General features: G+C 35.8%; 1 protein-coding gene and 1 long non-coding RNA gene across 3 annotated transcripts; both read right to left on the minus strand.

Moving 5' to 3' along the window:
• Positions 1 to 31,698: 31,698 nt before the first annotated feature.
• On the minus strand, positions 31,699 to 33,254 carry LOC129756478 (uncharacterized). 2 transcript variants are annotated; one of them, XR_008739466.1, is made up of 3 exons: positions 33,124 to 33,254; positions 32,827 to 33,030; positions 31,699 to 31,827 (listed from the first exon to the last, which is right to left on the minus strand). It is a non-coding gene; the product is annotated as an uncharacterized LOC129756478 (long non-coding RNA). The 2 variants fall into 2 exon arrangements; XR_008739468.1 differs by having other exon boundaries at positions 32,827 to 33,034; positions 33,124 to 33,248.
• Positions 33,255 to 61,956: 28,702 nt separating this feature from the next.
• LOC129737559 (uncharacterized) lies at positions 61,957 to 66,913 on the minus strand. The gene is made up of 2 exons (XM_055728720.1): positions 65,671 to 66,913; positions 61,957 to 65,390 (listed from the first exon to the last, which is right to left on the minus strand). Exons 1-2 carry the CDS (start codon positions 66,911 to 66,913, stop codon positions 61,957 to 61,959), a joined length of 4,677 nt encoding a protein of 1,558 aa, XP_055584695.1.
• Between the last annotated feature and the right edge of the window lie 5,176 nt (positions 66,914 to 72,089).

The following is a 72,089-nucleotide window of genomic DNA, read 5'->3' on the forward strand; positions in this document are numbered from 1 at the left end:
GTATGTTTGCCTATACATATCTATCTGGTACCTAGAGCTGTTTTAGTTAGCTAGTTTCGCAACAAATTGAGGTTGAGGGCTTTTGATGGAAGAGGGTCGTCCCGAATAAATTGGAGTTGGCTCATTTCGTTTTGGAAAAATATCCATTGCGAGTCGGCAGACTTTGGTTCGTTCGGTATCTATCAGCTAAGCCCGAGTCAAAAACTGTTTAGGAAAAAGGTGTTCATCCCGGATTCCCTTCGATGGATTTGGCTGGTCTTTGCAGATGGTGCGGTAAAGCGTGCGGAAGGAAAACTTTATCGTTTTCCAACTGTGTCTGGAGCCACTCATACACAAACACACTCGTCGGCACTCTACGGAAAATAGTTCCTGATTCCCCATTGTAAAGAACTTGCTGTATGTTGCTTGCTAGAGCATTGATAAAATACCAATTGTTGGAATGCAAACTGTTGCCCGTTGGGGACCTTAAATTAAACTGCCTTTTAAGTTGGTCTTTGCGCCTTTTTCTTAATGGCCATGTTTGAAAGGTTTGAAAACATGCTATAAATCTTGTTTTTTCCGTTGTTTTCTTTGATTTAAATTTGCAAAATTATTGTCGAATGTGACATTTTTTTTATTCGAAAACGGATAAAAATCACTTGTGAGCGGTGGAATGTGTCTATTAAGCGTTTTTTGGCAAATAGCCTGACACCAATTGTACAGCAGCCTCTTATCAAGCTTTTTATTCCTAACAACGACGATAAAGCGGAGTGTAAAACCTAACTTAATTGTTGTGAGGGTTAGCGTTAAGATGGCTTTCCGCCAAAGCAGCAAACCATCAGCTTTTATCGGAATAACTTTATCAATCCACCAGAATGGCGCCAATTAAGATAATCGCTTCCCAACTGCTTCCGCGTAAACTTTTCTTTGTGCTTTTTGTGGTGAAGGTCCTACCCCTATCTACAGGGAATCGAGGGAAATCATTTGCGCTTTCGTTTCGGCAGAATTTGATTTAAATACTATCGTGTGGTGGTGCTACAAAATATAGGGGAGAATGGGGATAAAGTCTATTTGACATAGAATCTGGTCGCATCTTTTCATTTATTGCAGCGCCCCTAGTTGTCACATCGCGAATCTATTGACAGTGTTTTGATCCGGATGGTTTGTTTACTTAGTGGTGAAAATTTCATCAAGATTGAAGCAGTCAGTCAAAAGTTATCGACGATGGAAAGCGAAAGGCGAGAGAAAATTCTTCACACTCACGTAGAGAAACCGACGTGGTCAGGGGTAAAGATCGCGAAATTTCTGAAATATCCAAAATCGACTGTAAATTTGGTGCTGCAACGTTACCAGTAGACCCTTACGGTGGATCGAGCAAAACAAACCAGGCGTAAAAGGGGAACATATGACCGGAAGCTGCGAGCAAAGGTAATTCGATCAATTCACAATAATCCTGGAATCTCCTTGCGTGATTTGGCGAAAAAATTCAAGACGAACCACAGTACAGCTCGACGAATTTTTTTGCGAGAAGGCTTGCGGTCGTATCATGCAACACCCCAACAGGACGCTGAAACAAAACCTGGTTGCCAAAACCAGGGCAAGGAAGTTGTACGAGAAAGTGTTGACCAAGTTCAACGGATGGACGACGAAACTTACGTCAAAATAGATTTTGGACAAATACCCGGTAACTAATTTTATCTTGCGTAGCGTAAAGGGAATGTTGCGGGTAGATTCAAGTTTGTTTTCGCAGATAAATTTGCTCATAATTTGAGGATTTGGCAAGGGATCTGTAGTTGTGGGAAGAAGACTAAGATTTTCATCACTGGGGACACAATGAATCGAAATGTTTACAAAGAAGAATGTCTCCAGAAGAGGGTTTTGCCATTCATTCGGTCCCACAAAGGTCCTACAGCCGGGATGTCGTTAAGTGGTAGAAGGAGAACAAGATCGATTTTATTGAAAGAAGTATCAATCCACCAAACTGTCCGGATTTTCGTCCCATCGAGAAATATTGGGCAATAGTTAAGTAAGGGCAAACTGAAGAAATGTGGCAGAGCCATGAAAAAACCCGCTCAAATGGAAAAGTGGTGGAACAAAATGGTGAATGAGGTTACCAGCAGTACTGTGCAGAAAATGATGGGTAGTATCACAAAAAAAGTTCGAAAATTCATCCGAAAAGCTGACGAATGATTTTTATGTTTATTTTTCCTTAAAGTGCAATAAAAACCCTACAAAATGACATTTTTACTTATGTTGTACGTTATTTCTCTGCGGAGAAATGATCGTTTTTATCCGACCTGATTCTAAGACCGACCTGATTAAAGGTCCATTGACTATTTTGACCAAATTAGATTTTATTTCACAGTATAAAGAATTCTTAAAGTTTGTTTACTACCATATGGTGATTGCATACTTAAAGGCGCATTTTTTATTCATCAAATAAAAGCACTTTGTTGAGTCCTTTCAATGAGGTAATTGTTGGATATATATTAGTTGGTGGATAAATATTTGGATGGGAAATAGGCACAGTTACGTTGATTCGCTGCCTCGACCAATCCCAACTTGACCTGGTTGGCCGTTTTGCTCCGAAGGTCCCCCTCGAAACCGCATGCAAAATGGTGGAACAATCGCGTTCCAATGGGTTTTTCCGTCGCACAGGCTTGTCGTCAAGCACTTAGTTCTGTCTCAAAGGCTTGCCTCGCCGGGAATTAATAAGACAGGATTTCATGCACGAACAATTTTTACTTATGTTGCACTTAGAATAACTATAACTTTTAATCTCAAGTTTAGGTAGAATATCAAATTGGATCCACTCGGATCAAACAACACTTATCGAGACCAGATTCGGGTGGCAACTGACTTCTCGATCGTGTTGGTCGGGAAACAATGGGTCGTTGGGTGGACGGTTAGCAATAGCTATAATTTTCCTCCTCACTATCAGTCCATCATCTTATTTTATAGTACTCTGTTTAATTCCAGGGTTGTTAATATCAAACATCCTCACCCACCCTGAAAAATGCATCATTTTTCTGAATCAATATCGACATCATTTAGTGTCTAAACCCTTTTTCAGACTGATTTCTGATTCAAACAACTCTTATAGAGAATTCGTTTTCGTGTGGTGGTGCACCGGGGCACTACCGGTAGTGCACTTTTTGCTGTTTTCATGCTCGTTTTCAGGATGGGTAGTCCACTGGTAGTGCACCATAAAGTGGACGGTGGAACACTCTGAAAATATTCGGTGTTGCTTGCGCTCTCACCAATACTATCATGAATTTTGACAGCACATGGTTCCCGATGTAAACAATTATCAGCTGGTTGGTTTATTTCTATACCGTATAAATTGCGTTCGAGCTGTTTTTTTCTCTTTATTATCCCGAAGAACGGAAACTTGTTCCGGATTCAATACCAGTGCCGTTTCCAACAGAGGCGGAGAATTTCACCTGGATGGCACGTTCCAAAGCAAACAACGCTTCCAAGAAGAAATGTGCCCAGAAGGCTTGCTGCAATCAGTTCCAGGCGATGCCGAAAAAGAGCAGCAAATCCGAGTGCAAAAAGGCCAACCCAAAGATCTGGTGGAATCGCCCAAATCGAAAAGTTTTATTGTTCGGAAGGGTCCTATAAGTTGGTCTCCACAGCAAGAAGCGTTCAGCTGCATCGAAGCTACTCTGCTTCGAGCTGTGCCTTAGGGTGACGATGCTCGGTTGCGCCAAGTCCCACCCGTTGCCCTTCAAAAACGGTAGTTCGAGACTACACCCACATTGGGAGCTTGAATTTCGTTTCGGTCTGTTAGCTAAATTTTCTCCCCCGATTTCCGCGATCTGAGTTCGGCCGATGACATAGTGAATGCGATGCGATTTTGTTTCAAGTGGTTTCAATGTTTTGAAAAAGAGTTTCCAAAGTATTTCATCAGTTAATTTTATATCGCAAAACTTGAATTTCGGCCGACATAAGTTCCCGAATCTACCGTACATCGTACAAGATCAACCGGATGTGTATAAAAATCCGGATGTTCCGGAAGCGGAGACATCGAATTTCTACGGCGATGAACCATCTAATGAAAACAAGGAGCGGCTACACATCGACCGATGAATCGTTATCGGGGGGAAAAAAAGCCGGGAGAACGATGCAAACAGTGGAGAATAGGATTCCAGCCGGAAGAAATGCTTTGAAACACCATCAAGAATCGGACCGTTCAAAACGGAACTGAAGTGGACCACCTTAAGAAGCAGAGTGAACTGCTCGATTCCCTGGAAACCGCACTGCAGGTAATTTTGATTTTGCGATAAGTTGTTGGGTCGAATTCAACATGTGTTTGTTTTATTTTAGCTTAACTAGAGTTAAGGCGGCCCCACAATAGCCCGTCGTGCGTCGCGTCGTGTCAGCGTCGCGTTGACATTTGATTTTGGGGATGCCATTATCCATTTGAGCCACCACAATGGTGCGTCGCGTCAGTAAAAGCATTGTACTAAAACGCAAAACTTGTTCTAAACAGCAGCGTTCTTCAGCGTCGACGTTTTGGTTTTGAAAAAAATCAAAATTCTTGCGCGTCAGCAGGATTTTAACAGTTCCTTTTTTACCTTTTTTTTTAAAGTTTGACACAAATAGACTAAATAATGAAATATTTGTAAAATTTTCTTTCAAATTATTTTCAAACCATTTAAATTCATATTCAAATGATAAATCATAATGATATGAATCCGTCACATGAAAATATTAGTGTTGTTCAAATGGATTTTCGGATTTGTAGTTTATCTTTCAGCAATTATTTAAAGTCAATACATTTATAACTTTATTTACATTTAAAATTACATTAATCTAACATTTATCCCAATCTGACCGCTACTTCCATTTTTTAGTCAACACCGTGCAGTAGTTGAACTGATCTGAGCCGTTCCACAGCTTCAACTGTCGACCGATTCAGATCGTTTCCGCAATCAATTGACTTCTGTAGGCAAATTAACTGGAGGTCAATTCCTACGATGTAGCATACCCTGAAACAGACATGAAATCATTATTAATATGTCTGTTTAAATATTTCTGTATTATTTTAAATCTCCTACCTGTTGTATCGTTTGATGTTGTTTAAATTTTGCAGGGCGAATTTTGCTTATGTGAGGCCGCAACCGTCCTCCAAGCATCGTAAATTCCGTGGAAAATTGAACTGGGATTTCCTTCGTGACTACAAGTGAAATACACAAAACAACGGAACGAAATAAACAAATCAAAACAAACTTTTGGTTGCTATGATTCTCGACGCAGCATTGTGATGCAAAAATCGTCGGGTGCGTCGCGTCAGCGTTTTAGTACACAACGACGGCGTTGACAGCTGACGCGACGCGACGATCGACGCTGTATTGTGTTTCAGCCTTTAACCCAAGTGTGGGGCAGTGCCGCCCTCAAGAAAGCCTGGAAGAGGAAAGTGTCAACCACGACGAGGCCCAAAAAATCGACGATCAATAAGATTAGTGTTCTGGTTCGCAGTACCCAAATTGCAGAGCTGGAACATCGACTTCATCAGGCGGAGCGAACAAAACCGGTGAAAATCAACCGACTGGCCGTTTTTTACAATCGATTTTTGTTCGATGTTGGATCGATGCACGGACCAAAACAAATCAGTCACGGAGGACCAATCATGGAGTGGTTGGAAACCCAGTTGGGGAGATGTTTTTTTTCTTTCGTCGGCTTTTACAAGTTTCGCTTCAATTACAACCAATACTACAAAAGTATGAACCTTACACTGTAAGGCTTACAGCGTTGTTTTTTCAGAGAATTTCACTGTTTTGTAGGTTATTGAGCCTGGAATCGTTGTCCCAACAAGAATCTTGAGGATGCCTTTGAGCAGACGCAGCAAACCAAGCTCTTGGAATTTGAGCAAAAATAAAACAACTTCTATACAAAGAAGAGATCATGGCCTCCCAGACGAATTCTAGCTTGAAGAGCATAGAAAATGTATTGCATCGGATCCGTCCAATACAACTAGCGATTTGTTTTACAGTATCCGAATTGAAGAGCTGGAACACGAAGGACGAAACTCGAGAAAATCAGTCGACTGGCCGGTTCCATCGGGTCTGTAAATTTGACCAAACCAGTTTAATCGAACTCCTCCAAGGCCGCTCTTTTCCAACAGCTGGACTTGACCGATGCCCAGCTAGCGAAACAGATACAAAAAGATTGATTCATTGAGGAAAAGTCGGATTCAAAACAAAATTCAATTGTACTTGTATTAGAAGTTCCAACAGTATAAATGATAATTAATATAATTCGCTGTACTTTTCAATCCCTTTTGTTATATTTTTCATTTTTAGTTCAGTTCGTTATTCTTAATATGAGATTTGATCTAAAATTTTGATACATAGATTCTCTTTTCTTGTTGTTGAACAACTGGCCAAAATAGCTTGGCTTGGTTTTCTTCGTTCACCTCGTGGGCTGTGGTCGTCACTTTCATCTTTCAATCCGGTTTTGGAATGGATGCCTGGTTATTAAATGAACTGTGGTAGTCACCACGATCCTGGAAAAGCTGGCCGGATTTCCCGAAATTGAAATCCTGCAGTCTAGCAGCAGCAAACATAGACCACCCAGAATCAGCTGGTATTGCAGTTATCATCAGAGCCAGATGCGAATCTACCAAGCAAAATAAATCTGAAATCTTCACAATTCAACATAGTATATAAATTCATGCTAAAATTTTCATATTATTTAAAAGATAATGATCAACTAAAGTAAATTTCATTTCAATTTTCGAAGTCAAACGAAAACAAATACCAGCTGTAATGGATTTTTGACAGCTTGATGTTTTCTGTTGACACTGCCGATTTCACGTACACCAACAAAGGTGGGTGCGAAACTCGATTCATGCTCGTTTTCATCGTGGAAGGTGCAACACTTTCGGGTGGTGAAAACAAATACGGTATTAAATTGAAAATTCGGACTTTTCCGACAAACTTTCTGACAATTATCAGCATTATTCTGACCATAAATCTCTGACATTAATACAGACTAATTTTAATTGACCTTTTCGAATTCTGACGAAAAAATTTCCTCTGACTCATTAGATTCAGATATTGTTAGCAAACATATTTTCTCCACTGGGCGCTTCAAAAATCCCTTTTCCATTTTAAGAGTAACAACTCTCACAATCTCATCTTCTCCCGGATGAACCTCGTGAATTCTTCCCATTTTCCACTTGAGTGGCGGAAGATGATATTCGTGGATCACAACCAACCGGCCAACATCTATTGAGACAGCAAGACGCCATCGCTTTGTTCTTCCTTGTAGCTGATTTAAATATTCCGTTTTCCATCGCTTCCAGAAGTTCTGAAGACTTTTCTGAACTGATTGAACGGCACCCAGGCGATTAAAGGGAATTTTCAACAGCTCCTCTTCAGGAATCGAATGCAGAGATGAATCAATTAAAAAATCTGAATTTATAATCTTTCAATTAATTCCAAAATTGGAATCGCGTCTTATGTCTCACGACTCGCGTCTTTCGTCTCACGTCTAATTTCTAATGTCTCACGTTTCATGACTCTTAATCATGACTCTTATTGGTAATGTCTCAAGTCATTTATTTCTTAGTTTTTGTGATATTCTTACATATAGAATAAAATTTACTCTTGTTTGTTCTGTTATTACGATGTTTTCCGAATTTTCTAGTTCGAATTTGGTGGATTGGTCACCAGCAGAATCCAACGGTAACCCTACTGTGTAAAATTCATGCAGGGGACTGGGAGAGACCAAACACGGAACCTATGAGCAAATGGTTAAATTTAGATGTTGTTTGTTTATTTGTTTTGATAAAATTTCAACTTACCAGAACAGTTCACCATCCGGTCCAGATTAAGGAGTTTTGAGGCTGTCTCTTTGTTTGAAGATAGAAGAACCACATTGTTCAGTCCTCCACTGGTCGAATTGGCTTCACGTTTATTGTGAGCTAACTTCGTTTTTACCTTTTGTTTGTAGTCGCTCCAAACCTGTAATTTTTCTGCAAATAAGAATCATTATTATTCCAGTTCATATTTCAATAAAAAATTAACCTTTTGCCACTCTCAGACTGATCGAGTTGGTGGACCAAGACTGTTCAACTCCTTAGCTTAATTGGTCCAAATATCGGTGAACCGTTCGCGATTCATGTAGGTTGCTTCGCAAAATTTAACGCCTTTGGCAACTGCTGGATTTGCCTCCACGCGGCGCAGAATAAGGGGGAAAGCTTGAGAATTCACTTTTCGAATGGTGTATCTACAGGGTTTGTCCGGGAAGTACTAGGACTGACTGTTTCCCGCCGCGACTGTGCTGCGGAGCGTGCGCGCGCCTACTAGATTAGGTAGAGGGCGTTCCTAGCTAACGAACGAGCGGCTGTTTGTTTGTCTCCTAGCAACGGGAGAACCAGGAGAGCCATTTTTGTGCGACGTGTTTCTGTGAGTGGGGCAAGCCGAAAATCCAGCGTTCGCTAGGCCAGAACGCGATTAAATTATGTGTGACACTCGGTGAATCTGCGACAGAGACGTTTGAAATGATCAAGCAGGTTACTCAGCTTTAGCAAGAAGTGATGTGTTTCGCTGGCACCAAGCCTTTTTGGAAGGCCGGGAAGAGGTCTGCGATGAAGACCGTGCTGGAAGACCTTCGACACATTGTCGGGTCGTTGAGTATAACCCGTGTGTAAGCATCTATTAAAAAGAACATTTTTGTTATTAAAAATGAAATTTTTGAATTGTATTTTTGTATCTTATTGTATATTTTATATTGTATATTTGTATCTCATTTTTTATAAGTTTGATTTTTTTTAATGTTAAACAAAGCAGAAGAATTCACTTTTCAAGTGGTGTATCTATATGGATTCAAACGAATTTGAAAATAAAACACGACTTTGTGGAGTATAGGCACGTGGAATGGGTCAATACATTGAATAAGAATTGTCGACTTTATTTCGTGAACAGTCCCTCCCCCCTCTTTATTAAGTTCTTCCTTTATATTTTTCTAATATTAATGTTGCAAGCTGTTTCTTACTCATGTCGAATAGCTAATCAAGGTATCATTTTCTTAAATCACTCGAGCACAATTCTTTTTGGGTAACTTTCTACACTTCCTGTTCCGAAAAACTTCCACGAACATATCCTATTAATATTTCGAGAGAAGAAAATAAAAGATAACAAACGATGCAGCTTCTTTGTTATCTTCATTGATGGACGCTCACTAGCTGCCTTCCGGAACCGGAACCACCAAACGATCACACAACTGGGTGAAAGAAAAAAAAAGAAAAGAAAAAAAAACGAGATGTAACAGTATTGAACTTTGGTGACAGACATCGTGGCTTTTACACTCGTTTCGATCCGCCCCCGTACATCGTCGAAAGCTGAGAAGTCGTCCAACGAAAAAAAAAATGGATCGGAATTGACTATCAAAGCGTATAGCTGACATCTAGATAAAAAGGAAACTTTGGTTGTAGTATTATGTGTGTGAGTTACAGCAGCAGATAAATTAGCCTCGTGTATTGTCCCTGGATTTGAAGGCAAAATTGACGTATGTAGGCATAGTTTTGAGTAAGAATGATCGGAGATGTTTTAAGACAGAGTTAATAAAACTGTAAAAAAATAAACTATTTCCCTATGTGATGAAAGTTCAGAAGAAAAATATAGAGAGAGGCTACAAAGGGCGAACACGAAATTATTGCGACACTGAAAATGTCATGCCAATTTTCTTAAAATGTTTACAATCAAACAAAAATATTAGGGTAGTCTTATATGTACATATATTTATTTCAAAAATCAGAAGAAAAGTAAATCGATGGAGCCTACAGTGCCATCCGGTACCAGTTTCTCTTTTTTTTCATTTTCTTAACATGTTCTTCTCGTCTTGGACTGTCTTCTTGCTCTTCCGAAGTTTCCGCTTCATTATTGCACACCGGGCGCAGCTCCGTACTGTTATTGGCGGGTTCATGTCCTTTGGAACAAAATGGACAGATTGAATTGAATGGTGAATTTTCAAAATTTTTCCCAACTGCCGGTGAGACAGGTCAGGAAATTATAGGTGTTTGGAAAGACTTTGTTCTCTCGACTCGCGTTGGTTCACCTTCATTTTCGTTTAGCTTAGCTTAGCTTAGCTTAGCTTAGCTTAGCTTAGCTTAGCTTAGCTTAGCTTAGCTTAGCTTAGCTTAGCTTGATTGACTACTCACATCCACCTTTAAACATTGAACCCGAAATGCTTCATTATATTTTTATCAATAAATTATTATTGAACAATTTCGTTGAATTTCCTCAGTATACTTTTTTAAAAACTCTTTATTGATAGTAAAATGACATTGAATCAAATGCATTTCGAATCCCATGATCGCAGGCGTGGCTTAGTAGAACGAATTCTACATCGCCAATGGTTGCTACTCCGTGATTGACCGAGGCCACCAATTTTGTTCAATGGTCAAATGAATGGTGTCTGGGACTGACAGCACATTCACAATGCCCAAAACTGATGCTCTCTCTTTAACCATCAATAACGGCGCCGGCCACGTCCTAGTAGTCAATAGATAGTTTGGAAAAGAGAGAAAGGGATGAAAGAAATAATTCGTGCTTTAGGACCGAGGTCACCTCTGCATCCTAGCAAATAATTTTTTCTGGGGAGTGGGTAAAAGGATGTGATCTGGAGACACTTTTGACTAGTGTGATCTGATTTTGAGCATCCTATTCTCCTATTTTCCTGAAGATTAAATATTTAACCAATTTTTGCAATTCCAATAAATTATCAAGTGTATTTGAAAAAAAACCCTAACTTAAATCCCTCAATTGCAGGTTCGTCTCTACACTAGAATTTCTATCTTGTTAGTGAATGTCCTTTTCCTTTTAAATAGTTTATCTTTTCCTTTAAATATGCCTTAGATAAAAAGTCAAATATTATTAGAAAAGAAATTCCTGGATAAAAATAATGCAAAAGTATGTATCTTCATTTTTTCAATATACTTTTTCTAACATTTTTCTTGAAGTTTGATTGAAAAACACCTGATTCTTTTATATTTTTTAGATATATGGACTCTTTTAAGTCATTGTGATTAGTTACTATAAACATCGAATGATTGAATATTTTGTTTAAAAACTGACGTAGGTAAACATTATTTCATTGAATTCTAAAATTATTTGAAGAAAAAATCCATCAGGATCATCATGATTCCATCAGGGGAAATCACATTAATTACAAATCACTCAAGATGGAACTGATAACGTTATAACCTATCAAACGATGTTAAAATTAGTAAAATTTGCTCACTAATCCTTTCATTTTTTTAAATGTTTTTTGCTACAATTTTATCCTGTTTGTTTTGATTTTCTGGCAACTTATAAATTAATAAATACTGGGAAGAAATTGAAAGTAAAGAAAACTTAGCTGCGTGCATCCATTAATTTCAATGAAGATTCCTCCGGGAAATTAACCGTATTGAAGATAACCGGTTTCTGGTCTTGAACATTCAACTACAAGGCTGCTCTCACTTGCAACTGCACCAGCACCACACTACACTTTACATTTAATTTCAAATTCAAAAGGACTATTTAGAAAATTTATTATTTTGACACGAGTTGAAATTTTTTTCACGTCTTCTCAATCCAACGCTTACTCATCCAATCTAGCTGACCAGGGGTATCATATTTCAGAAAATGTCATTGCTTGATCAAACAAAGAATTCAATTAATAGTATAATTTTTACAGGCTATCTGGTGACATAGGCGATCTGGTGAATAATTTATCAAATAATAATGTGCTTTTCCTTGAATGATTACTTTTTCTTACAACTACAGTAATTATTGTTATAATCATTTTTCATCATAATTATGTATCATTATGTAATAATGTGAACAATATGTAGATATTATTATGGAATTAGACATCCATATATTTTTATATTAAGTTTATTTGAAATGACATATTATATAACTTATTTCCATCCGTATTTCTTATGCAAACTTATATTTGGGCGGGATTCTACCAGACCGAGCTGAACGCCATCAGCATTTTTTTAAAAATACTGGAACTTTTTGAGCAAATATTTTCAACTAGAGACAAAATCAATTATGTTTATTTATCAGAGTCGACAGTTTATAATCCGAAGAATTCATACAATCCTTAGAATTTATTGTAAACAATAGTATTCGTGTTTTAGATCTAGAATATAAATTGCAAGAGATTCAATCTCTGTTGTTTCAAAATATTATCATGGCGCGGTTTGGTCGGAGCCCGGCTGTTTTTTTTTGATATTTTACTAAATTATATTATTTTAATACATTGTCATACATAAAGCTTAGTTCTTTTAGAAATGGGACAGTTACGAATGCGTGTATCTAAAAAACCATTCGTTTGAACGAAATACTTTCTATGAAGAAAAAGAAGGTAATGTTATGATCTTTCATGAAAAAATTTGAAAAAAAATATTTACCGTTTTTTGTTAAAGAAATTTCTACTTTATTCTTGGTATCTCCCATTGGCCGGCGCACACTTTTTTCAGCCATGGTATTGATCAGTTTCTCCAACTTATACTTCGTAAAATCTATATTTTAGGTGGCTTCACCTTCCTTCTTCAATTTCTGATACTTTTTGGTCCAATACTTCTCTGGAAACTGGAAACTGGAAGCATTTTAGTGGATACAGTTGTTTCGAAATGAACAAATTTGATTATTTTTGACCACATTTTTGAACGTTTTTTTTTCGGTATCGGTTTTACAGCTTAAGAGCTTTGTAACTATCAAAAAATGGTCGTTTGAGGTTGGATTTCAATGAGTCATCACTAGGCAACACTTTCAGCTTATCGGAGAAAATTGTTTTGGACATTTCAGCGATCTACCCTTAGTTTTTCGTTTATTGAAAATTAAAAATGCTGGTATGAGACTTGACTTCCTTGATGATCCTTAACCGTTGTTGCCGATCATGTGCTTCTCTCCAATGCTTGATTTGAACTTTGTGGACATTATTGACAGTGTTTGCATACTTATCCACCACAAAAACTCAGTAATTCTTTGAATAATCAACGGTTTTGTCAGCTGTCAATTTGATAATGACGTATTTTCAAGGAAACTGTGCAAAATTATTTTATTCTTTTTCTCTTGCATCGTACATATCTCAAAAACGCGTGAATTTTAAATTTTGAAAAAAATAGGTCGAATAGTACTTTTTACAGGCAACAAAATGCTGTCAAAATTTTCAATATCCAATAACTAGTTAACGAGCTATTAGCAAATGAAAGTGTCCCATTTCTAAAAGAACTAAGCTTTATTACATGATTTACATACACTATAACATTATATTCATATTATATTTCATTTCATGATATATCTATTGTATTATATTAATAAATAGGGAAGGGGCATCTGGGTATCCTCGTTTTACAAAAAGAGCGGGTTACCGTGTATGCTAGTACCGTATTGAATACTAGACGTTCCTCAATTTATGTCAAGGGAATTTGACGTGGTTGAAGAAATTAAAGTATTTGTTTACTTTTTGTAAAATAAGGACGCACCCTTTTTTCGGAAGCCTTGGCGGCGGGATTATAATTTGCATGCTATAGTGGTTAGTCAACAATATAGTTATAGCTTCTCGAGACTTTCCCCCTTTTCATCCTGGATACCGTTAGTGCCTCTGCTTACGATTCCATTCCCTTAGAAGTCTCATTGAGTGGTTATGATTGTGTTGCGTGGTAGCCAAGATGGACGTGTGGGTTATTTTTTTTTTGCCACAACCGCGGCGCTGCCGTAAACCCAAGGTGGATTCAATACATACATACATACATACAAAACTAATCTTTTTGCGCATGCCGTGTGACACGAGCTGAAGAAAACAACGACAATGCTACCAGATCGTTATCAGTTGATAATTCTTGAGGAGGAGGGACAGGACAAAATGCACGTTCGTTATAATTTTTTTTTTGTTTCGATTATAACTAGTCGTTTTAACATCTTTATGTCATTCACGACATATTTATATCAACGATGTAGTTGGTGGATAGTCATTGAAAAACATATCCGATACAACTGTGATCGATGTTTACTCTTGGGCTCGAACTCACGGAAATCGGCTCAGGAAGCAACTGACTTGCCAGCTGAGCTATGTCGCTGAGCTGAAAGCACGCAAACAGCGTTCTCATGCACAAAATTTGAGGCCTGTTTACGCTATCTCGCATGCATTTAATCGTTACTCTTGGTTCAGAAATCTAATAAAAATTTCACACCTCTAATGCAAGATTGTCGAGAAAAATTCTGTTTTTGATAAAAAAAATCTTGAATTCTGTGATTTGAACCTGAAATTCTGTGACTGCTTTCTGGAACGCTATTTTTATGAAGTTCATTGGGATTTCATGTGAAACATCAACAAACTTGAAACTATTTACAGTTTTAAAAGAAAAAAAAATCAATTTACAATACGTACCTTGTTTTTATATTTTCACGAATTATTTAGAGTCAGAAATAAAATTCGAAAGTGACATAAAAGTTTATAATTTTGGAAACCTGTACAAAATTTAGAAAATATGCTAGAAGCTCCGAAACGGCTGAATCGATTCTTATGAATTTTTTTTTTAAATACTCAACTTTGAATTTAAAAAATCAACCATAAACATTTTTAATGTGTTGTTTCACCCTAGTGACAATTTTGTTGTATACTAGCTGCTGTAAACTTCATATATAAAAAGCGATGACACATCTTTAGGTCATGAAGTATCTATCTGTAGTCAAAAAAATAATCTTCTCTTAAACAACACCGAAATATGTATATTCAAAAAACAATATTTTTTTCGAAGTAATGAAAAAATTATAATTTTCGAGCTCATGGAGAGATGTACATATGTATTATCTATCATCTCGACTATCATGCCCACTATTCCTTTATCTCCCCTACAGTTAGTAAAAAATGGCATTTTTTAACATGAATAAAGAACTTATCAAGGAATTAGAACGAAACTCGTATAAGAGCATCGAATCCAAAAAAATGCACTTCAAAGCTTTCGTCTGTCCGTTTTCCATGTTTTTCTCGTTTGTTTCAAAATGATAATATAAAATAATATAAAAATCATAAAATTCAACCAGATAAAGATTAAGCAACGTAGAATCGTTTGTGGATTGTGTCTTTTTACGAAAACTTTTTCTATGGAGCCACTTTCCCGTATTGAAAAGGAGGGACGTGAGAACTTCTATACATAGATTACAATTTTAGTTTCTACGTTTAAAAAAAACAAATTCACCAAAAAAAATAACAAAGGTAAAACAAACATCCGGGGAACATTCATAAAAACCATATTCTGTTTTTTTTTTTTAATTTTATTTACTTACCGATAGTTATTCTTGTTAATATTATTTATCGGTGAAAAGATATGTCGCTTTTAGTAAGAACATTTTAAGGTCATGAATTTTTTTGGACGGATAGAAATGAAGGATGGTGAAAATGAGCGAGTAGAATTTTGATTTCGTGGAAGGAAAACCCAACAAAATATCATTTAAGATTTTTTACATACACACATCCGTCCAAAAAAGAATGAAATACCCTGTATTGGCCTATAATGAACTTCATTTTCAAAATTTCACAAATTTTTGATTGTGTGAATCGATGTTACTTGATCAAGTATTGTGAATTTAAATAAAAATTTTGGAAACGTCGCTGGTGGACTGGCAACAAAACACAGACTTTCGACAATCTAGTACTTCACTCTTCTTTGTCGGAAGTCGGAAGTCCGGACTTCCGAAGTAAAATTTAGTGCTGGCGCTATTATAAAGGGTGCCTCACATCAAATTGTATCACTTTGCAAAAGCTTTAGAAAATCTCTCGTTGGGTATTTTTGCTTGAAAATTCGCACAAAACTACATAGCTGGAAGTGTATTGATTATATTAACGTTTGTTTTTTCTGTATTTTAAAAGTTGAAAAAAAAATAGTCACTCAAAGAGGAACGAGGCAAGTTTATTTTGCGCAAACTTCAAAAAAATACTCAAATCCTTCAAGGGGAAATTGGAAACCAACTTATAGTCGTCCTGCAACTGAAAGTTTTAGAATCAATCGTTCTACGCAGTTCCGAGAGTGAACAAAAAAAGATTTGAGGACCGTTTAGTAGGTGATAATAGGAAAAAATTATCAAAAAAGGGGTCTCTGAAGAGAAGAGGCTGCTTCAGATGTTGCACAAAATCTTTTGAGTAGAGTTTGGCCTAATGCACGATTGAATGAACATGGATTTCAACTAAAATGAGGAAAAAAAACAAAATATCACAAAATTGTTCAAAGTTTATTGTTTAAAAGTTTTAGAAGAATCGGTCAACATGGTTATTTTTGACAGCCTATTTTTCTATGTTGCAATTTGATATGGGACACTAGACTGAGTCGACTTTGGTCATTGTTTAATTTCTCAATCCCTGGGATCTAAAAAGCTTCGGTTTGGTTCAAAACTCATTCATGATTCAAGAAACGGTTACATGAGTAAATTTGAACTTCTAGGTCTGTATGCGAAAATTGAATATTTTGGAAGGAAGTAGGCGTTGAGCAACGGCAAACGCACGCGTTTTTTTTCGCTCGCGAAAATTTTCGGAAATTTGTGTTTTTTGGTGATAAATACGAAAATGTGTTAAAAGGATTGTAGCCGAAATATGACTTAAAAAGGCTAGAATTCAGTATGATCATGAGCAGCTTGAAAGAGAATTGGTGTTTAATTTGTACTTTCTGGAGCTCTGCTGGGAACCGGACCCCAACAATTGTGAAGGAAACTCTGGTCGGAGTTTTGCTTTTTAGTATTGTTGTTGGAAATGAAAAAAAAAATAATTTAAAAATTGACACGGGAGGGAATGGAACAATTTGTGCCGTGTAGTTGGAAAAGAATTTTAAACAGGATCTTGAAAGAACAGGTTTAGATCTTTTCATAAAAGGTTATCTTAACAACTATGGAACCTAGGCGACGTTTGTGCTACATACCTACTGTGATTTGGAAAAAAGAAAACGCCTTGTGCTACGTAGGAAAGTGAGCTTGTTACAAGGAATCGCTTATAGTAAAAAGTTTGAGCACAAGCTCGTTTCCAGTCCAAGTCCGTATTAGCTCTAAAAAGCAAAATATGTTTGGTGTGGTTTGGGTGAAAAAAATTCTTTACCATCGGTGAAGTGTTCTTTACCGTTTTCCCCCACATGTGATGCTTTTTATGCTGCTGCACTACAACTACTCTTGATTTTCAAATGTAAATTGTGTTCTTTGAAAAAAAAAAAACTGAGGGTCTAATATTGAAGCCCTGCAAAGCTAAATATTTTTGAGAATTGTCATGTATCCATTTTGAAACTTTGTTGAAGGTTCTTAGAAGATCAGTTACAAAACTGAAGTGTGAATTTTTCAATTGTGGTTCGAAGAAACCTAATTTATTTCTTAAAAATATTCACTTAAATATTTGTGAAATGAAATGAATTTTTTTAAAGAACCTATCGAGCTCTAAACAGACCTCGAAAGGTTTTGTGAAATAGTAATATTTTCTGTTTTTCTTTTTATTTGCAAAAGCGAGTAAAGGCGCTATATCCTTGGTCGATGACTAGAAATGATTGAACACAGAAATCCAAAACAGTTCAAGCAAAATTATAGCTAAACCGTTTCCAATACTTTTATTTATTACATCAATTCTTCAAAATGCTTCTATTCTTAAGTTTTGTGATTTCTATGTACAAAATAAGTCATTTTTTGGACTTTTGACGAAGTTACTTTGATTACTACGATTGACGAAGTTACTTTACATTACACATGGTTTCTTCATCAAGGAGCATTTTTCTTAGCATGCTTCCAACGATATTTCCCATTTGAAACGTATGGTACTGGTGGTCCACGTTTCTTCCTATTTCTGTGTTCCAGATGACTCTGCGTTCTCTGCTTCATGGTATGCCCAACCACTTTATGTTTTTGACCATTTTAATGTTTTGATGTTAAAATTATTAAAAAGGTTCACCTTCATTTTCGTTTAACCGAAAAACATGACTTCGGGTTTCACAGCATGTAAACAATACACATCAATCAGAAAGCGTGCTCAATTTGGTTGATTTTTACCCAATGGTAAAACAGTTATGCCCTGTTGAATGTGTCGCAATAATTTCGTGTTCGCCTTTTAGCTTATTGATTGGAAGATTAACAATCTTTTTTTTTCAAAACCTTTTGTTATTATTATTGGGTAAAAGAATTTAACTGTTCAAAAGCTTCTAAATTTTGTCAGCTCCAACTTTTTCTGGTCCATAGGACACTTTCTCGGGAAAACAATATGGTCACAAATGATTTTTCACCACTCCCTACCCTTCCCATCGAAGCGGATACAGCTGGATAAATGAATGCGGAAAGGCGGCATAACTATCTTTGAAGCCATTGCTCATCCCACCGATCCACTCCGTCGTGTTGGCTGAAAGGATCCGGAAAAAAGGCGGAAAACGACCGGTTAGTGTGCAAACCTTAAGCTAGCCACCGCACGGAATACTTAGTGCACGACCGGCGACGACGACAAGACGCTAGCTAGCTGGGGTTAGAATCAGAAGACTATACATAATAACGAAACATGTCTGTTGCAGCTTGTGGCCCGCCTCCGTTTTGCCCTGGCCGTGTAGCAGCAGCAGCAGCAGCAGTATAGTGGACAATTTCCGGGTGCCACCCTCGGATGGCTCCGGTCCGTAACGAGACAATCAGCCGAAGAATAATACGGTTCCGATTATTTCTTTCGTTTTTGTTTTCCTTCTCTCGAGAAGCGATTGAAAGAAACGTGATGCTTACCAATGAAGGGATGTGCAGGCAAAAAAGGAACAGAACTGTAGTAAGACAAGTGATGTCTTTCAGTTCAGCCCTGGAGGAAGCTGCGCTCGTTAAAGTTAGTTGGGTGGCAGCATAAAACATGGGTCTGGTTCCGGAAGATTTCCGGAAGTCGACGGACAGTCGGGGAATCGAGAGGGGAAGAAGTCTCATTCATTATTGGCATTTTGTGGTGCTGTCCCATGGGAAAGAAACGGTGCCAATCGGTAACGGGGGAACCAGAAACTACAATTTAAGTCAGTGGAAAATTGATGCTGATAATAATTACCCTTTCGGTTTTTCCTTCCGCCTTCGTTCGGCAGTTTGTTCGGTTCATTATGAGGGGAAGATATCCGGCCGGAGTGGATTGGTACTTATTCCGATGATGACTTTAAAGTTAAGAGATTTCGTTCGAATTTTTTTTTAACTAAATGAACCCATTTATATACACTCAAAATAATATTTCCCCAGTAGAAATGTTCCAAACTTTTAGATGGCATCTTCGGCGGGATGAAAGTCTAGAGAGAAATTTTATTTTTATAGGATATGAAAGAAAGGCGGATAGACATTCATTAGTGCGCCAATAGAAGAAAGCTTGATACGTGTTGAAATTTTAGGCTTGAGGTCATGTTGATGAAAAGCTCCCATGAATTGTAACGCCTATGCTCTGCACACTAGCTACCTATGCAGTTTCTCATGCATTGGCGGGCGCACTATTAATTGCATACATTTAGGGTCAACAAAACTAACCCGAAAAAACCCAACTCCGGCTTTAGACGGAGTTTACTAAAATCAGTGCCAATCCAATCTTTATTTTTACTTACTTTTCCGCAGAATGTTCCAAAATATGTGAATCTAACAATCCATAATAAAAACTTTTTGACAAGCAGTTGTCAAAAGCTACAGCTACGAGAAGCTTAAAAATGTGAGATAACTGAAAATGGACCTATCTTTCGAAAAATATCAATTTGGTAGCCACAAAAATTTTTGTTTCATGTGTTAAAATTTCGGAAAGCAAACTCACCCGAAGATTTAAGCAGTTTTCCCGGCGGACCCTTCCAACATATAGGATCGGCATTGCAATTTGACTTCCCGGTGAACCCGTTCCTAAGTATTAATTTTTTCATGTTTATAAGCGGTTTAATTTAGCTATTTTTATGCGGTGCAAATGAAGAAGTAATATTTTACTTCTTTAACGCAATCCACTACTCTATTGAAATTTAGTTGCAGCTGAAATTTTGATTTTCCAAACACGAGTTTTTAGAAATTTCTTCAGATAAGACAGTCGAATTTTACTTTTTTTTTAAATCTTTTTTCTTTTGAATGCATTTGTGCGAATTTAATTATGCATTACTAGGAATATTTTTAAATGCACAGCAACATTTATCCCAGACTGCAAACTTTGAAATTCCAAAGAAAAACGTGACATAAGTTGTATTTTTCTTTAAAATTTATTGAATTTTTTGAAACTTGCCTTATCCATTTCAAAATCGATTTGGGTTGCAAAAGGATTCAATGCAGCTAGGTATTACCAGGTTTCATATATCCAAATAACAATACTCGTAGTTAATCATTTTTTTCCCAAATTTTAACAATATTTGGTCAATTAAATGTAAATTTAATCATGAAATAATGTATTCATTGTTCAGTTTTGCAGTGAAAACCTATGAATTTAAGTTTTATTTCAGTCGTCAAACAACATTTCGAATAGATACCGTTAATTTCCATAAAGTTTACATAGGCGGTTATGCGATGTGATTTTTTTTGTTTGCCCCTTAGCTTAGCTTAGCTTGTTTGACTACTCATATCCACCTTAAATCATTAAGCCCGAAATGCTTTAATTAGTCTTCAAAAATACCATGGTCTCATGGTTTTAATAAAAATATAATATTATATTGTATCAATTCATCAATGCATTTCGAATTTCATGATCGCTGGCGTGGCTAAGTAGAACGGGTTCCACATCGCCAATGGTTGCTACTCCGAGATTGATCGAGGCCATGAATTTTGTACAAAGGTCAAAAGGATGGTGCTTGGGATTAGCAACGCATCCTCAATGTACAAAACTCATGCTCTCCCTTTAAAAAAAATTATCAATAACGGCGCCGGCCACGTCCTAGTAGTCAAAGAGGGATGAAGGAAGGATTTTTAGTGAAATACTTTTTAGGATCAACCATAAATCAGTTATTCCAGTTTTCTTCAAAAACTTGTTCTGAAAAACTCTGAAACAATGATAAGTCAGTATCACCGGCTATAGAAACCGTCTATACGTCTGCGAATCTATATTCAAGTATCTCAGGAAGGGTTGTTTTAGTAAGGGAGAGGTTTAGATCAGGAGCCATTTTTGAAAATGGTGCGATCTTTGGTTGACCTACACCTCCTATGCTCCTAGACATTTCCTAAGGAAACTCCTAATAATATCTACAAGGTGTTTTTAATTAGAAAATTTAAAAAGAATTATGAACTCTCAAATAATTAGAATTCGAATTTCCTAGAAGCTAGCTATTCCCCTCATTCCACCTCTATTATCTCTAACATATCACTGATTCTCGAAACGACTCTTGAAAATAAATCATAAATAAACACTTAAAAACATGTTTTAAAGAATCAAAAAGTTAAAGATGAAGTAATTTGAAAACATGTTTAAAGGAGCAAGAGAAAAGTTAAATAGAAATGTGTTTTCTGAAAAAAAAAATTGATATTTGATCATAACTTTTTTAAATAAACATTATAAAAACTGCTATTTACAGAAACAAAAATACCGTGGAAATTATTTAAATAAATTATAAGTAAACCTGTGAAAATTTTGACTTAATCATTAAAAGTGTATAAGATTTAATATTAAAACAAGCGAAATATAACCACTTAGGGTAAAATTTCTAAACAAATAGTTAACACTTAAAAAGAATGTTCTAAAGATAAAAAAATAATTTAAAAAAGGTCATAATTATATTCAGTTAACCTTCAAAAATTTTATTCAGCTATTAAATACCTTTTAGAAAAGCATAAGGTCCCAAAAGGTATGAAACTACAAAACCTTGTTTATTTGAAAAAAAAAAGTATTGAGAAGATTTTCGCACCAAAACTTGTATTCGAGATTGAACTGAATACGATCATGCTGTATGATAACTTAACTTGTGGGAAAAATATCAGCTACAAATATTTTAATCAAATAAATACTATTTAAATATGCTACTTTGTCAAAGAAAACAGAATCGGTCTACTTATCTGAGTACCAGCTTTACTTCTTGGTTGAATTGCATGTAGTTCTTTCCTGAACAAATATTTTGGACCTGGTTTAGTCCGGATAGCGTAGCGCCCGCCCCGTTGAATCAATCAATTACAACACTTTGCAAAAAAGCTAAATTTTCGCGTTTTTTCGATTGAACTTCACTCTTTCACGTTAAAAAACTTAAAAAATTTATAATTCACCAAATTTTCAATTCGCGAAAAATAAACAAACAGGAAAAACGCGACGACGGAAAAGCGCGTCCGTTCTCGAGCACGGATTGCTGTGATCTCCTATGTGATTTTTTTGTTTGCCCCTTATCAAGAATTATGATGATAATGCTCCTTATGAATTCCACCCGCTTATTTTCACCATAGTTCATTTCTTCTAACTCTGTATCCGTTTGTAAAATTTCGTAATCTTGAGATGTTCTTACTAAAAGTATATCATTTTTCATCGATATGGTTCATAAATTAAGTTACAATGATTTATTACAAGCTAGTATTTCCACCCGTTTGTATTAATTTTCTTGCATCCATACGATCTGTCAAAAATTAGCTTTGTAATCGTTCGATTGATGTTTACTGCTGACAGGAATGCTACGCTCCTATGTGTAAAAGTGAGAAAACATTTACTTTTCACTCCAATCTTGTGGTATCGTTATGGAAATATATAAAAGGAGTAAGTAGCATTCTTTATGCTTTATCACAGGCTCCATAGAATTTTTCAAATGTGCAAAATATTTCAATTCCTAAGAGAAATTTGGTGAAAAAGGTTGTGCTTTCTACAATGGATGCTAATCTGGTGAGTTAGTTTTTATTTAATAAAAAAAAAAAGGTTGTAATAGTTTTATGGAGGGATTGGTCACCATAATTTTGTGTTTATTATGTAATGTATCGGCCATATTCTTCATTTTTGCGATTGCCCTAAAATTCCTCATTTTTTTCAACATTTAATTTGACCAGCTGCCGTCAGAGGCTAGAAACACTCAGTGTGTTCAGCGTGACATTAAGACATTAAGAGAATGAATGGAAGGAATAACTAGAAGAAGTCGAATTTCACTATCCGAAACCATCATTAATTCAAGCTGGCGGTTTTCGCTTTTCTTTTAGTGCTGTAAATTACTGAAAACCAGATGAAACATCCACAATAAGGGGTATTAGGCGAAAGGAATCAACGATTAGAAGACGATTTTCGCTATCTGACGCCATCTTGAAATCCAAGATGGCGGCTTCCGCTGAACTTAAAAATGCTGTAAATGACTGAAAATCGCATGGAACCCCCAAAATACGGATGTTGAGTAAAGGGCTAAACGAGTGGAAATCGAATTTCTCTATCTGACGCCAAAATCGAATGGTTTTCAAAAAACAATATTACCTTATAGCTTTCACTATTCCGAATTTAGAAATGAGGAACTCATCCTAAGCGTGTAGTTGGTTGGCTTGCGAGAGAAACGTCAAATTTTAGCTTTTTATATGGCTTTCATTGAACCATTATTAAACTAATTAGCCATTTATCTGACTATAATAAAGCTATTAAGCATTTTATTGACTAACGCCATGTTCGTTGCAGAATCAAAGGGCACGAAATGACGCCATGTTGATGGATTCACAATGTCAAGTATTTGAAAATATGTTTTCAGGCCTATTTTCCATCAATTTCATTATGGTTGATCATCAGAATTGACAAGGCGCATTTATTTGAAGATACTATTTCATACACATTTACCAAACATGTTTTATAAAAGCTTTGGTGACCAAAATTTTAAAGCATAATTATTTCATCGACATTTTTCAAAAATTTCATGATGACATTTCTAGGATAGGGCAAAGCAGATTTCAGCTTTATTAGAGTTTTAGTGTAGTATAGAATGTGCTTTAGCTTTTTATGAAGATAATGCTACCCGAGCAGACTCTTATGGCAAAATTATAGCAAATTTTCCTATCACGCCCTGAGACCCAAATTTGCTCTCATTTTGGTTGACATAAGGTGGTACACAGCAAAAATGAGAGCATAAATTTTCATACTTCGTTAGCAAAGTGATACCAAATTTTGCTAAAACTGAGACCATAATTACACCTCGTTTTTTGAGAGCTTGGAGAGCATAATTATGCCATTATGAAGCATCATATAATTTTCAATTACAGCAAAATTTGGCATCATTATGCTTTCAAAACTGTTAGAAAACGAGAGCAAAACGAGGTATAACTATGGATTCAATTAAGGCAAAAAAAAGGCCTTACTTTGCTCTCCGTGTTTGATTTTTTTTCTTCGTTTTTTGCTGTATACCACCTTAGGTCGACAAAACTGAAAGCAACTTCAGTTATCATGGCGTGATAGCATTTGGTCTCATTTTGACAAAAAAGTTTGCTCGAATCCTCGGTGAAATCTGTAAATTATAGGATGCGATCCAGATCGACTGATCCACTGAAAATGGTGTTGAACGAGTCGTTTCCTTTCATCTCATTTGTTTCCGACTCAGGCAACCTGATTAAAAAAAATTATAATTAACAATGTATTTTTTGTATAATATTTTTGATTGAAATTTCATACACAGTTGAATTTTAAAATAGTTGTTTTTTTTAGTTTAAAAAATATGCAAATTCAGTTAATAATATTGTATGATTTTGAAAAACAGATTTTCTGTTCTTAATGTGTATTTTCAAAGTATTAAGTGTTTTTGAAGAATTTAGTGATGAGCAGTAAATGGTGCATAAATAAATGTGTTAAGTCCTAATGGCCGTATACGAAAAATATTTCTGTTTAGGTCGCATATAATGAGTTAAATTTGCAAGTTAACATTTGAATTGAGGCCCTCAGGATCAGAGGGGTGCAGTGCCAAAATCATCAATTTTCAGTTAGGTATACCTACATCTGGTGCAAAACTCAGATTTTTTATAATTTTTTTGAACACTTTTTCGATTGAATTAAAACTGCTCGAATTCGAAAAGTTTATGAAAAATCGAGCACCTTCTCAACTTTGAAGCACGTTTTCTCAAAACTATTAGTTAGCACTTGCACCCCTCTGATCCCAAGCACCTCAATTATTCTTAAAATACAAGAAAACTAGGTTTTCTCATTAAACGGGCGTCTAATGTTGGATTAAACTAAGAATTTTCCAAAAATCATGAAAAAATTAGCAGCAGAAGAATTTTTTGTCACAGTATTAAACTTTAGGCGAATCAATCGAAAATAATCGAAAGTTTCATGAAATATTTAAATCCGTTTTTCAGGATCAATACCCTTCAATCCTATCTCACTGCTACAACCAGCTAAACGCCTTAAGTTATTTATGAAAAATAAATTTGAAACTTTGCCTTATGGCTGATATTTTTATCAGCAGAATTAGATAAAACTAGCGCCCTAAGACATCTTTTTTTTCTTTTTCTGGGATTCAACATTCTTTTGTTTCTTTAGCTTCAAAAACAAGAACGAATTTGATCGATAGAAAATTTCACAGATTCAATGATTTTCTCTGACACCTTTAAATGTGCACAACTTAGATTCCTTTATATAATGAATTTAGGTTCTTAGGACCATAGGAATTTCAGTGCCAAATCTTCAATTTTGAGTACAGTACACATCTTGTGCACATCTTCATCTGCATCTGGTACAAAATTCAGATTTTTAATTTTTTTTTGATTAAATCAAATCTGCTCGAATAAAAAAAAATATAAGAAAAATCGAGCACCTTGGTATCCTATCTTGAAACATCATTTGGGCTCTTATATTCATCTGAAACTAAGCGCCTCCATTGCAAATAAATATCGATGAATTATCAATGAAGTCGAACGAAACAAAATTTGCAAAATCTATATCCAAACTAAGCGGCGAGATAAACAATTATGTTGAAGTATGTACATGTTTTTCTTTCAAACGCAATGTTTCATGCTTTTGAAAATAGGAGATCAGATACTATTGGAGCTGAGTTGCTTAGGATGAAAATAGCTGAAACAATTTAAAGCGTTTTCCGAAGTGAAAAACGAAATTTCACTTACCGATGTTGCTTGGAATCCAGAACCGCATTTTCCTAGCTTTCATTACATCTGCATTCTGAAACATTCTCCAAGATTGATTCAATTGCGGCAATTGAGGATATTTTCTAGTGCACTTATTTCCATGATGTGATCGTTAAACGAATGAAGGAAATTCATTGTCGAATTGAATGTTATCTCCAACATCCAATGATCTTCGATGAATAACATTTACGAGCGTCTCTGCCTTGAGTGGTAACTTTCTTAATCCTAAAAACCAATGATTTCTTGAATAACAATAAACAAAATGAGTAAATAATCTGGAAAATACTTACATGGCAAACATTTCCTAATCCTTCAGCACCAAGTTCCAAATCGTGTACCTGTTTGGTGAATTTTGAGGATGAGTAGCTAAACTGTTTCGCAACTTTTTCATATTCCATTCTTTCTGCTCAGGATTGGGGTCGCAGGATTGAGTTTGCGATGCTGCCGTTAAATTCATTGTTGAATGCAATACGGAACCTCCATCTGCAGGAAAATTCGATAGTTCCTGAATGTTGATTAGAATCCTGTCTAGCAATCTGATCCGTTCGAAACCTGGTTCACTTGTTTCCGGGCAATAACCGACACTGAACAACTAAAATGCAAATGCAGGTTGAAAGTAAACAAACAAACTCAGATGGATCGGTGACTGCAACTATACATCCAACTGTTTGCATGACGTTGATCATAGAAAGTAGCGTGCTTATTTCCCACCAGTTGTGCACTAACTTCGGTTTTGTTTGTTATTTCGTTAATTAAGCGGCTAAGGCAACCTTGCATGAGTTGTGAACTAAAAATATGAGATGAGCATTCACATGAGCGAGGCAACCATATAGTCTGAGTGACCATTTTTGATCTTTTTTCTGTCGATGGCTACTATCCAGTGGAGAAAAAAAAACAAATACAAACGGTATAAGGTGGTGATCTGGTTAGTTTGGCTCCTTTATACTGTATTTGTTATCTCCCCTCGTGGAGTGTTCCACCGTACCCGATAAAAACAAACACAAATCGTCTCCAGTGTATTGCTACCTCGCTCACTCACACGTTCTCTCGCAACACTGACAAAATTTTCGGGGCAACACCGCCTGATGGCAGTGCAACACCAGGTCAAAACCAGTGCAACACCGTCCGAATAAACAAACAGTTTGTCAGCACCTAGTGGTGCCCCAGTGCAACACTAGTGCAACACTCGGCATAAACAAATACAGTATTAGTCTTTTTACCTATATGGTTAATTGGTTATCTATGAAATGTTTTTATTTTGATGGAGTTTTATATTGTAAATTTTATTACCAAAAAGAAATTAAAAATATTTAAATAAATGATCGATAACATTTAAAAAAAAATTCTGATTAATTTTGATTTAAGATAAAATAAAAGTAACAAAACCATTTTTTTGCAAAATAAACAAAAAAAAATAAAAGGGCCTAAACTTAACAAATTGGCTTCAATTACTATTACTTCAACCCAATGAACAACAGTCTTACACAAATATTCCATTGAAACTTAGTTCTATTTAATTGTTTATATAAAATAAGTACCGGAAATAAATCCTGTGACATGGATTACAAAACATACGGAATCTGGTCCAAGTATTTTTCGTCAATGGAATCGTCACCCGAAATGATTGATTGATTGTTGACTCTTAAATAGGTACAAAAAAATATGAAATAAAATTCCCTAAAATCAATTGTCATGCTCGTGGAGTTTTTTTTTTCTCATAAACAAATTTTGATTTCAACTTTTTTTTTAAATTTATTTAAAGACCCTTTGTTTCAACTTTATTTTGAATTTCATTTCAAATGATTGTTTTATCTTCTGTTGTCAATACAAATAGCATATAGTCTGAGATACTGGCCCTCATCAATTTTAATTGCATCCAGAAGGAGACATGATACCAGAAAGAATTAGAAGTTGTCAATACAAAGCCACCAATATTATGAAAAGATGACATGACTTATCCGTGGGCTTTTTCAGGAAAACAAAATTTGGTTTAAACATTTGTAAAAGTACGTAGTTACACAATATAATGCTATTTTTTTGCTGTATTCTTAAGCTTATACAAAGTAAAGACACTCGATGACGCTTTATTTTGCTATCAAATAAAATTCTTCTCCTAATCTCAAAGCTCATTATGGTCTAACTTTGCTGTTTCTTGAAAAAGAAGTGAGACCTTAATGATACGTAGTTTTGCTATCACAGAAAAATCGAAACCATACGATGCTACCAGTTTGCTGTTGGTACCTCAATTTGGTCCCGTTGTGTTATCCAAAAATGATTTTGGAAACCATAATGATATCAAATTTTGCTATCGCAGAAAGATTAACAGCAAATGATGCTCTGATTTTGCTGTTGACATCTCGTTTTGATCTCAATTTGCTATCGATTTAGGCATCAAAGTCTGCTCGGGTATAGTCCTAACGAAGTTTTGCATACCATAATAAAGCTATAATTGTTACTTGGGTTGTAAGCTCATAAAAACAAATTAAAAAAAAAACAGATCTTGAAAAGAAATTAAGAGATTAAATTTTAAAGGCGCACACCGGGTCAGCTAGTATGAGGAAGAAAATACGATTTTGAGGTGGACTGGTGCGTGGAATGAGTCTAATATTAATTGATTTTTTTTACAATTACTACATAAGCCAATGCGTTTCAATTACTATTTACCTACATAATTCAAAATTTTCAAGTGGCGTAATGAGATATTCAATTTATCTAGTTTCTACACAATCCCTAAACCCGTCGGCAAAACTCAGGGATACTTGTTGACTGTTGTAGATGTCATTAGTTCTTGTATGATAAAAAGAGAATTTTGACAGACACAAAATTATAGATTGTCAAGTTCCTATCATTTCATGACAATAAAGCTATTCCAGCTACCTTAACTAGACGACGTGAATCACAGAGGTCCTCAAAAATGTGTCCGCTTCCATTTTTGCAACGACGGCTAGTATTTCAATGAAGACTGGGTCCGCGCCATTCGTCACTGCAAACGGTAGGTATTAGCAAATTTTGGGGAGCTTGAGTGTTCCTCTTGATGGTCCCAAAACAAAGCCAAAGCAGCACCAAATGTAAGTGGGGGCCTAATATAACTGCAACTTCGATGGAAGGTCGCGAAAAACGCGAAACAACCACAGAAATCCGCGGCTCTCGGCTGATTATGATGATGATGATGAGTGATGATTACAAATTGCTTTCGGGTGTGATTTTTACGACTTCTTTGGGAGAGCTCCAGCTCCAGTGCACTTGGAGCGGCAATTTGAATATACATCAACCGAATTTGAAGTGCACTTGTACGGAAATGAGCGAGGATTGTGATGACATACCTACGTGCTTATTACAATTTGTTATCAAATTGACAGCATTTCAGTGCCTTTAGGCTGTTTAATGTATTTACAAATGCCCTTAAGGTGCTGTAACATTCAAATTGCATATTCGCCCAATATAAGCTAAGTAGAAAAATGTAAAAGCTTTCAACCTGCTTCGAACTTGAAATTTTAAGTAAATATATATAGGGTCCGGCAGTTGAAGTGCTACATTATAATCAACAATTAATTTTATAAAACAAAAACTTTTTCACATTTTTGAAGGTGATGGAAAGAATTAGAGAAAAATCAAAGAACGAAAGAACATAAGTTTTAAATATCATGAATTTTTCGAAAAAGATACAACGGCTCACCGGCAGGACTTGAACCTGCAACCTCCGCTTCAGTACAACGGCGCATTAGCCAATTTCACCACGATGAACATGATGAAATCGGCCAACACAAGCAATCGAGCTCTGCCGATCAACTGCTGGACCTTCTATCGAAACACCATGTAGATATATCCCGCATGTGATCTTTCCGATTACACAGGCAGGTGTTGCTTTTACAAAGTTAATTTTAAGAAATAAACTTTTTTTGTTGAAAAACACAAGGGATACTGTTCTTATTTCGCACCCTTTTTTCATATTTTTGATCCTCGACGCCTATTGCTACGTCCAAAAAAGGTAAACTTATGCTCGATTTATCCGTTAAATAATTGAAAACACACTGTAGAAGAAAATTTTGGCGATTTTCAATCATTCATATTTTAACAAGCAAAACACATAGTGATACTATTCTTATTCCGCTCACTGTATTCCCGAGCAGACTTTTATGGCAAAATTATACCTAATTTTGCTATCATGCCTTGAAACTAAAATGAGGTATCATTTTGCCCGAATAAAAGTGGTACAATGCCAAAATTTGGGTCTCACTTTTCATATATCGATACCACAATTATACCAACTGTAGGTTTCACTGAAACCTTAATGATACCTCGTTTAACAACCGTCTCAAAACGCGTTTTGAGAGCACAATGATGCCACTATTTGGCTTCGATTGGATCCAAAATTTGGCATCGGCGAGCTTTCAAAATTTCTTACAAAAGGCTGCCTTAACGAGGTGTCAATAAGCTTTCAAAACAACCAAAATTTGGCATAATTGTACTATCCGTGTATGAGATATGATTGGGGCATTGTTTCGCCGTTTTCGGGCAAAGTGATACCAAATTTTGCTTACAAAGCATGATAGCAGAATTGGGCAAAAGTTTCTCATAAATCATAGTTTTTCTTTTAAGAATATCGTTTTATGTTTTTCTCAAGATTTGCTTCTAGATCCCAGCAACCCGCATTCAACACCCCATCCTCCCTCAATTAACGGGCAATATTCATACACACTATAGAACCTTTGTTAAATAATCGCCTTTTCTTATGCAATCCTAATTGAATGTGATATCATGGTAAGTTCATTGTAATAGACGGATGTAGAAACGCCGCAATGTAGGCAATGAATGTCAAATTTTTACTACTGGAGCACATTTTTCGTTTCTCTCATACAATACATTTTTATTACTGAGCTAATATGAGGTTTTCATAAAGAAAAGCTGAACATTTAAACTTTTTTCTTGTGTACCATAACTTATTTTGTAAGGTATTGCATCAATATAATAAATTAAGCTCCGATTGTTGGAAATTTGCTATTTTTTTTTCTTTTGATAACTTTGCTTTTTTTTTTAAACATGTCTTCCTATCCATAATTTCGTAACAAAGTTAACAGTTCAGCGGCCATCGTCTCCAATTATCTCGGTATACCATAGTTTTAACGCCTTCATGTAGACAACGCGATGATGAAAAGTGAAAAAAACATAATTTGTGTCCTCTTTCATTGTGTCATAGATAATTCTAGGTGATCTATACAAAAGTGTTTAAAATATTCAATTGATTAAACTGCAAAATCTGTTACTAGGATTTTGGGCAACGTTAGCATCTGTTGTAAGTTTAAAGCTTGCTCTGAAAGAACATGAAGGGTTCGTATGATCTGTTGAAAATTATTTCAGAATATTATTCATACACAGTAAACGAAAATTACCGAGTTCGGTAATTTTTTTACCGAAATCCTAACATGTGTTAATCGTTAAACTGTTCGGTAATTTTTTCGGTAAAAAATAAACGAACATCGGTAAATGAAGAATCGATTTACCGATGTTCGTTTATTTTTTACCGAAAAAATTACCGAACAGTTTAACGATTTACACATGTTAGGATTTCGGTAAAAAAATTACCGAACTCAGTAATTTTCGTTTACTGTGTATCTAAAATACTGAATGATTAAAAAAACTACCAGCATGAAGATAAAAATTATCTTACTTTGAATACGTTTCATCTACGTCTCAACGAACGTAATAAAATATAAATGTGATTTACCTCATGAATTCATAACGCTCTACTTTATGGTACTTAAAGGAAATTGGAAAATGCCCTGTATGGTTCACTCGTGATGTTGAAATTCATGGAATGGCTTGTGAAAGGTATGCCCAATACATCCATGTTTTCCTGTTATTCAAAAAAAAAAAATCAGGTTCATTGAAATGTTAAATGGAAATCCTAAACTTTCCCATCAGGAAATCATGCACATTAATCTATCTTATGTTCCGCAGTGAAAGAAACATTTTGATTAAGGAACCGTTCACATATTACGTAACGCAATTATCGACTCCCCCTTTCCCCCTACGTAGCACATTCGTCTCACAATTTCTAAGCAAAATCCACAAAGCGTAACAAGCTGTTATACCCCTCACCCCAAAGCGTTACGTAATATTTGAATGATCCCTATGATAAGACCCCTTGTACAAACAAGAAACACATAAAGAATAAGAAATGAGAACAAAGTTTTGTATCGTATATGTAGAATATGTCTATGTAGATATGTTAATATATTCATGATTGTGAAATGATAGGCCAAATATCAATGTATTTTATTAAGAAAACAGTAATTCGAATAATAACTTCTTGTTGTTTATGCGTAAGTATTTCAAGCAGTAGAGTAGGTGTACCGTTTTATTTTTCGATGATCTAAACCAGTAAGGGAAGCCTGTGTCACTTTGTTGTTTTCTAAATACTCATTTTAATATTCTAGATTTAGTTTTTTTTTTTATTTATTTTGCAAAATAATGCAACAGTAGCCTTGATGTGATTTTGAGTTCGTCTCAGGCCTATCATACTTTATGAGCAAGTTGAGGGAAACTATGTTTACAGACATTTGAAATTATTATTCGTTTTGAAACTGTCGTATCAAATAACATACTTTGTTATATTTTCAAATATTTTTAAGCGCATTTTAAACGCATTTGAATAAACTCATCGTCAAAGATGATTACAAACTTGTTTTCCTTATCCTTCATTCTTTATCTTAGCTATATAAAGGGGCTTATCTTTTTTAGGAATTTTCAGAATCAGAAAAAAATAATATTGTGACTTGGCATTATTGTATGTAAGGTATAGTTCCTTGAAGAACATTATGATGAGTAGCTACTATTAAAAATATAATCTTACCAACTTTCCACCGTTACAAAGAAACTTTACCGCTCTCTTTGCACGGCATACCGATGTGGTACTTTGCAAACATCCGTTCATGGTGGTCCTGGAAATCAGTTTTTCGGAAGATTAGGCTGGGTGTCGATTACTGAAGTGGAGTACTTGTAACTAAATTGAAAAACCCGCCTTCGAAGACAATCCGCTGCAAATCTCGTTTATAACCTGTCTGCCGAAAAATTTTATTAGCATTGTGTTCGAAGAAATAAAATTGGAAGTCCATTCTTTTGCTGAAAAATACATAACTGCCGCACTTACCTTCATAGCGAAAACAACGAAACAATGTATATTTCGCATCTTATGATACGAAACTGCCATGAAAATAGATATTTCTGGTGAAATTTATCGTTGTTGCTTCTAGGCCGAGAAAAATTTGTTTAATGTTTTGATTTTGTTTCGTTCTACGGTTGGATCAGTGACAAACGCAATATGTCTCGGGGTATTTATAATTTTTTTTACCCGGTGCAGTATGATGTGGTATTATGTTTAAAATTGTTAACTTTAATTTTATGCAAATTGTAATGGAATTTGTAAACTTTACACCTATCTGTTTATGTGAGTGTTGTTGCAAACACGTCCGCAAATGGATCAAAGAAGTTCATTATTTTCGATGTAGTTGAAATCCCGAGTTTTGCCGTAGGTGATTGACAAACTTGGTTTTCTGCGATTATAAAAACTAGCAACTGATAAAACCAGCGCTGACACTGTACTAGTATCAATACCAGGAATATGTTTGAGAGATATCTGTGGTCAACATTATATGTCGTCAGTGAAAGTTGCTAGCGCTTATATTGACGTTAACTCCAGTTTAGGAGTTTTGCGACTAGATAATGCCTCGCATTTATTTTATCGTTTGCTTCAGATTGTTTGCATCTATAAAATTTAAAAAAGAAGATCGAATAAATTTTGTTCGCGACGATATTAAATTCAAAAATTAATAAAATATTGGTAATTCCTCCTCACATTTGATTTAAATTTAATTTATTTCTTTAGGAAATAGAAATATTTGTAGACTATTTTGATTTTTAACTTTTGAGTTATGACTGTTTTAATAATTCATGACTTCGTTTAGAAAGTTGACAATCTTTTCAGAATAGGTTACAGGTTTCAAATTAAAAAAAATCGTTAACGAAGTAAACCAAATTTTTTTTTCTTGAAATTGAAAAACAAAAATTAATTAAATTATAGATTGCACATTCAATTTTTTTAATTATAGGACCAAATAAAAAATAACCAGAAAGGGTCCTTCAAGAGTTTGTATATATAAGTCCAAATGCCCATGATATTTCATACAAGTTTTATTTTATATAATTTTTAGATTGAATGAAGATGTTAATTTGTAATTGGAATTCACCAAAATGGGAATTATTACTCAATATTAAATAATGATACCGTAACGACACCAAATTTTGCTATGACTGATAGATAACCAGAAGAAATATTTTACCGTTTTTTCCTGTTGGGGAGAGAGTCCACTGCGCCCATTAAGTTGATCTATTGTGGTATTACCCCGCGTTATTATTTTTACTTTGCTATGGTACTTGACACCCCTGCACTATTGGTTGAAGCTGCAGTTGTTTGCCGGTAGCACTACGAGCACGCACATATTTTACCGTTCCTAAAGTTTCAGTTAAATATACATTTCAACACTTTGAAACTTTGATTTTTCATCACAGAAAATCGAATACCAAATCATGCTATCATTTTGATCTCATATTACTGCGCAGTTAGAAATAGGTGAATAGAAGAAAGGAGGTTTATGTAGGTATAAATTCAGTTTTCAAAATAATGATACGTTTGATAAAAATAATGATAATTTTGCGACGACTGAAAAATCAACACTAAAAAATGCGCACCCTATACCGGTAACAAATAAATTTGCTTTTTGTTTTCAGTTCGATTTATTTTTAACACTCAATTAAAGCTGGTTTATGACCACAGAAAATTGAATACCAAATCATGATATCATTTTGATATCTCTTTTCTGCTCTATTATAATAAATGAAACCTTAATGATGCCTCGTTTTGTTATCTAGGAAAAACCAAAACCAAATAGTGCTTTCATTTTGGTCTCAATGCCTTATTCAGGTCTTGGTTAGGCATCATCTTTCAACATATTGATGCTCCAATGTAACCTTATTTTGCCATCGGTGAAAATACGATACTAAATTGTGCTATCGTTTTGGCATTGATAGCTCATTTTGGTTACTGTTTGCTATCGATTTAGGCATCAAAGTCTGCTCGGGTTTACAAACCCACCTACTCATATTCCAATCATTAAATCAAATCTCTGGGCTGAATGGTGGCAAGAACAGATTCAAGCCTTCTGGGAAAATTAAAATGATAAGGGACTGCCAGCCCACCCATCAGCTCTTGAGATAGCTGACACGAACCGCTACCCCACATCCATGGCAAGTACCCCCCGAAATCGAAGTTAAGTTGAAGTATCACCGAGGGAGAAATGATGATGAACCACCAGCAGAATCAGGAACATGAAAGAATGTAAGTAGAAAGGTATAGAGGGAAGCCGAAAGAAAACTCTCACCGAACCCACTCCGAATTTTCCCCGACGAATCGGCACAAAAAAAAAATAATTCGCCAAAACGATAAGGCAAAGTTTATTATTACATCATAAATTTTATGTCCCTTCTGTGCCGAACGTGTCGGCAGAGGCGATAATTTGGACAGATTAAAACTTTTTCACTCTGTCACGGGCGCTTTTGTTGAGACCACCGCGGGATTCGGCTTTTTATTTGCCGAGGATCGGGGTGCTGTTCTGGAATTGCGGGGGAAAAAAACTCCCGTCAGGTAGCTATAACAGGAAGTCGTCCCGTAGCAGATTCTTTGCGTAATAAATATTTTTTCCGGAGTTTTGTCACAGGATTTGCTGGAATTACCGGCAGTCAGCGAGCGGAACCGTGTACCTTGAGAAAAACAACGAAGGTTTTGCGGAATGCGCCAATCATGACTATGCATATTGGGAATTGTTTCTTTTTCATGGTGTATGTTTTTTTGTTAGACAAAAAACCACTCACTTTAACGTGAAAACAATCATAAAAGTTGTTTCTTAAGAAAAATATATAGCACGTGGTATCTTCATTTTGTGCAGAAATTAATCATCTTCGCAGACTAAAGATATATATTTTTTGAAAATAAAACCGTTTATAAATTTAATAAGACCTAGAATTATAAGAAAGTTTATTTGCCTCATTTGTCATTAGATCGCAGCGAAACTTTTATGCCAAGTTTGGATTAATTTGAATGGTTTTTTTTTTAATCTGCTGTGCATATTTGATTTGCTTAGCTTGATTGACTACTCACACCACCTTAAATCATTGAACTCTGCTCTAAGAAACATGAAGGTGTGGAGGTCCTGAAGCGACATCTCGTGGCAGCCTGGGATAAAATACCATAAGAACACCTGCGATGCGTTCCTCGACCGTCTGCGGCGAGTGGCTAAACTTAAGGGCGATCAAGTCAAACTTTACCAGTGAATTTTTAAAAAACAATTTGTTTTCAAGAGAAATTGAATGAATTTGAAATAAAAAGTTGTTGTTTTGAACAATTTAATTCGTTATTTTTGATGTGATAAAAATGTCACAAAAAAAAATTAGGAAAATTTCCATTGGTTTTTATGTTTTTATGGATTAAAAAATTTGTCAGTTTAGTTTTTTAAATATATGCCAATTATTCAGTAAAAAACAATGGCTTTCAAGAAGAAAGTCATTGAATTTTCACTTTTTCTTATATTTTCACTGATGACATATGACTTCGGAAACCAACAACTTTTTTTCTTTAAATGAATCTTTAAATCAGCCAAAGTTTAGCTGTTATAGTGAAACTTCATTATTTCAACCGATCCTCGATCAAAAAACACTATCTTTTTTGACCATTTTGTCTTTCAGTGGAATTTTCAAACAACAAACAACCTACTATAATTTTCTTCTTCGCAAATAGATAGTGAACATAAAGACGATTCCAACGATTGGTTTAATTTATGCAAATCGATTCAGTAGTTTTGAAGATACAGCCAAAAAAGTAATCAGGGTCTATATGACCCTAACCGGCTATTTGTTCTTTTTTAACCATAAATGGTGTTATTCGATATGAACTGCAGTCCAGCCAAGAAGCTGCTCAGGTCCGTTGCATAAATTCAAGCGTTTATAGTATCTATATTTCGCCTTTGTTTATGCAATCTAATCAGAGCTACATATTATTTCTCTGTATTCAGAGGTGTCCTGAAAAATCCTGGGGTGAAATTATGAATCCTATTCGATTCGAGTTACCCGTTTCGAGTTGAACTCGAATCGAGTTAGAATCAGTATTACGAATCTCGTTCGAGTTCTAAATTTTAAAGTACTAGATTTCGAGTAAATCGGGAAGTAGATCATCGCGAAACGTTCCATTCAAATCGAGATCGGTAATGCCAAAGTTGGTCGAATCGAATGAAACTCGATTGTTTCGAGTTCCATAATCCCGCCCCTGATTTTTTCCATCATGGTATCATGATTTTCAGTGTTTGGCACTAAAGCGCTCAATTTTGATTGAGCCATTGAATTCAAAAGTTCCGCTATTTTTGGTTCCGCAAACTGAAAACCGCTAACTCCCGTATATATGTTTCAATTTTTTTTGTGTTTCGATTATAGTCGTTTTACCATCTATCTTTATAGCATTCGCGACTTTATATAAACGTTGGCGTTGGCGGACAGTTATTGAAAAACTTTTCCGGTACAACTGAGTTCGAAGTTTACGCTTGGGCTCGAACTAGCGGACATCGGCTCAGGAGACAACAGACTTACCAACTGAGCTACATCACAAGCCTATATATATATTTGTTTCAACCTCACGTATTATTAGGTACTGATAGAAGTATACTTTTAGTATTTTATCAAGCTGAAAATACATTTGGTAACATTATGATTCCAATATACATACGTTCCACATGAAATTTCGCACTTCGAATGGTGTGAGAGGAGGTCTGCGTACCAGACTCAGACGATTTTGGTCATCTCAAACACCGGCCACGTGCCATGCAAATTCACTTTTGATCTCTCATCTTTTTTTCTTTTCTCAACATTCATAGAAGAAAAATCCAAAAAAAGCAAACAGTATTAACTTATTTTTAAGATTCTTTTTTATCAGCACAGTGATTTTTAAGCGCTTGAGATATTTACTAAACACAGTTTTTTTTTTTCAAAAGATCCTGCGGATCAGTTAAAGTAAAAATAAGATAAAAATCGCCATAGAATGAATTGGCATTGATAAGCTGGTTATTAGTTTGAGTCGATTTGGGATGAGTTTCAAATTTATCAAGTCTCAAACCTTAAAGTATTATAAAGCTTTGTTTTGGCCTCTAAATCGCATCTATGATTTTTGCAGAGTTTGGAAGTATCGATTACATGATTGGATTTGAACTGTTATGATTGTATGTAAACTACTATTTCTGTTTTGAAATACGAACATGATTATTTATCTTTCTGTTAGCGATGCCGCACACCGCTGATTTTTGACAAAACCACTTGGCATCCCTGATTTACACTAGACATTTAATTATTTATTATAATATTTTGATTCCAGTGAGGGATGTGTTAGCTGTGATGGACTTGAACTATATGTTCGAAGAGTTTCTAAAAGCTATTGATCTTTCTTTATTTTTTTTAATTTTTGTGCTTCTCTATATTAACTGTTTATTTAAAAAACTGATGATCTAGATTTTAGCAAACAATTGTAAACACACAAAACGAGTTGGGCTCCTTAAAGCCCCAAGCTATAAGTCGTTTCAAATAAAGGAATTACAAATAAAAATATTTTGACGGCATTGTGGCCAGATAAATGCCAATTTAGGAAAACAAGACTTAGTGAAATTTGAAGCTGGATTGCTGGAAAGTAAACCCACTGCGCTTTATAGAAGCAGCTAAATGGGCGAAAGGCAATCTGTAAAGAAAGCTCACGACTATTCGGTCAGACTTTTGCTGGGCTCAAGAGTCTGACCGAATCATCGCTAAATGTTGCGTAAAAGTTATCGATGTATAATAAACCGCTCATCGCTAATCGATAGTAGAAAGTTTTGTAAAAGATAAGCAAAACACAAATTTTGCAGCTATCTTAAATTATAATATTGACTAGAAAAATTGTTAAAGGATATCAATAGGAGCAGTTTTCGAAACTATTTTGTAATATTTCGGTCTAAATCAGTTGCGTCAGTCCACTTTTAGTTTTAGTTAGCGCATTTGGTGGAAAGAGAAAGGAAAAACTTTTGAATCAATTTTTTTTTTAATTCACCCGTTGTTCTTTTTTTTTACATCAGTTAATATAAAGATTCTATTTGGGTAGATGTTTCGTTTTGTCCGAAATAGTTTTTCATCTTTTTTGACATTAATACTCGAAAGATTGATTGATTTATTGACTTATTTTGTTCTAGAAATTTCAATTTTTCACAACTTTTTCATCTCTTTTATATTCAATGACTCCAGTCAAAATCGAGATCGAAGAGCTTCTGAAATCAATCTTAAACGAAAATTTAAATACCTCATCGGATTCAAAATTTTAAATCTGTATGATGCCGAATTTACGATCTATTATAAATCTATTACCAAATTAACACTTCAAAGAGGTAGCGTTCTTCAGTAAGTGGAACTAAAAATTAGCAGAATGTGAAAATTTTTATCTCGTGTCAAAAACTTGAAAATTTGAATAGTTTTTTTTTATATTTTTATAATCTACAACTGCAGTTTTGAATAAGTGTTGAGTGTTATCCTTGAGGATTATAACAGGTTTCTGTAAATTGTTTGGCTTCCTGATTCCGATTCACCGAAAATTTCTCGGAATACTCTTTGCTGGAACTGTGACTGAAAGGGGCTGGTTCTGCGCCCTCCGGACTGACCCTGGATCCTATTTCTTTGCGACCGGCGGGATGTTTAAGATAAGTGGTATTTCTTAATTATATTTCCAGATAATTACTATGTAAACAATACTAGGTTCAGTTAAATAACCTTTCCCATTAAAATTTGATTGTCCGACATGACATTTTTTTGTACCGCTAATGCCAAACAAATTATTTATTTGACTATTTAATCTCTTTTTACTTTGCATTGTTCTTTATTTAACGGTTACTAATTTTATGTTACTTAATCAGGCCAGAGTGAAGTTGTTGAACTTTTATTAGTGATAGTTTTTGCAAGAATGTGTCCGAAAAACGAAATAAGAATTGGTTATCTTTGTTTGAAGTGTTGGGCTTTTTAATGTTCTTTGATTGGAAAGTGAAATATCACTGGAAAAATCTGTTAAAAAGTTTAATTTACCCCAAATCATGTATGTCGCGCAAACAGAAAATGCTATTCAACAGCGGAACAATTAAGTGAATCTGGTCCGGGTTTCCAGATAAGTGATGCGAATTATTCTTATTTATTATTTACTCTAATTTCTCATTTGAAAATCGCGAGCAAAAATTGAAAAATGGATCGGAAGTCGGACCATAATTTTGACAGCTATGTGCTTAGCAACTAGGTGTGAAATGTTTCACTGGAAAATATAAGAAATATTTCATGACAAAATTTTGTTCAAATTTGCGTTCAAGCACTGACCACACTGACATGACACTTAGAACAAAAATTCAACCATTTTCTGTCTAATTTTTTATTGTCAGATTTAGCAGGTTCGCAATACCGACGGCAGGTGGCGAACCTGAAAAAATTGACAAAAAATGCCCTGTAGGAAAAATGGTCCTGTTTAGCCCGATTTTATCGTAGAAATTGCGTGTTTTATTTTTAAAGTTGGGTGGCATTTCCTAACTGGGATAGCATTTCTTCAAATCGATCGATGCGCACTCTGGAATCGACATTGCGTACTGTTGGAAAAATTATCCAGAAAACGAAATCGAGTGTCCAGTCAGTATGGTCAGTTGTTCAAGTATAGATACAAGGAAATGCTTTCAAAGACGTGTGTCTCGGCTACGCTAGATATATTTCTCATCAGCTCCTAATAGGCATCAAAATAAAGTTGAAAATTCGTATTTTACACGGCATGATATGACCAAAGGAAATTATTTTTACCATCAAATTAAAGTGATAACAAACATACACTGTTTCAGTGCCTGTAATTTACAAGTTTTAGTAGGTACTGCTTTAATTTATACTCAACGTAATAATTCGAGAGGTACCTACTGCAAAAAAATATCGAATAATGTTGAAACACTACTATAACTTTTTTGCTGTTCACACAACATTTACCTAACGCTAAGCACCTAATTAAATAGAACTTAATAAATTTTACAATCGTTACTCATGGAAAGTTTTATTCCAATGAAAAAATTGCTTGGAAATTTGAATAATAGTAAAAGTATCGAATTTTAACGCTTTATTGGAATTTTGGAACCGAGCATTAAATTAAGGTCTTTAAATTAATCAAATTCAGAGATTTTTTCAAGCTCTAAATTAAGGGCTTAATCGGATTTTATGATTTTATAATATTTATTTATTTATTTTTAAATATCATTTTAAAACTTTAATTCTTATTAAGAATTGGATTAATTATGCAATTTTTAAATGATCTTTAAGAAACCTTCAGCAGATCCCAAACTGTTTTAATTTGTCATTCAGAAATATCACTAAATTACTCAATTGCACATTTTGGAATATTTGTAAGAAGTCGTATAACATGTTCTGATTTTTTTTTAGTATTCAGAAAAGGAAATAAAAATAAAGAAGCAGAAATATTGTACGTACGTACGTACGTATTCTAAGAAGGAATATATTCACTAGCCTCATTTGATCAAAGTTTAAAAATTCAACTAAACTTATTTTTCATCAACCAAAAACTTTTTTGACCCAAGAACAAGCTCGAAATCGAAATCATTAACTTGATTTATATTTTAAAGTTTTTTTGTTGATTTTTTTTTCTTCGTAGTATTCTGTCTCACGACGTTTATGTTTCAATTTCAAATATAAATAACCTACAATCTTATCATTTTGACAACATGTTGGAGTTAAAATATTCTATTGGTTTAAGGGGGAGAGTACGGAATGTTATTAGAAGTCCTAAATTGTTAAAAAAAAAAAAAGGAAGTCAACCATTTGGGATCGTTTTTTCCGTGCAATCGTAAAATATGAGGCAAAGAGTTGAATTGCACTGATGAGTTCCCAAAAACGATCTTCTTCAGTTATGACAACCTACATACAAGTTAAAATTAAAAAGAACATAAAGGGGACTCTCTTCATCCATTAACAATATTTAATATTTAAAATATCCCCTTTCGAAGCTGTATAGAAGTTTGTTTATTTCAAAGGGTCGTTTTTGAAAACACATTAGTGTGTCAGGAACAAGAACTAGGAAAACAAGTTAGTTAAAAGAAAATTTAAAAACATTTTTTAATTTACTTCTAAACTTTTTATCACTGCCTCAAAGATAGAAATAGGAGTTTCCTTAAGAAAAATCTAGGAGCATAGGAGGTGTAGGAAAACTCTATCGCACCATTCACCAAAATGGATCCTGATCTAAAACCTATCCCATACTAACACAACCTTTTCCTAGGATATTCAAAAATAGATTCGAAGACGTATAGACGGTTTCTATAGTTTGTGATATAGACTTACCTTTGTTTCTGAATTTTTCAATATAAACCTTTGGAATATAAAGAGACAAAAGGTTGTTGATTGATCCTATGAAGTATCCTACTAACAATCCTTCCTTCATTCCCCATTGACTACTAGGACGTGGCCGGCGCCGTTATTGATCACTTTCATAGGGAGAGCATGAGTTTTGTGCATTGTGAATGAACTGCTAGTCCCAAGCACCATTCTTTTGGACCTTGCACAAAATTGATGGCCTCGATCAATCACGGAGTAGTAACCATTGGCGAGGTAGAAATTGTTCTACTTAGCCACGCCAGCGATCATGGAATTCGAAATGCGCTTGAATTGATAAAAAATAGCAATAAAACAATATTTTTTTGAGTAATTAAATAGCATTACAATCTCCCGAAACAATCAAATAGCATTTCGAGTTCAATGATTTAAGGAGGATATGAGTAGTCAAACAAGCTAAGCTAAAAATTAGCAGAATTTTTTACCCACTAGCTGAAGAAAAAATTAGCGAGAAAATAAATTCACTAACCGAAAGTTAGCGGACTTATAAGCGATTAGCGAATTAGCTTTTTTGTGCCGTACACTGCTTTTCAACTTCAATGGCTTCTTAACCTTCAATGTCAACAGATAATCATACCGCTTGTACATCAAAAGCTTGAAGGTTGATGAGATATTAATAATTTTTAAATTTCCAAAGCATACGATTTTCACCCTACTAAGAAAAATTTGTTTTTAATGCAAAATCAAATGAAATCGTTTGAAAATTTATAGTTTTGCTATTTGCTTGTGATGTTATAACACTTAAAGCACCAATTGTAGTTATTTTTGGTTTAGTTCGAATTAAATTTTTCATTTTTTCTGTCAAAGAAAAAGCATAATGGTGCTGCCTACATTTAGGGGTAAAAAAATACTACCTAAAAAATGAATGTTGCAAATTTGGAGTTAACCAACGCGTGATGCAAAACAATCATATTTCAGCAAATGGAAACGACATTTAAAAGGTGAATCTTTGATTTTCATATTGATGCATTTTAGCCCAGACTGGTAACTGAATTATGAAAATATTTATTTAAAAAAAAAAAGGATTTTCCGGAAAATATTCTTATACCATCATTATCACATTATTATTACATTATATTAAAATAAAAATTGAATAAGTGTTGAGGTAAACAAAAGTCAACTAAATATTTTAAGGTGCATTTTCAATGGAAAGAAAAACGCCAGTTTTTGAAACTCAATTTGCCGCTTAGTGGTTATCAATAGCCATAGTGAAATGAGTTTTAAATTCATCGAAAATATTAACCTTTTTGTTTGCATTATTATTTCGTAATTAAAAAACGTCAAATTCATCTGACACCCGGATCATTTTGTTTTCCGCCTGATTGTAACTCTCAGAAGAGTTACTTCACGCAGAAACAACTTTTTCAGATGTAAATGGTGAAAAATTCTTAAATGCAAGAAACAAAGAAAACAAAGAATCAACTGGAGGTTCCTTTTTTAGACAGCATTTTCCATTGTAATAAAAAAATACTATTCATCAGATAAAAAGACATCAAAGATATGTCCTTGATCCTCATTCATTCTGACTATCTGTTATTCTCAAAAAATAATTCTAAAATTGAAAGACACCAAAAATACGATCACACACGCATTCATCAATTAGATATGGTCAACATATCGAAATTAATGTGGAAAATTTTATTGCTACAATCTGCCACAAATTTATTCGTCCCATTTTGGCCTAATTTGACTTCCAAATAAATCGATAAGCATACGCGCCATCAATTAGTGGGAAAATCCAAATTAAAATTCAAATGTTTGCCAAATGGCTCGGCAACGAATGAATTCCCTTGTCGATCCCTCGTCCTCCCTCTGGCGATTCGGGAGGGAGCCGCTCTTTTCCAGTGCAGTGCAATGGTATCTCCTACACCCATCCGGGGGCGGGCGGAAGGTCAATAAAGCACGGTTACAACCTCGAGGGAGCGCAAGCTCGCGGGGTTTCGCAATGAATGAATCCGGGGAATGTGGGGTCCGCTCAGCTCATGAGGCGAAGTTCAACGAACTTGAGCCCTCGTGTCGTGGCGCCATCATCCATATACGTTGGACGGAAGCTTGCCAGCATCAGCAGTGGAGCCTTCCGCTTTTCGCTGGTTCCAATCAAACGGCTGCCGGATGATGATGATGATGAGGACGACCTACGTAAATCTAACTCGTAAATAATTTATTTCGACAAAATACCGGCGGCTGCTCGCGTTAGTTTGTGCTGATGTAGGTTTCTACTCTCAAATCCATCCCATTTACAGAAGTATATCCACAGTACATACAGCTGATACTAAAGAATAGTGGAAAAATGTTTGGCTGATGGTTTGAAGTAAGTAAGCGCATCCCAAATTGGCAATGGAGGTTCATGGACGGCTGGATTAAAAAAACACCAAGGGGCTCCAATTGAACATCACAGGAAAATTTAAGAGACCCATTCCTGCCTTGCGCACATCATTTGGAAAAACATTTGCAATAAATTTGGAAATAACTTTTAGGTGTTATAATTGCATCATACAAACTTTACACCTCGTGCTCTCAACAAGTTAAGATATAATTTACAACTAATCGATGCGGTAATTTTTCCTACGTTGCGTCATATCAGGCGACTTTGCAGCGTTTTCAAAATTCCTAACTGTACTGAAGACATTTGGACGACGAAATTTAACGAAAGTATGTAAACGATTATTATGAATTGACAAAAACTTGTAGACTTTGGTTTCAAAGTTTGTGTGTTTTATAATATTAGAAGCAATCTATTTACTTGCGTTGCGTCGCATTATTAGTTTTTTTTTGCAACGGGGTTCTGCTCCTAATGTGACGCAACACATAAGGAAGTACCGTCAACCGGGGCAACATGCAACACTTTTCAACTTCAATGGCTTCAAAAAATCTTATGTTCACAGTTAATCCTACCACTTATGCTTCAAAAGTTTTAAAGATGATGGAACATCAATTAGAAAAATTATTGCTTTCTTTAGTTATGTTTAAATTTCTAAAAACATGCGATTTTCACCCTCCTTAGAAAATGGGGTAACTTGCAAAAAACTTTGTTTTTGATGAAAGGACTTATGAACACGTATGAAAATTTATAGTTTTAATGTATTTTCGATGCCTTAAAGACCATTACGCATGAAAACACCAATTGCAGTAATTTTTTGGTCTGTAAAAACAATTTTCATTTTTTTTCTGAAAATAAGGATACTGCATACATTTAGGGGTTAAATAATACAACGAAAAGTTCTACAAGCTGAAATCATAAAAATAAATGTTTGGATGAATGAAAATTCAATGTTTACAAACGCGTGATGCAAAACATTCATATTCCAGGACATGGAAACGAAATTTACAAGGTGTTTCTTTGATTTGCATTCTATCCCAGATACCTAACTGAATTATAAAAATATTTATTTAAAAAAATTGAGTGATACTTCGAAAATATTTTTACACCATCAGCATGAGGAAACCAGTAAAAAGTTTGTAGATAATATTCACGGTGTGTTTATAGAAGATGTTTAAAGGAAAAAAAATCAGTAACTCTATTTTTTTTAGAAATTTAAAATTTAGCCTTTTGTGAATCTTTTTCAGGCAAAGTTAAAATATTTGGTCGGTGTTAAAGCACAGATTAATACAGACATGACTCTCCATAGAAAATTATTTCCAATTTTTCGCAAAAGTTCACTCAAGTGATTGCACTGCCATTATAACACGTGCGATTTCGCGCGTGCGCATCAAGCTTCTCCAATGATTACTTCCGCTTTCAATGAAACAAGTGGTTTACGCGCCACCTCATATGAGGACCACTCGTCGAGGTAGATTGCCCGGCTAGACCCCCGACCTCAGGGCGGGTTGTCCAAACAAGATCCGAAAAGGGATACGAAAGGTAAAGGAGGATGTTGATGCTAGGGAAATGTACCAGCAATTGCACCGTCGTGCCCAAAGAATAGCTGGGACGCAAACCGTTATCCTATCCGCTCAAAAGGTACTCACTTGCGCTTCTCGTCATGGGTGGAACTTACTTTCCCAAGTTTTTCCTTCCTGCGATAGAGGCGTAAGCGAGGGAACTGTTTTCCCGAGCAGTTCACCCGGAGTAAAATAAATTAAAGACAAAAAGTAAACTCTACAAACTAAGCGGACCGGACACGTGAAATACCTTCTAAGAAAAGACGCAACCGTTCGGGGAAAGCTTTGCACAAATTAAATTAACATCAAATTGCGGACGAAATAATTATGTGCATTTATTTTTAGATGGAACGAGAAACTATTTACAGCATGCCTTTTTATTTATTGTTTACATTGGTAGGTGGTTTCTATTTATGTACATTAGACTGCCCCAAATTTGTATGGGAAATTCAAAATCTGTGAAATGTTATACGCTGCAGGCCAAAATTGATCCTAGGCCTAGTACAAGATCTCATGCCAAATTTGGGCCAGATCGGATCACAGGAAGGGGTCGCTCAACGAGCCTGAAGTTTGTATGAGATTTTGAGACATTTTGTTCGAGATAAACATGAAAAACCAGTATTTCATCAATAACTTTGGTTCTCATCAGCCGATTTCTTTTGAAAACAGTTTTTCTTAAAGCCTTATTTATGAAAAATATTTCATCCGAAGACTGCATTTCAATTAGAGTTAAGATAAAAAAGTTATAAAGCTTCAAAAATGGGCTAACTTTTTTAAGGATGGTATTCATCACTGTTCATGAGTCGGGGCGGTCGAACATATCGTCGCCTCATTAACAGTGATGAATACCACCATTAAAAAAGTTAGCCCATTTTCGAAGCCTAATAACTTTTTTATCCTAACTCCTATCGAAATGCAGTCTTCGGATGAAATATTTTTCATAATTTAGGCTTTAAGAAAACCTGTTTTTGAAAGATTTTGGCCGACGAAAATCTAAGTTATTGATGAAAAACTGGTTTTTCATGTTTCTCCCGAACAAAATGTCTCAAAATCCCATACAAACTTCAGGCTCGTTGAGCGATCCCTTCCGGTGATCCGATCTGGCCCAAATTTGGCATGAGATCTTGTACTAGGCCTAGGATCAATTTTAGCCTGCAGCGTATAACTTTCTCAAAAGTCGGGTCATTTGGGGCACTCTAATGTACATGTGTTGGGAGATGGGTATCTATTTTTAGATCACATAATTCTACCTAATTGGGTGTTCCTCTGATTGTGCTTTCCCTTGTTGTGCGGTTTTTCGATTTGAAAATGAGCTCAATTGGCGGAGCTTCTCAAATGGGAAACTGTATCGGGGTAAAAGTTTCCAAAACTGTGTGTGGTATTTAGATTTTATTCATGGGCCCAGAAATTTTATATAATCAAATGCGCATTTATGTTTTCATATCCGTACTTACGGTACCGTTTCGCTCGATGCCGATAAAGCAGAGCTGGCTTACTCGGGTCCAAAAATAGATGGTTGGACTGGTCGTTGAAGCGGTTAAGGGGTCTTCCTTAAATGATGTCCGAACTTTCTGCGACGCTTCCGGCTACGGTGGGGTGATGATGGATACCGTCGGCCCGGTAGGATGTGGCTTGCTACGGGCTGGTGGAGAACGCTTGGTGGCGTGCGTTTCCCTTCCAACGTGCTACGTCGGGCAAACTTCGAAGCCTCCCGTGGCTGGAAATGCGAGGTTCCGTAGGGATCGCTAAAAGCGTTGCGGTGTTGCTTTCCTATATAAGGAGAATAGTACGGAAGATTCGTACGGCGAACATTAACTCACACACAGTGCACACACAGAATTCGTTAGAATTTTTACCTTCTTTTGCTGAAGGTCGACGCACATAGATTTTAACACACGCACAACACTACCTAGCTTTTCTAATCTAGCTAAAAGGGAAACGGAACAAGAACAATTAACATCTCAACATCAAAGACACTTCACGTGTTTTTTTACTTTTGCGACTTCGCGATACAAATAAAAAAGAACCTCGCTACGGCCTAAACCACGGTCTGGATCAAAGTGATCAAGATCCGTTCCGTAGATCCTCAGCTGGGTCGCAAGTATGGAAAATCCTTTGACCTTTTAGAGGGGAAATCCGATGACCCACGAATGCGGTCATCGAACTTTCGAACCTTAGTTCGGGTACACCAGCCATGCTCTCGGCATGACATTGGGCAATCTCTTGTGTCTCCCCAAACAAGTCATCTTTCCCTTTCATCCCGGATCCTTCTCGGATCTCTGAGAGTTATCTCGAGCGGTGGCACCCTATCACCATAGTCATGGAAAGCGGATGTTGTATGGAGAAGTTGCATAAAAGCTTGAATGAAAGCTTGCATCGGATCAGCATGATAATGGTTTCATTTGGACGGTACATGTGATAAATCTTTTTATTTTATTTCTTTTTATTTACAATAACATTGACGAATTAAATAACTAACAATAATATTTACAAAATGTCTTATTAAACTATCTTTACTCTATGATAATATTGTTTGTATTGGAGAAGCAATTAGTAACCATGTTACACCATCTGGTATCGACATTGCCCTACTAATATTAAAAACCTCAAAAATTGTCGAAGTAGCCATGGAAAATATTGATCAGTCAAAAATAAACAAAAACAAATTAGGTGAAAATAGTGGTTTATTGGTTTTCTGCATCTAAAAATGTGAGATGGGTAGGATCGTTTAACTTCAGGCGTGATGACTCTCGGCTGCTGGTATGCTTAAGGACGCCCGGAGAGGACGAAAGCAGCGTAGTACAAAACACTCACAAATGGTCGATTTTGTCTCTGCTTTGATCTTCGGTGATGGTCGGCTCGAACGGTCAAGCGTCGCGTATAGTGCAGTATTCTGGTTTCGACGATGAGCGGCACAACGGCGATATGCTGACCAAACTGATTAAGGCTGATCGTTGCTCACGTTGGAAACGAGGACACCAAAGCTGGACAAAACCAAGGAATTATTCAACAAAAGCCAAAACGAAAACCACTTTAAAACCTTTTTTTTATCGAAAAACACTTTTAAGCTTATTTTAGCCTTCCAAAAATCCGGTCACGATTATTTTGATTAAATAAATCTGTTTTTGGACGCATAAACAAATAAATATTATAATTCAATCTGAGTTTTTTTATTTGATTTTGCAAATAGAATGACCGCGACAAATCCGATCGTTTTTTAACGAAATCTTGGCAGCCGGGCAGGCTGGACTTTTACTGATTTTGTATCAAATATCCGACCAAGTCCGGGTAAAAAGAGACAATCTGGGAAGCTAGGACAATATAGGGGACAAATTTCTCTCGAAATAAATCTCTGTCTTTGAATTTTTTATATTTATTGTTTAAGTTAATAATAATAATTAAGTGTATAATTCTGGTAGGTTCATCCTCACTGCTTTCCGGTTCCGTTTCCTGTATGTTTTCTTTTTGTTGTCTATATTTATTTTTTTTATGTAGCAATTGATCAAAGTGTTAAAAACCTTGTCTGTAAGTACATCAAAACAGTTCTTACAGGCAAAGCCATCGAAATCCTCAAATCTTGCATATTTCTTCAGTCTTGCTTTGCACTGGCGCCGGTTTTGATAAAGGAATTTTTCGAATTTTTGCTTAAAAGCAGTTAGACTAAGTAATCCAAGTTCCAATAGTTTATTGTTCGGAATGTTCATTGCATGTTTTGCTCTGCAAAACTTGAATATATCTTGATCCAATTCTACACCATCTCGTTCAACGAGCAAACGCTGACGACATTGTTCGTGCCGTAATTTTCTGGCGGAAGCTCCCATAATGTAACACAATCCTAAAAGACGAATAAACACGTTAGTTGAAATGCTCAATGGTTGACATAGTATATAAGAATATTTATACAAACCGTTTAATTCATTTGTTGAGAACTTTTCTTCCGAAGTCATATCTAGTGGTTTTGTTTTATATTTGAATGAGGTGTTTCTGTTCTGTATTTGTGGTTTGTAGAACTCCAGCTCATTATCAGTTAAAAGTGATTGGGCGCCATCTTCTTCGCAATTCGAACCATCACACAGTTTTGCGTTGCTTGAAATGGAGTTGTATTTGAATGCAACTCCGAACTGATGGGCGTTAGGCGTATCATTACGGCCCAATCGACGTCTTTGCTCGGAAAAAAAGATTTCCAGTGGGTCTTGATTCAATAAATTTGTGTACAGATGTGAAACGCCAAAATCTTCTAAGAGTTTCTTGTACAGCCATCGCACCGCGTGTATGTTTTGAACAAACCCATTTATGAAATTGGGTTTTCTTTGTTTGATTGTAAGCTTTTTAGCTTCTGTTGGTGCCTGAAAGTATAAATAAATAATAAATAATAATAAATAAATAAATTTGTTAAAAAATCGTTAAATACAATATTATAATCCTACCTCATTAACGTCAAAGCACTGGTTCGTTGTGAAACTCAATTTATTCAAAGTTCTTAACGCTGTTTCCCAAAAACTCCAGTGGCACGAGTTAGTTGAGAGAGCAGCACGATAAGGCTACGCAGCAAGGAAAAAGTATGTTTTAAAATATATAGGTTTAGATATTCATATTAACGTTCTAATTGAAAAGTTATATCGTAGTGACTGATTCAGAAATCTACTTTGAAATGATTGAAAGCATGTTGAGAATGTTATTATGAAGAAAAACAGTTTGTTATATACCTTCGATCTACTGGTTAGAGCTTTGGAATTAAACGAATCGAAAAGTGTATCGAAAAACATCGCAAAATCTGCTGTTGGGGTGGCAGTTAGTGGCAATTCTCCAATTTCTACCAAGTACTGTAAAGCATTCGCCACAGAAGTGCTTAATGTTCTAGTTGCTTGAGCAACATTCATTGCAACGAAAGGCGCATTTCGCACACACTTTTCGGTTAGTCTTGGTGCCAATCGGGGTGTTTGTCCTTGATCGATATCGTATAACTTTTGAACATGATGAAATGAAGCAATGCCAGTTTCAAATATAGCGTTATGTTTTTGAAGATTACTCTTGGCGTTCTTAATCAAATGCGGGCTGTCGAACATCACGGCTAATTCATGTCCGTGGATTTTAAGAATCGGATATTTGGATGTCGCACCAGATTCTTTCACCATTTTTACATTAGTTGCGCATTGATCCATTACAAGGTTCAGAGGATGCAATCCGCATAGACGCAATGCTCGAACAGTCTGGCAAATCGTTTTGTACTGGCAGCAACTTCCGAGCGTGTTATGGGCCAACACATATCCCACAACCTAGGATGATATTTTAAAACGTTATCATCAGATTACTATAATTATAAAGATACTATAATTTGAACAATAAAATTTCAAAATATATACAAACGTTATTAATGAGAATCCTCATAAATTAGGCTTCACAATTCTAATGAAGAATTCAGATTCAGAACTCAGATTCAGAATTCATATTACACAATAATATAAATCTGTTACCTGTTTGAACCTTTTGGATGATTTCTTTTTTCTAGCTGTCGTACTGGACTGCTCCCATCTAGAAGCGTCTAGCTTGTTCAAACCCGAAACCATGAGTGTTACAGCTTCTGTGGCAAGCACATTGGGTTTATTTCTTTCAATACGCTGCAAGCAACCATCATCCGGAAAGCCCGTGAAGGTGTCAGTTTTTGCGTTATAATGTAATTCGGGCTTGATTGACATTCCGTCTATTGCAATTGAAACTGCCCTTTCACTTTTAGTGTAGTTCTTAACTTTACCAGCAAGCCTCTCAAGTATTTTAGCATTGAGTCCGGGCTTTATTCCAATCTATTAAAAATTACAAGTAAACCAACCAAATTGTAACAATTCTAAAAGATCAATTATTACCTCTGTGTTGCAGCGATAGACTGTTTTCTTGCAGGGTAGTGTAAGCATACCACTGCTACTAACATAGCGGTATGCTGCCGGTCCAGCCAAATACGTTCCAACGGCAAATTTTTTTGTATCTTTATTATAACGACGGCCCTTAGGTTTGCGTTTCATATTTGTTAAGGAGTTATAAAGAACCTTATTCTCCTTAACGATACGCAAAACCTTGTTTTCTTGTAAGTTTCTGGCTTTGAGAAGTTTTATTTGTGTTTTTAAAGAGGATACTTTTTTCTTCTGAACTTTGAGAGCTTCCTGTCTATATCGGCTACTTCGCATGACATTGTAAAGTTTTTTTTTCGTTTCTTGCAGTTTATATTTCAGTATACTATTTTTGTATTTCTCATCGAAATAGAGCGATTTGTAGTCTTCTTGTGCATTGGCATCTTCTTCCAAATACTCAATGCATTCGTATTCTTGAGAGTTTTCGATGGTATCGTTCAGATACTCTGTACTACTAACATTTCTATTTAACGTACCGATAGATTCATTATAGACACAGCGTTCGGAAATACAATTGCAAAGTTGAAAATAATCATAAAATAACTAAACATGAAGTATATACCGTATATCTTTGCATGAAACGCTAACTTGAAGATCGATTTCTTCTTCAAAGGATGGTTCAGAAAGATAAATACCATCGACCTCATCCAAATACTCAATGCACTCGTACTCTTCTGTTTTGGTTTGCAAGGTATCTTGATCTTGATAGCTATGATCGTGTCATCGGTACTACGTTCACGACCAGTTTCGATAATGGGCACAGCCGCTGGTAATAAACTGAAATTAACCATTAATAAAAAAAATGAACATTTAATTTACACTTTTAAATTAAGGCATTAAACCTCAGAACCAGTGTAAAATGTCAGATAATATTTTTTAAGTTATAAGAGAAAAGTAAAAAAAAAACTAACCCTCGATCCTTGCGAGAAGCGTTTTTATAAGCCGACTCTGGGAAGTGCCTGGAACATATCCTTTTCTGGCTGACTGATGCTGCTCCTCCCGCATCGAACAATCTCTTCAGCCGTTTCGAACCGCTAGCCACAACCCATTGGAGACAGCTGGAATTACAGTATGTTATTCTAATTTATACGTAACAAGATAATGGCTGTTAAAATACTTACGTATCGTAGTTGCGGGGAAACCCGTGGAAGCTGCTTGATGAATTCGAACCTTCACGGTTTTCGCAATCCAGAATCACGCACTTACGGCCCATGGCAACTTAAATTGTGAAAAACTATTGGTAGAAGATGTTGGTTTTCTTTAATTTCTAGTATGTTTTTTAGATAATTTGAAACCTACTTACCATCCGAACAAAAAAACGGAAGCGAAACATTAACTTGTTGATCCAACACTCCCGGGCACTCGTTTCTTTTCGTCAGAAACTTTGCCACACCAATACTCCTTATGGTCCTTATGGTTATTATTCCTTAACAAAAACAAACATTCCATGGTAACTAGCATTTATACAAACTTTGAAAACTTGATCAAAATGTAATCGCCAGCTTCGATGATGTCAGTTCATTTTTTGCGATCGAAGCGCCTCTGGTGCCGACATTGCCCAAAACATTTGCGAAAAACCGAAAAAGAGTGTCCTGTCTGTATTAGTCTGTGGTTAAAGCTCGGTGTTAAAATCAGTAACTCTATTTTTTTTAGAAATTTAAAATTTAGCCTTTTGTGAATCATTTTCAGGCAAAGTTAAAATATTTGGTCGGTCGTAAAGCTTGATAGGGCTTGTGATATAGCTCAGTTGGCAAGTCTATTGTCTCCTGAGCCAATGTCCGCGAGTTCGAGACCAAGAGTAAACATCGAACACAGTTGTACCGGATAAGTTTTTCAATAACGATCCGCCAACTGCAACGTTTATAAAGTCGCGAATGCCATAAAGATGGTAAAACGACTATAATCGAAACAAAAAAATGTTCTTTCCAAATCAAATTACTCATAATTCCATGCAAATTTGAGGCTCATTGTGCCATCTATTTCAGTGGTCCAATCCCCAAATTTGGCACTGGACTTTGTGCCAGGCCTAGGATCTATTTTATCTTGCAACTTATAAGATTTTCATAAGTCGGCTGATTTAGGCACTCTAGTGTCCATTAACTAATTTTTAAAAGATCGCTTTTGAAATTATCATTTATTTTTCCTTTCCTTTGCAATTAAAGATTAAAAAGATTCAAAAACACATTTCAACGCTTTCACGAATAAATATTTCCTAGTATTAGTTTTTTTTTTTTTTTATAATATTCGCATGTTCGCACAAAAAACATCGAATAAAATAGATGTGCGCAGTGTTGCGAACCTTATCTGCTTATACTTATAGGCCTTTTAGATTTAATTCCCCCTATTTTTTGGAAATAAATGGATCGATTTTATCACCAAATCACATTAGGGTAGATACTCTAGATTTCGACAGGAGCTAGTTTTCGACAAAATTTCAATGAAAGGCTTGTCTTTCTGTTTGGTGGCTCAAGCTATCTATGTTCATATTTTTCTATTTTTGCTCTTCCACTTTAGTATACGTTGAATGTAAAAATTCTTCTAAATAAGTTATTGAATAGTAGTAAATCAATAATTTAAAACTAACATTCTAAATCACCTGTGAAATTCAATACTATCGATCAAATAAGAATGATTTTGAATCACGAAAAGTAAACCCTTTTATTTGATTAAAAGCAACATAAAAGGAATCAATGGATGGATAAGGTTCTGAAATCAATCTTTTCGGTAATTTATTTTATGTTTTTGCTAACATTCAATGAAATTTCAACTGTTTTTGAGCTGTCGAAAACTAGCGCTGAAAAATCACCTTATAATCTATTTTTCGACTTCCATCTTCTGCGGTATGTTTATACTGTTTCCATGGTGTAAAAAACGCCGTGAAGTAGACAAGCAATTACAATACGCAAATATTTATATTACTGAGCTAACAAAGGAGGTGGAAATATGCTTGTCGAAAACTAAAACTTTTTGTGTCGAAAACTTAAATTGAATGTCGAAAACTAGATCATCGAGAGGTTTAAGTGAAAGGATAATAAAAACGTTGTTTTGAAACTTATGATCAATAAAAAAGGTAGAGAATGAAGAAAAAAGTCCGATTCATATAACCAATCATATTTGAAATGAAAAACCTTGGTCAAATAGTTTATTTACATGATTTTTCTGACAAATCAAGCAAAAACTGTCGAAATCTAGGTATTTTACCCTATTTGTTGAGTTTTCAAATATTTTTAGTAAATTTAGCATTTATTTTAAGAGATTGGAGTAGGCGTCGGTCGAAAGTGCAACACGCGTTATTTTGTAGCTGCAAAATTTTCGGACGAGAAAAATCCATATATTTAAGTGAAAATCGAGCTATTTTGTTTGTGATTAAGTGTACCATTCTACGAATTACATGTGTCACAGGCACAATCGGACCTTGTTATCGGCGAATATTTAAATGACGGAAATTACGAAGAAAATGGGATTCCAAATAACGGGCTCGCCGTCCAGAAGAAGTTTTCTATTATAATTTTGCAGGATCACTTCATTGCACATTCATATTCACAAACCAAAGTTATTATTATTTTTTCAAATAGAAGAATAGGAACAATCAGTTTTTGGAGGAATCTTTAATTTCTCCAAAGTTTTGATTGAAAGATGTGGTTCTGTTTTTTGTTTGTTTATTCATTTCCCGCAATTCAAATGTGAAAAAATGTGGTGAGGAAGCGAATGTACCTCAGTTAGGTGCGGGGCGAACAGGTTGCCTTTAACCATGTGAGAAGTTTAATATTTGTGTTCGTTCCGGGAATGTTGTGTAAAATGTTTCTTTTGGCGATACTGAAGTGTGATTTTTTTTAAACAACGGTATATTGAACTAAGCTGTTTAATATAATCTAACGAAGATTTTGTTTGAGAACGATGTTGCTGATGTTTGTTTGTGTTAACGTGGGGCTCGACTACTTTGATTGAAACAAATGGAACAAAATGAATGTTATGTTATAATATTATATGGATGAAATGAAAAATAATAGGAGAGAAAAATTAAAAGGTTTTGCCTGATTAGAAAAAAAATCAATAGAAAGGATACAGAAAAAAAAACTAAATCCATACGAGGTGTATGTGAACGGCTAACTGAACCCTCCAAAGCTTTTCGCAAAATTCGGGAAAGTTTGACCTATAGTTTGTTGACGTTCCCATGGAAGATAAGTATCCTTGATAATTTCTGTTTTATTGATGGTGTGGTAAGTTATTATGACAATCAATGTTATAAATTATTAAATGTTTAATAGCTTAACTCTATTCAAGGGGATTAGTGGGGGTTGGATAGGACATCAAACGAACGAAAGACTGAAATACAATGGATTGTGGGTCCAAGCCAGCCGAAGTATCTCGGCAAATTTGGAATTATGCGAAAGATACTAGGGTACTTTTTCATAACTTTAAATTTGTTTCGAACAGTTGGAAGAGAGTTTGGTGAGTCAAGCCTATCCCAAACCAGTAGTAACGGATCCCTTGGTAGTGCTGCAATTATTGTTGATGAGTTAAGCATGAACAATATTTGAATGTGCGATCGAGACTTCCCGTACCGCCTCGGGTCGAAAGACCTATCAGCCACTGGTGGGTTCAACTACATACATACATACATACATTTAACATTTATTTTAAGATTATACTTTTATTTATTTCATGTAGCTAACCATAAAATTTCGTGACGTCACAACGCTTTGCAAAACCATGCTTTAAAAAAATTGCGCTTTGTGACGTCACGAAACTGAATCGCTCTAAAATAAATTGAAATCGAAATTTGAAAAAAAAAATCAAAAACAGCGATTTCTCGGTTGTAATGAATCGATACTTTCCTGAAATTTGCATAAAATTTGATCGAATAGAAGAGCAAAAATGTGGTGTTGTAAAAAAACTGGAAAGTGGACAATGAGGCGCGTTGTGACGTCACGATTCATTTTGCTTATATTTGGTTTACTATTTGTTCAATAAAAATACTTTTGATTTCAAATTGTAGAGAATTAAGTTTTGTCCTTAGAAGATATAATGTGCAATATGACCTGTAAAACTTACATAAAATATACTAAAAAATTGTTTTGCAAACGTTGTGACGTCGCGCTGGAATGGGTCATATATCAAGGAATATTTAAATAAGGTAGTGTCGAGAGCCATATTGGATTTTTTTTGTGACGTCACAAAAACGAATGTATCGAAAATTTATATGCGAATGGCAGAAATTTCAAAGAAGAACATGTTTTAGAACGAAAATTAATTCCAATTTCATTTTGATTGTGTTGTAAGACCTCTATTCCACTATGTTGTGAAATTTTCTGATCCTTTGAAGATTGCATTATGTTTTTTTCTCATTTTAATAATGAACGCAATGTCATCTTGAAGCTTAAACGTTCAAAATCGAAGATAAAATCTACTTTAAAAAGGTCTAGCTGGTAGTTATTGAGTGTTCAACTGATTGTCATGATTCCTATCCAATCGGTTTAACATATTCAATTCTTATGTAGCACAATTAATATCAATTGATTATTGTTAACTCGATTTACTAAAATGGGAATAAATAATTGTGGTTTTATATAAAAGTTTGTTTTTTGATAACTTTTTTGTAATAAGGATCTTACACTGCACTGACTTGATCATTTTCATGGAAGATTTAGAACTAATTTTAAAATTTTGCAAATTTGATTAGGGAAAATCCACCATTTTTTCGAACTTCGATGGTCTATTTCATACAAAAATTACTCGAAAATCCAACTTTTTTCGTACCAATCTTCAAGAGCAAGAATCCTTCTAGAATAACAGGTATTAAAAGTGAAACATTTTCAGCAAATTCTTCAAATTATCAAAGAAAAAGACAAATTTCCTAGTAAATTAACAGATTTTTCGTGATTGTGACGTCGCAGTGTGTACTAATACTAAAGCAAGGCTGCCTCGACACTACCTTCTTTAAATATTCCTTGGTCATGTATGTATGTATGTATGTATGTATGGTTCCCCCATCGGTAGCAAGGTCCTGCCTATGGCTGTGTGGCTTGGCCTTCGAATTTCTTCTAGGGCTTCCACGGTCCGATGGTTCGTCGAAGGAAGGCATCCAACCCTCAGAAACCTACAATGGCCGGCTACCCGTGCCGCTTGCAAAAATTTCTTCAGGTCATCCCCAGATGCATTCCTTCTAAAAATATACAATGGTTATAGAATATCTGCAGGAAAGGAAAATTACTTAAAATATTTATTGAATATACAGTTTATTAAGATAAACAATTTTCGTTAATAAAAGGATACGGACCTGAAATAAAAGTTGTTATTATGCCTGTTTATATAAATGTGTATAAAGTTGTATATTCATCTATGAAATGGTGATCAAATACTATACAATAACAAAACATTGAACAATTTACGAATGTTCAACATTGTTTATCCATCTATTGCTGAGATGAAAAAATAAATTTTATTTTGACCAAATGGATCTCAAATCTGCTACAATCAAAGGGGTATAATAGTTAAATTTAAAATTCCAAAATAGATAATCGATTGTGATAATTGAAAATGTATGCTAGGGAATGAAACAGAATCCGTTATCTGTTGATGACTACATACTGAGATACTGCGACACACAATTTTGATTATTTAAAATTGTTACCTATTCCAAAAAAAAAAAAACATATGGGTACAGAATGTGTTCAAAATCAATAAAAAATGAATTTAACAACCGACTTAGTGAAAAGGACGATCGAAATCCAAATATTAGAAAATAGAAATTTTACTCTCATAATCCACCCACTTACAATCAAACGCAAACGGATCAAAAAAAAAATCGAAGCAGGCCGCGGAAAACAAACGCTTCACCAAGTAACAAATTCAAAAAAAAATATTTTTTTCCAATGCTTAAATTATTGCTACTTTTCCGTAGATTGCAACACATTAGTTTGTTGTTTTTTTTTTTCATTTGAATTCACCAATTCAAGTAAATATTAATCTATCAGATTATTTAATCAATTTTTAAAATGTCCAATGTTTCAATTAACTTTTCAGTGTCCATGATTTTTAATTAGTTTGAGCTAATTCTATTTATTAGTCTTTATAATACTTCAAGTACATTGATTCCTTTTTTGTAAATCATTGTTCTAAGGGTTTAATTTATTTATTATCTTGTTTCAATAATGCTCACACGCAAGGCTATTCAACTCATATGATTGTATACTTACTTAAATCATTTTAGAGCTTCGATCTAGTTCTTGATATTTATGGCATCTGAATAATCGATACCTATTGAACACAAAGTTTGTAGGAAATTCTATCTCATGGGAATGTTTATTTGCTTTCGTAACATAACATAATAAAATACATAAAAAAAGAATCAACAGAAATAAGTAACGGGAGTGTAAGTGGATATATCATTGATGCAATTAGTTTTGGTGGATAATTTACTTGTGATAGCATATAGTTATGTATATTTATTTGTTTTTATCTTAATTATATTGATTGAAATAATTTAAATCATCAATTTATAAAAGATTAGATTTAGATCTCTATATTTATCTTATGGAGCCTCTGTCGCAAAAGATATGTTTTTCTTTTTAATGTGTGTTGGTATAGATATTGTTTTTTTAGTTCAATATTTAAAAATACAATATATAATGATAAGATTGGTAAAAAAACAGGAATTAGCATTGTAACACTTTTAAATTTCTAAATGTGCTTAAACTTTAAAGCTTCCAAAACAAAAAGATCAACGACATTTGATTGAAACAATATTTGTTTTTCTTATTACAGATATTTAACCACGGAAACTTTAAAAGCTTTAAAAGAATTTCTATTTTCCTAACAAATTGTAAAAGTTTGGGTAAAATAATGAATAAATTGAATAAATGTTGTTAAATGAGATTTTTTTTTATACACCCAACTAATAATATTAGGTCATCCAACAAAATAGACTTTTAAGCTCCATTTAAAAATAAACTATGATTGATTAAATTTTATTTCCATACCATCTTTTTAAGAATGAACAATTCAAATTTCATGTAATCGATATCGAAGAATTTGGTGATTTCTAAAACTGTTCTAAAGGTGCTTTGAATTGCGCCTAAAGGTATACTGGAATAAAACGACTTGCAGGTTGCAGGTGTAACGCTTGCGCCTGGAATGATACTTTCCAGCACCTTATTTATTTGTTCTAACATCATCTGCCATTTTCCCAAATAAACAAAAAACAGATTTAAGTACCAAATTGAATTTAAACGCGGATAATAATTTTTCATAATTTAAAGTGACTGGCGAAAGATAATATTGGTACAGTAATTTGAGAAAATTCAAAAGAATCCCTAGGAAAATTCATATTAAAATTGATGAAAATATTTTAAAAACATTTATTTTTTAGGAAAATTCAAATACAATTCTAACTATGTCTCCGTTCATCAAGCAAGAAGGTATAGAACACTAGGAAAATTAGTGTTTTCTAGAGGGATCATAAATTTTATAATAAAATAAATATGAAAAAGAGACATAAGAAGAAACTGCGACAAATCAAAATCTTATAAAAATGGTTACAAAATTTAAATAAAAGAAAAACAAAAGTGAAAAAAAAGTGGTATGGACAAATACTTAGCTGAGTTTTGCTGGTGTAGAATATTGGATCGAACGCTAACGCTTCCCAAGATTCGAACCATGTCTTGGTTTTCGTTAAGCGCCATCTCTAACCATTTTTGTGAACGTTTTACAAACGTTTCAGCTTTCAAAACAAATAACACAACCGGTCATCCAAGCACCAAAGTATGAGAAATGATTTCGCATATTTTTACTCCTACACAGAACTTTTTCTGTTTAACTCCGCACTTATTTTAACCCCGCACACTTTAACTATTGATTGCACGAAATCATTCAACATTTACCCGACGAAAACATTCACAAATCCAAATTTAGTTATCTTAAAATAAGCTACGCGATAGTCCGAAACCAGTGCTACCAGAACTATGACCTTCTTTAAATATTCCTTGGTCATATATATTTATTTTGGACACATTTGAACAACTTAAATAAAATTGATTTTTATTGAATTTTTGATTAGTAATCTAAATAAGTCCTTCATCGGCCTCAACTTCGCTTCAATGTTTAATCGATCATACCAATAAAAGACTCATGATGTTTTTGAAATGATCAACGGATGTCGAAAACGTACAAGAGTTGAAAGTAACCTTCAAATGGGGATGCGATGACATTTCAAACAATGCAGGATATAAGCAGGCTTTGAACAAAAATGAGGATGGAGAGCTTGTCCAATACAACGATTTCCACATATTCGCCTTTTCGGTGGTCCCCTTACGCGTGCAAAGCGGAAAAGTAACAATTTGTTTGATGTAGACCCATCCAACTACTTTTTAAAAAAGAAACCCATTCGTTAACGCAGAGAGAAGTTCAGAAAATGGAAGATGAGGTCCAACATGTTGTTTGTTCAAGAATTCCTTTGTCAATATTAAAAGGGGACTTCTCTTTCCCATGGCTGATACAAAAGTAATTAACGATTTGACCGACACATGTTCTCAAAAATGTTACATTTTTAAATCATCTGGTTTTTTTTTTTTTTTTGTTTTTGATAGGAGTTTAACCCATTTAGGTCATTCTTCCTCGATGAAAATGGTGTTTAACCCATTAGGGTCATTGGGGTGGTTTTTAGTTCAGACTTTATGCAAAAGTTTGGCTTTCCGAAGGAAAGCCAGAACCTTGGTCTCTTCTTCCGGGCAGTTACTTAAAATTTCCCTTAGGTTTGTTGCAAGACGGCAGGTCTGTCTGATAAGATGGTATTGAGGACATGTAACCAAGATGTGTTTGATGGTGATTTCTGTGTCGCAGCATGGGCAGATTGGAGGGTGGCTTTTAGTTAAAAGATGTTCGTGTGTGAGGCGAGTGTGGCCGATACGGAGGCGGGTAAGAGCCCTTCTTTCATTTTGGGTCGGTCTGTCTGTCCATTTGACCGTGGAGTTTTTTATTTCACGCAACTTTGCATGGAGATTGGAGTTCCATTCGATGTCCCAGGATTCTTGTAGAGATCTTCTTATGAAGTTGAGGGCATCTTGTTGAGGAATGGCTATCGGCGGGGGATCCGAAAGCTTGGCTGCAGCTGCAAGTCGATCGGCGGCTTCGTTACCGGGGATTCCGGCATGCCCCGGTACCCAGCAAAGGGTGATTTGCTTTTGGAGAGCTATTTTGGTGATGGTTGGTAGCCAAGGGTGTTTAATGTTGCCGTGTGACAAGGCGGAGAGCACACTGGCCGAATCGCTGAAGATGACAGTTTTTGGATCGTATGTTTCAGCTGCTTTTAGTATTGCGAACGCCTCGGAGCTGAAGACCGAACATTGCGATGGGATAGGTAGGCTTAGATTGTTGTTACCATTGTATACGCCGCTCCCGACTCGGCCGTTGTTGGTTTTGGAACCATCTGTGTACGCGTGAGGGAGGTGGCCAAATTTATGTTCCACCAGCTGTCTAAAGTGGGCTTGAATGATTGTTGGGGGATCATTTTTTTTAATAACTCGCATCAGGCTTAAATTTACTGTGGGAGTTTTATCGTTCCAGAAACTAATACGAGGTTCTGGTCTGGGGCAGATCGGTGGGATTTCGTTGCCCGTCAGGTTGGAGAGGAGGGTGTTCGTTCTAGCAACCATTTGGTATTCGCTGGAGCCCCCATTTGAGAGCCAACGCACGGCTTTTGATGATAGAAGTTTAGCGATTGTGTATTGGAATGGGGTTTGGCCGCTCTCAGCCATCAGTGAACTGATTGGGCTGGTGCAGAAAGCGGAGCCAATGATTCGTATGCAGCTATTGTACAGAGGTTCCAATTTGTTGATGATTTCTGAACTAGCTCGGCTGAGTAGGCCCAGCCCGTGTAGGATTGAAGGAAGAAACCAACCGTGGAGGAAGCGAAAGAGGGAGTCTCTGTGGGCCTGGCTGGTTTTGTTGGCTAGGATTTGAAGGATGGATAACTTAGCTTTGGCATTCTTTCGAATCTGGTTCAGATGAAGATTGAAGTTTAGTCGGTCATCCATCCAAATACCAAGTAGGCGGGTGGAGCGGGTCAGTGGTATTATTTGGTTGTTGATGGTGAGGTCGGGCAATTTCTTGAGTTTTCTTCGATTTGGACCGATATGTAGGAGGCAGGATTTACTGGGTGAGAACTGGAAGCCCACAGTGGGTGCCCAGTTTGCTATTTCGGTCAAGGCTTCTTGGAGTCTTTTCCTGGTAGTCTTGGGAAAGGCTGATGTTGATATGAGCAGAATGTCGTCTACGTAGACCAGTGCTTGTATGTTTGGCGGGATTTTTTGGAAGATGGAGTTGATTGCGATGAGGAATAGGGTGGGGGCTATCACTGATCCTTGAGGGACCCCTCCGTGGACTGTTATTTTTTCGGAGCGTGTGCCGTTTACGAGGACTTGGATGCTGCGGTCTGATAGAAAGTCGGTTATGTAGTGCATTATCCTTCCTACTATTCCCCATTCGTTCAGTTGATTTATGATAGCGACTCTGTCGACACGGTCGAATGCTTTAGACAGGTCGAGCGAGGCACACTCTGTATGGTAGTTCCTTTGGGAGGGTGAATCAAGAAGCATTTCTAATTCTTGAAAATAGTCGTCGGTAGATCGACCACTACGAAAGGCATATTGGCGATGATCTAGCAGAGACTGTCCTTCGAGAATGGCGTGGAGTCGTCGGTTTACCATTCGTTCCATTATCTTGCCAGTGCAGGCCAGCAAAGTAATGGGTCTGTAGCTATCCAGGAGGAGAGGATCTTGTTTAGGCTTTACTATAGGGATGACTAGACCCAGTTTCCAGCAGTTGGGGAAAGTGCCATTTATCCAGATTTTATTGAAGATATGGAGAAGCGTTGTTTTGCCGGTGAGTGATAGGTTTTTTAAAAAGGGGTAACCAATATCGTCGGGGCCGGCTGAGAGGCCCTTGACTTTCCTCAAAGCTGCCTCAAGTTCGTCGAAAGAGAAGTTGGTGTTATAGATCCTTTCGTTCAGGGATGGGTTTGTTGGCAAAGGTAGCATAGTGGTGTTTGAGGGAGATGATATGGATGCAAAGTGGGAGCAGAAGGAGTTGGCTAGGGTGGAAGGGTCGTTTATGTATTTCTGGTTCAGGAGAAGATGGAAGGGATTGCTTCGGTGTTCGCCGTTGAGTATTTTTATTTTGTTCCAGAGAACATTGGTTGGGGTGTTTGGATGAACCTCTTCTGTGAATTTCTGCCAGCTGTTGGCTTTGGCGGTGCGAACTACGGCTCTGGCTAGTGAACGGGCTGTCTTGAATTCTGAGAGTGCCTGTTGTTTTCTAGGATCATCATTTGGAATTCTTTTCAGGTATCGTAGTGCTTTTCGCCTTTTTTTAATGGCGGAACGGACTTCTGGACCCCACCAAGGGACTGCAGTCTTGCCGGGGACGCCGCTGGTCCTCGGGATGTTTTTAGTTCCTGCTTCCAAAAGTATTTTTGTGAAGGAGGGGATGCATAACGATGTTTCAAGGGCTAGGGATTTATCGACTTCAATTTGGTATCCTATCCAGTCTGCCTCGTCGTACTTCCAGCGAGGTCTGGTCGCGGATTTAGGTGTAGGGTGTTCGAGCTTAATCAAGATAGGGAAATGGTCACTGCCGAAGGTGTCGTCAAAAATTTGCCAACCAAACTTTGGTCCGAGCTCCCATGAGACCAGTGTGATGTCGATAGCGGACATATTGCCGGAGGCAGGGTCTATTCTGGTTGGTTGCAAGTTGTTTAAAATAGTCAAGTTTCGGCTTAAGGCTAGGTCTTCCAAAAAGGAGCCTTTATTGGTGGTGTGGGAACTGCCCCAGCAAGTGGAGTGGGCGTTTAGGTCACCCATGATGATGAAAGGGGGTGGAAGCTCGGATAAGAGATGCTCTATTTCACTTGTGAAATGATGGTAGGGCAGTTGTGGAGGAATGTAGAGGGATACGACGGTTATGTCTATCGGTGTGTGGACTCTGACACAGACTGCGTTTAAAGTGGTGTTGATGTTGAGGAGTTTGTATGGGGTGTTGATTTTTACGGCTAGACCGGCGCCTTGGCGTGATGATGGGTCGGATATCGTATGTAGATTGTATCCTTTTATGATGTTTTGAGGGATTTTGGAGTTCGTAAGTATGTCTTGGATGGCAAAAATAGTCGGTGAAGCATTTGAAAGGAGGATTTGAATATCAGGAAGTCTTTTTGTGAGGCCTCTAGTGTTCCACTGGATGGCAAAATTTTGAGATTTTTTTTGAGCGGGTCGGTTAGTCACGGTGGTATTGTAAGATTGGTTCTGCATTCTATTTAGTGTGCTTGACGATGTATCCATATTTGTTTGGGATAGGTTTAATTTAACGGTTATGGTTTTGTGACTTACCGAACTGCTTGGAGGGGTCTGGTGTTGTAGTTTTACCTGGCTGGGTGGTTTGCGAAGTGGATGGGAGAGCTTGATTTTTCTGACCGCGCGATCGTTTTTTCTTGGGTCGTTCCTTAGTTTGGCTTTTTATGGGGTCACCTCCGGTGGGGGAGTCTTCGGAGGATGTCTTCCAAAAGCGCTTGGGTGTGGAGATTGTGCTAACTGTGGAGCTGTTACTGGTCATGTCGGTGTCGCTGTCAGATTCCTCGTGTGATCCTGGATCCGGTTGATTTTGGTTTTTCACTTGGCTTGTGAGTTTCTCAATTTGGGTGGTGAGAAAGGCTACCAATTGTTTGAGTTCTGATATTTCCTTGTTCTTGTCGTTGATTGCGGAATTTAGGCTGGCTTGGTTGAGTCGCTGTTGGACTGATGTTGTTTGGTTTTGGCGGAGACGATATTCTTTAACAGCTTCGTTGTGTGAAATGCCCTTGTCGGTCCTGATTTTAATTATCTCCTGCTCGGCCTGGAAGGCAGGGCAAGATCGGCTGTTGCTGGGGTGGGAGCCTTGGCAATTTACGCAGTGGGGTGTTTTTTGGCAGTCTTTGTGGCTTTGCTTTTCTCCGCAGTTAAGGCAGGTGACATCATTCTTGCAGTGCTTTTTGGTGTGTCCAAGTATGCCACACTGCAAGCAAGTCATTGGTCGAGAGTAGTACGGACGGGTTTGAGCTTGAATGAAGCCGAATCGGATGTGGGTGGGAACTAGGGTTCCTTGGATGGTTAGGACAAAGGTGTTGGTGGGTTGAATTTTTCCGTCAATCTTTCTGGTAAATCGGTACACGTTGGTTACCCCTTGATTGGCAAGGTCTTTGGTTAATGCCTCGTCAGTAGCGCCAGCAACTTCCCGGCAAGTTACCACGCATTTGCAGCTGTTGAGTGTTGGGTGGAGCTCTACGGTGACGGGAGTTGAATCAATCAACTGTTTGACGGATAACAGTTTGTCAATTTGCTTTTGGGATCGTACTTTGAGCAGATAAGCTTGTCCTTGGTCGCACGGGTGTCCTCCTACGATTTGCCCGGCGGCGAGCTCGACGGTTTTTGAAATTATGAATGGGTAAGTCGGCAGTTTGCTGTTTGGGGCGGGTTTGAGCAGCAGGAACTTAATCGGTCCGTGTGCTCCGTTCGGATCCATCCATTCAGGGATTTGTCTTTGATTGGAGCTTGATGGGATTGGGGACTTTCCCCATGGCGGGGTATTTTCCCCCATGGCGGCGGCTGTGCACTTATTTTATGCACTCGGAGATTTCGAAGCTGGAAATATTTTTCCTAGCTTGACGGTGAAAAAGATTCACTACAAAAGGATGTCTGTGATACAGAAGATGGGCACTTAAAAACGCTTGTGCGGGAAACACGTCCGAACACGACACAGGATCGAGATAGACTCTAAATCATCTGGGAAAAGGTTGAACGAATCGCAATCAATCGACGAGGGAAATCCTAATAAATATTGTTATGGTTTTTCCACGTTACATGCGTACATACGATCCATGGAGTTGCTTTTAAAAGTTTCCTACAGATTAGAGATGGATAATCCTTCTTGGTGCTATATGTGATATGAGATCACAAATAAAACAATAACTTAAAATTTTCAAACGTTTTCATATGATTTTTTCATTTAAAACAAAATTTGTTACAACTTACCCCTTTTTTCTTAAAAGGGTGAAAATAACTTATGAAACCTACAATTTTTGATGTACAGTCAACCTTAAAACTTTTTATGTACAAGTGGTATGATTATCTGTGGAAATGAAGTTTACAGAGGCTATTGAGGTTGAAAATTATTTCATGATGCCCCAGTTGACGGTACTCATAAAAACGTTTGAATCGACTTCGTTTGTTTAAAAAAACATCCTGCGTAACCATTGGTAATCATTCTTTAAAATAACAAATAAAATGCTGAGCCGACTGCCTCACATTCTTTTCATACAAACCAGTGACATAGGAATTATTCTTTAAAAACCAGACAAAACTTGTTCAGGCGCCAATGGTGCTTCGTTTTGCTGTGCGCTGGGCGTTAAAGAACTAGCAATTCGACGCGACCGTACAGAATGACAGATAACTGCTAGATACTGAAATGAGAAATGAAAGTCGATTTATCCAAACACTTGACATTTTCACAGAGCGCAAAACCCGTACGCAAAACCAACCCTTTTTCCCCATTGATATGACTGCGCTGGGATTTTCCATCGACGACAACGAAAGTGAGGTTTTGCGTTTGAATGGGCAACCACTAGGCTGTGTGTAGTGTAGGTACCAACATACATACATGTGAACGCATGTGTAAATTTATCTATTCGTTTGGTGGCAGTATTTTGTGGAATGTTTTACTGCCGGCAATCCCACTCTGAGGAGCCAACAACCATATCGTCGTAATACCAGTTAGAAGCCTTTTCATTCAAATGACAAGCTGTGATGTGATCTCGTTACGACGGGATGGGAGTAGTAAAACAACTGCACTCTCGGAAACACGCAAATTGCACTTGATTTGCTTTGTTGCATCCAGCAGACGTTTGTGATGAGAATCCTGTAGAAAAAACAACAGTCCCGTGTCCTTCGTGTTTGATATGAAGGAATGCGCTAGGTGACATTGTGTGAATTTTCAAACCAAAAACATTTCGTTAACAAAAATACGATACTTTTATGAAAATTATTACTCAAACATAATGTGAAGACTTCAATCCTATTGGGGTAATATTTTTTTAAACTTCATTGCCTATCAACAGGCGCTTGAATTTTGATCATGCAGTGTTTACAATGGATCGATGGATGAAGCTATTTTACAGAGAGGTGTCGCCATCAGCGTTTAGAGCTGTCAAACCTCATGTCAAAGAAAACGACCTGCGTAACATTTCATATGGGCGAAACCAGCAGTTGGCTCTAATCGAGAAAAACGTATTTAAGATTTCCGAACATTTTAGAAATTCCTATCAAAAAATCATGCACTGTTTCTTCGAAAACTTATGCTAATTATTCGATTATTGTTCGTTGAATATCAGAAATAGTGCATTTTTCAGTAAGTTTTCGATATTTGAAAGTTTTGCTCAACCTTGTTTTTTTTTTATTTTTTTATTTTAGATGTATGTATCTGGAGGATTTCCTCATATGATCGGTCGCTTTTTATCGATTTTGCAAATGCATACTTCATTTGTTCCTACTCGAAAAACGAATAATATGCCATTTTACCATGAGGTGATATAAGGTAAAAAAAGATTGCTCATCTTATGTGTTTATGTTATAAATTATTAATTTGGAATAAAAGAATCTTAGTGCTTATAATTTAATTTACTAGCCCATAATGACCATAATGACTAAAATTTTCATTTTAAGATTCTTATATTTTGTTAACTATATACATAGTTCCAATACGACCAACCCAAAAATCTGACTTTTTATTGTGCTGCCATCTGTTAGCAGCAATCAGTTTGTTTGAAAATGCGACAGATGGCATTGCTTTTCCCTCTATCGGTAGAATAATTCAGAAGGCCCTTAAATTAATCCATTGAGATGCACCTTTTATATTGCGTTTGCATATGCTGATATATGATTGTTTTGCATCACGCGTTCGTAAATTTCAAAATTCCATCCATCCAACATTATTTTTTATGATTTCAGCTAGTAGAATTTATTGAAGAATTTTTTTACCCCTAAATGTATGCAACACCCTTATGCTTTTTCTGTAGAAACATTTTTGACAGAAAAAAAAATGTAAATTCAATTTGAACAAAACCAAAAATTACTGCAATTGGTGCTTTATGTGTTATGACATCACAAATATATCAAATCTATGAATTTTCAAACGATTTTATTTGATTTATCAAAAAAAAAAAAACAAAGTTTGTTCCAACTTACCCCGTTATCTTAGAAGGGTGAAAAACGCATGTTTTTGTGAATTTAAAAATAACTGGTGAAACCAATAATTTTTCTCACTACGTCAATTTGATGTCCCATCAACTTTAATTCAACCTTTTGATGTACAAACAGTATGACTATCTGTGGAAATTAAGTTTTTTGAAGCCATTGAAGTTGAAAAGTGTGACATGATGCCCCAGTTGACGGTTATGGATAAGATTGAAGAATAGATAAGGATTCAGAATTGTTACTCTTAGTCACAATTCCGAAACCAAACCTTGACGTCGAGTTTGCTATTGACATTTCAATTGAGGTTTTCATGTTAATTCGAAATACAATGTAGATAGGCTATAGATAACGTTACATCTTTTCGATTACAATACGTGACATTGAAGGTGAGTTTAAAAGTCGCTTGATGTACCAACCTGGATGAAATGATATTCCATTCAGTAAGAGGCTTCGTGGAGCTTTTTCTCCCCCGGCTAGGGTACCACCAACATTTTTTCATTCTAATCCCTCTGAAGCCATTATTTCGATCGAGAGACGAGCCAATGTTCCGGAATCCAGACAATGATGACAGCTGTTTTCCCAGTCAGGAGCAAGGAGTGGGGGGAAAAGCCGGCATGATTTTTCTTGTTATCTGATAAATTATTTAGCACACCGGCTTATGCCAACCCAAGCAAGAAATCTAATCCGGGGAGAGATTTGCTGCTACCGAGCCAAACGTTAGGTGAGAATCGAAATGGCTACACGCTGCTGATTGTGATCGTTGTTGGGCTGAGCCCGGCGACAGTGTTTTTCAGATTCGAATGAAGGCAAAAATTGAAGCCAGTTTATTCTGGAAGTAAGATCCAGCAGAGGAATTTGGATTGAAAAAATATATATAATATAGAATCAGAACGGAGAATTCAAAATAATTTACTTAAATGTAAACAAGTCTGAGGAGTAGTTAGTCTACACGGAGAATAATGGACAGTTTTTTTTTTAAATAATGATAAACTTCTTATCTTGCGTTATTAATCGAATACAACCATTTCGGACTGGATATGTAACAGTGACATAGTTTTACACATATTTAGATATGAATTTTTCTCAGAAAAAAAAAATGAAATATCTAGTAAAAGATTGCCAATTCTTAAGATTTTTCGATGCCATAAAAAACATTACCTCGAATGATGGATTGGCTTGACGATATCATCTAAAAACTTTGAATTGGTTTTATTAACCTATACCAACAATGTCGGAGGAATGATATTTTTCGGAAAATCACGTGTTTTTTTAAAATAAATTCTTTTATAATTCATCTGATGTATGATGCAACATAACGTAAATAAACGTGACGCCTTGTGCATCTCGTTTCCATACGCTGTAAAACGATTACTTGCATCACACTTTTGCTAACATTAAATATTCATCCACAAAGTAAAACAATTTAGGATAAAAGTCTTAAAATTTGTTGTAATAATTGTTTTCTGATTTAGTGACAGAAAATATGTAAAATTTAGTTTGTCAAAACCAAAAATTACTGCCATTAATGTTTTCATGCCTTATGACATCACAATTGTATCAAAAATTATAAAGTTTCAATGGTTTTCACTTGATTTTTTACCTGAACGAATCCCGATCAAATAAATAAATTAATGGCGGAGATAAGGGCATATTGGCCTTCTTAAGGAGGGAACTTATCAAACCATAGAAACAGCTATATTATGTGAGTTACATCACTGTTTCGTGTTCAGACACTGAAGGAGTCTTTTTAGTATCTGGCTCAAACTCGAAATACTAGTAAAAAACGTTTAAAATGCATTTTAAAACTTTTTGTCGAAAACTTAAAATTAGTCTCTATATAGGGGCATACTGAGAAAACCACCACCTCCCCCCCCCCCTGGGGCAGTATAAGCACCGCTAATCGGGGCATGATGAGCATATTTGCCGTAGAATCTAGCAGGGAATTCAACTCGATGAAGTCAACCATTCACACACACACTCAGCTTTGTTTGCCGGATGTGTTTATTATATGTTTTTACGCCTTTTGGGTCACCAATTATCAGAGTAAAATTTGAAATCAGTTGGTTAAAAATAAAAAGTCTGAATCCATGGAAAAGTAGGTATTTAAAAATGGCCGACTTTGCTTGCTAGAGTTTTTAATAATTTGATTATATGTTTTTGCAATGGTTATAATGTGTTTATTTATAATGTAATATAATGTGTTTATTAGGTAATGCATAGCTATACAAAGCAGTTTTATGAGATTTTTTATTCTCATCCTACGGTTTACAGCTTTCAAATAAGCAGTCAAAAACGCTAAAATTTAAAAAAAAATAAATTTGAAAAAAAAATTATAACATCAAATATCTTTTATGGGATACAAGTTAGATTTGTGCTGAGTTCACATGAATTGTACTGCAAGAATCAAGGAATATTGTTATGTATAGGAGTTATTTTTATGGTCATTCTATGATAATTTTTGAATATTAAAAAAAACGGTCATTTTCTATGAGAAAGCCTGTATAGAACAAATGGCTATTAACCCT

This window comes from Uranotaenia lowii, chromosome 1 (genome assembly GCF_029784155.1).
Source record: "Uranotaenia lowii strain MFRU-FL chromosome 1, ASM2978415v1, whole genome shotgun sequence".
Classification (NCBI taxonomy): domain Eukaryota; kingdom Metazoa; phylum Arthropoda; class Insecta; order Diptera; family Culicidae; genus Uranotaenia; species Uranotaenia lowii.

Coding starts and splice junctions, on each gene's coding strand:
- LOC129737559 (XM_055728720.1), bottom strand. CDS start 66,913: ATGGGGGAAAATACCCCGCCATGGGGAAAGTCCCCAATCCCATCAAGC. Junction 65,391..65,670: donor AGACCCCTCCAAGCAGTTCG/GTAAGTCACAAA, acceptor ACATCATAAAAG/GATACAATCTACATACGATA.